The 71,344-nt window shown below is 42.0% G+C and overlaps 4 protein-coding genes and 1 long non-coding RNA gene across 5 annotated transcripts in view; 2 read left to right on the top strand and 3 right to left on the bottom strand.

Annotated features, from left to right (window-relative positions):
* LOC147205996 (fibroblast growth factor 6-like) overlaps nucleotides 1-2,994 on the top strand; it is an 11,218-nt gene extending 8,224 nt beyond the window's left edge. Inside the window, exon 3 of the mRNA XM_086109691.1 lies at nucleotides 1,269-2,994. Coding sequence (XP_085965817.1) covers nucleotides 1,269-1,445 — 177 coding nt within the window. The 3' untranslated portion in view covers nucleotides 1,446-2,994. The remainder of the gene's footprint in view (nucleotides 1-1,268) is intronic.
* Nucleotides 2,995-7,718: 4,724 nt separating this feature from the next.
* On the top strand, nucleotides 7,719-12,540 carry LOC147205995 (uncharacterized). The gene is made up of 3 exons (XM_086108191.1): nucleotides 7,719-8,048; nucleotides 8,246-8,349; nucleotides 9,624-12,540. The coding sequence occupies exons 1-3, from the start codon at nucleotides 7,826-7,828 to the stop codon at nucleotides 10,029-10,031; spliced, it is 735 nt and encodes a 244-aa protein (XP_085964317.1). The 5' UTR covers nucleotides 7,719-7,825; the 3' UTR covers nucleotides 10,032-12,540.
* A 16,896-nt stretch (nucleotides 12,541-29,436) lies between these two features.
* LOC147205994 (uncharacterized) lies at nucleotides 29,437-33,539 on the bottom strand. The gene is made up of 4 exons (XR_015100819.1): nucleotides 33,469-33,539; nucleotides 31,272-32,909; nucleotides 30,849-30,950; nucleotides 29,437-30,620 (listed from the first exon to the last, which is right to left on the bottom strand). It is a non-coding gene; the product is annotated as an uncharacterized LOC147205994 (long non-coding RNA).
* Nucleotides 33,540-34,445: 906 nt separating this feature from the next.
* tigara (TP53 induced glycolysis regulatory phosphatase a) lies at nucleotides 34,446-44,088 on the bottom strand. The gene is made up of 6 exons (XM_086110254.1): nucleotides 43,921-44,088; nucleotides 42,992-43,029; nucleotides 42,774-42,895; nucleotides 42,201-42,278; nucleotides 41,996-42,106; nucleotides 34,446-35,939 (listed from the first exon to the last, which is right to left on the bottom strand). Exons 1-6 carry the CDS (start codon nucleotides 43,956-43,958, stop codon nucleotides 35,535-35,537), a joined length of 792 nt encoding a protein of 263 aa, XP_085966380.1. The 5' UTR covers nucleotides 43,959-44,088; the 3' UTR covers nucleotides 34,446-35,534.
* Nucleotides 44,089-45,766: 1,678 nt separating this feature from the next.
* Nucleotides 45,767-70,928, bottom strand: ccnd2a (cyclin D2, a). The gene is made up of 5 exons (XM_086109081.1): nucleotides 70,398-70,928; nucleotides 68,846-69,061; nucleotides 66,378-66,537; nucleotides 56,004-56,152; nucleotides 45,767-49,562 (listed from the first exon to the last, which is right to left on the bottom strand). The coding sequence occupies exons 1-5, from the start codon at nucleotides 70,590-70,592 to the stop codon at nucleotides 49,389-49,391; spliced, it is 894 nt and encodes a 297-aa protein (XP_085965207.1). The 5' UTR covers nucleotides 70,593-70,928; the 3' UTR covers nucleotides 45,767-49,388.
* Between the last annotated feature and the right edge of the window lie 416 nt (nucleotides 70,929-71,344).

Genomic DNA, 71,344 nt, shown 5'->3' with positions numbered 1-71,344 from the left:
AACATGAGAAACTCGAGAAATACCAAGGGCTCAGAGAGGAGCTGGAGAGAGCCTGGAAGGTAAAGGTGACAGTCGTGCCTGTGGTGGTCGGAGCACTCGGGCAGTGACCCCCAAACTAGATGAGTGGTTGCAACAGATCCCGGGAACAACATCGGACATCTCAGTCCAGAAATGTGCAGTGCTGGGAACAGCAAGGATACTGCGCAGAACCCTCAAGCTTCCTGGCCTCTTGTAGAGGACCCGAGCTGAATGAGGGACGGACACCACCCGAGGGGTGAGACGAGGATTTTTTAAAATTATATATATATATATATATATATATATATATATTGTGTGTGTGTGTGTTTGTCTGCATGTTCGTTTACTTTGCAGGCTACTTCCTGGTTTATGGAGGAGGGTTGAGGACAGTATGATTACGCGGAGGAGTGTGATGAAACAATTCCAGTGCAAACATGGAAAATTTGAAATGATTTGCTTCTATCTCAACTTGCACCAAGATGTAACAGGTTCTTGCTCATCGTATCGAATTTGCGTCATCCTAACACACTAAATACTGGCAAAACAATGGTTCATCAAATCAATAACTCTTCCCCCGATGCTTTGGCCAGAATGCCGTTTGATGTGTGGATCAAATTTCTGGATGACTTGTTTATCACGACTGGACATATACAGAGGAATCTCGATCAGAGTACAGTGGCAAAACAATGGCTAACATTACCGTAACATAGTTGCAGCATTCCTTTTTATCCAACAGCATAAAATTTTAGTGCCTTAGCTCCATGTGTGTAATCGACGACCACCTGGTGGCCAAAGCCCACATACTAGAAGGAGGCCCACTGAATCACAGAAAAGTACGAAAAAAACCCTTTTATTTACAATACTGTAGAGTGCCTTTTTTTCTTTTCGAAACTGAAGTTAAAGCATTTTTTTGTTTGTTTTTGAGTGGCGGGCAGGAAAGGATGAACAGTGTTTTCATTCATTTCAATTGGGACAGATGACGAGTGCGGTCCCAGATCTATTTCACCATGGAAGCCGAGCCCCCTCTGGATCGTGTATTTGTTTCAAAACTTCCAAAAGTGAAACTCATTCATAATGCAGCTTCACCTTACACAGAGTAAAGATGTCATGATGGATTTACTCTCATTTTGATTGACAGCTGACGAAAACCCCAAATTCACCATGCCAGGGAATTTGGAGTTTTTGCAAATGTAGGAATGAGACCAGAAGGGAGCTTGTGAAAATGACTTTGCCACCTGTGTCCTCTCCAGACAGTCTTCCATGACGAGTGCAAGTTCCGAGAGAGGATGCTCCCCAACAACTACAACGCCTACGAGTCGCTGGCGTACAGAGGCTCCTTCGTGGCGCTCAGCAAGCACGGCCGCGTCAAGAGGGGCAACAAGGCCACCACTGCCATGACTGTGACGCACTTCCTACCCCGAATATGACCTCCCCCGAGCAAAGACTGGCAATAACACACTTATTTGCACATGTGGATTCTTTCCCAGGTAACTTCAATACCCGATCCATTCTGTACATCCATAAAAAACCCACCACGGTCTGTCATAGAGAGAATATCCAATAGTATTTATTCAGACTTTATATGTATATTTGGGTAGCTTACTTTGTATTAGAAATGATGAAATGCCTTTCTTTGCTGCTTTGTTGGATTTCAAACCAATTTGTGTTGGGTGGGGGGGAGGAGGCTTCATTGGTCTCTTCATTCTACTGTATGGGTGCTTGCTGGAGTCAGTGGAGTGGGTGCCCCCTTCTTTTTGGAGATGATCAATGTATTACCTCAAAGCACCAAAAACTCTGAAAAATATACATGCATGGAACTTATACTGAGGAAAAAAAAATGTAAGTGAACATGTTTTTGTTGTGCACCATCTCCGTTTGTTGGATATCGTCTCTGACAGGGCAGCTCAAGCACTTGCAAATATGGCGGTGGTTGTTCTTGTTTTGTCATGAGGTAGCGGTGCCTTGAATTCCTATTCTGCCCCCCCCCCCCCCCTTGCATGCAAGTATCGCCAGTGCTTAAGTCAGAAATAGGAATGACAGACAAGCCATCACTCCGCAAGTCAGACGCCAGCGTTGGTCTTGAGCCCCATTCCAGGAAGGCCACACGATGTTCCCTCCGGGAATGAGCTAAATTAAGTGAATTGTGATTGCAGAGCCTTTTCGAAACATTTGAAAGAAAGAAATCGGGCCCCGGAGGGAGTTTTGACAATCCCGCAATTTGGTGATCAAAAGTCTTTGTGGACATGCCATTGTCATCCAAGTATGAAGGAAACCTCATTTTTCTCACTTAGGTTGAGAGTGCGCCGTCTGGCATTTAGACAAAAGAGTGACGGAGGCTTCCCTTTTGGTTTGGCCTTTATGCAGGAAATAGCGTGGATGCTACTGTTGATTAGTCAGTTCACTGTCAATGAGAGTCCGCTCTGATGGACATCAGGATTCGACACTTCAGGTACCCCAGTCTCTCCCATCTAGTATGACATTTGTCTTTATTATTGATGAAATGTATTTATGCAAATTGGTCACTGAGTATGTAGCATACTTTTCCTTGAATGCAGCCCTTTGAGATACTGTAATTTGGCGATGGGTCGGGGAGGGGGCGAAGGCCACGACGGCAGCGATGCTCCAAGTTGGACTTTTAAGGGTCCCTGCGAGTGGTCGCCGTTGTTGATTGAACGATGCGAGTGATGCGGACGAACACTGCGGGCCCCCCCCATCCATCCCAGCCACTTGTGTACTGAGGCTTTCGGTGCTGACGTCTCGTTCTCGGGTTACTGACGTTTCGTTGTTTTCTTGTGGCGACCTTGTTCTTTGAGCAGCATGACAAGCGAGCCTCTCGTGTTTTCTCATGCGGATTGAGATGAGGATGTCATGACTCATCGACACCGTTTTCGGCCCCGCTGAAACGCGCTGCAATCAGTGTTTAGTTTTTGGGTACAGTGGAACCTCTGAAGTACTAAAGTTGCTCAGTCGAGCGATTCTGGGAAGTGGGGTGGGGGGGGGGGGGAGCTCAAACGTCACAAATATTTTTCTTTGGCTTTTTGAGACATGGATTCCAATTGCCACAAAAGAGGCAGGGAATGCTCCTCAATACAATATCCCTGGAGAACCCACTGAGTCAAATTTGGCCCCTATAAATTCTGCTATTCAAATGCTACCCTTAAATCCCAAAGGGTCAAATTTGGCCCTTATCCTAAATTAGGATTCAGGCATTGAATATTTGAAAAAAACACATTTTGGTGTTCAGTGAACATATAGCAGTCATTTAATGGACAATTCATCATTTTCCAAAGATGAAAAGGGTTCTTGGGTTCTCCTGGGATATGGCAAAAAAAACAAAAAAAAAAGTGAACCCTTTCATGCACCCTGTAACCTGATAACATGAGAAGCTGTCCACTGTTGTAACCGCTGTCCCTGAAAGGGTTAATAATGCTACACTTCCACAAATAGTTGCCTCCGCTAGAAGTGACACTGTTTCTCAATTAATCAGTGCCACGTGAACAAATTAAAGCCCCTCCTCAAATCGACACCTTGGTTAAAAGTCTCAGTAAGTCTGTTCATGCGCAATGCCGTTCACGCTCAGCGTGAATGCCTAGACTGATTTCCTCTGAGTTCCAAAGTCTGTTGCTAACAGCAGCATTTAGAGTAGCATGTTAACAGCCTTTTGCAAGAATCTTCTTTTACTTTGGAAAACAATGACCGAATCTATTTCAAAAACGTTGGTGAGTACATCATCTCCTCCCCCTCGTGCAATACTGCATAGCTCTTGTTTTTTTTTTTATCGCGAAACATGATCAAATAAACACAATAATTGGTTTGCAAACAGTAGTCTGGGGGACAATTGTTTCGAAATGCACTTTAAAGCAAAATGAAATGCTATCAGATTAATCGCGATTAACACGCCACAAGATCATCAGTCAGGATCACTTTTAGCGACATCAGATGGTTGAGCCTATGCCGACCGACTTTGATCGAAAGGGAGAGGAAACGATCAAATTCAGTCCGATTACTGGTGTTAAGATGAATCAAAGTTTGGAGTCTTAATAATAAAACAAGTTCCCAGTGCGGGATGAATGATGACCTTGCCTTTTTTTGGGGGGGGGGGCAGGGATTTTCTTTCTGTCAATTTTGTTTTTGTCGATTCTGTGCTCACTCCACATTGTCTTGCAAAGATGCACATATGTTTAGATTAGATCCATCCTGTCTTCCTCTTTGGAGTTTGCCTCCTTTTTTTTGTCATTCCTCTGCATTTTCTACATGGTACTCATTTTCTTTTCATTTGACATCTTTAAATTATTTTCTAACATGACTATCAGAGGCCTCCCTATTAATATCTACTTAATGATGCCTATTCCCCTTGGAAGTAGGGGAAGCAAACATCTGGACTATCTTTGGTTCATTCACTCATCACATCATTTCAGGGGGATTTTATATACAGTTGATCCTGGATACTCACCGATTCCCGATTCCCTCCCCCCTCAATGCAGTATTCTTTCTCTCTCTCTCTCTCTGCGAGTGGCCGCAAACAAATAAAAAATTATTATTATTAAAATAAAATAATAAAATAATAATTTATATATAATATACAGTATATTTGTATATATATGTATTGACATATATATATATATATATATATGTACAACTTTTCCTTTGATAGCGGCGCAGACACCCGCAGCGGCTCTTCTTGTTTTATGTTGAGAGGGAAGTAATTTCATCTGTGCTGGATGTTACATGTTACACATACAGTACATTTGACAAAGTTTTATCCAATCCAATATACAGTGTATATATATATATATATATATATATATATATATATATATGTGTGTGTGTATAAGCAACAAACTAGTCAATAGACAAGCACATGAGTGGACAGGGAGTGATCTCGAAAACAGCCCTGTTGTCACGACATGAGGAAATGAAGTCATTCTTGAAATAGAACGATATGCAAATCAGATCGTGGTCAGTCATTTCATGCATCTTGTACAAATTTACTGACTGGTAAATTTATTTTTACACTCGTATGACAGTTTAGAATGTTCAAATATTGTCTGTACAGTTAATTAAAGTATGTCTTTTTATTTGATTTTTTTTTTAATCAGACAAAACTGGAGCTTGACCAGCATTGTGTAAAACTTGAGAGGTTCTACTGTACTACTCAATTTGAAATGTTGTTTTGCACATTTCTGCACGTAGCAAAGTACCACTCCGTCCAGCTTGGTGGAGTATGATTTGTTTGAAGAAAATGTTGTCACCGTTTACCTCATTCACTCTTAACTGTAACCTGCTGTGGGCAGTGCATCGGGAGAGGGGGGTGGGGGTGGGAAGACAAGCTTTCTGCTCATGTTTGGTAAGTGAGACGTGTGGCACCTGGATGGCGAGTGCGGCCATGCCAGCGCATACACGATTTGTGTTTTTTTTGCCAAAATGACACCAGAGGCCACATCAGTTGACCTCGAGTCAGGAATAACAGGGCACCGTGAGGCCAAAAGGGTCGGTGGGGGTGGGGCGCACAAGAGTTAAGTGGGATGCACTGTAAGTAGCAAAAAGAATCAAATGCTTCCAGAACGGTTGCTTGCTTGGTTAAACATGTTGAATACTGTGATTACAAGGGAGGCTGAGGGTGTTAAACTGTGACTATTATCACTGCTGATAAAGCTATCTTTTGGTTCAATCACCATTATAATTGTTTTGTTAATTTTAACACATGATGGAGGATCAGAAAATAATCAGCTGTAGCTTCGTTTTTTTTTTTTTTTTTTGCTGGAATGATTGCATGATTGTAACATTTTTGGCAAAACTACTAAAATGAGGATAAATTATTATATGCGGTGCAATTTTATCAAAAGGGGATGAGTCCCTGGCAAAGAAGTCAGATTTACACATTTCAAAGCACTTGCTTGTGAATTGCTTTTGGCTTTGTTTTGCCATCCCCGGTCTCTTGTTGGGTGTTGCACAGGACACTCTTAAAACAACGCGAGGTGGTTGGACTGGCAATACAAGAGAATATTTTATTATTCGCAGCGATGTTGTGTCGAATGCAACTTTGTTGGGTGTCTTCAAAGGACAAGAAAGTCTGTTGCATGATGTTGTTTTGAGGCAGACTTCCGGTTTAGTTTTGATGTCACTGAGAGAAGTATTGATATGGTGAGGAAAAAAAAAGATCCCCTGTCAATCAACTCCCACTTCTTTAATGCCCTATTATGCACAAGGAATTTGGAATGGTCCCTTGTTGGTTTTGCTGACCATCAGCTGCTTTTAAAGATCTATGTTGGCTTACAGGAATCTCAAGCGAGTGGATCTGTGCTCAGTGTGTGTGTGTGTGTGTGTGTGTGTGTGTGTGTGTGTGTGTGTGTGTGTGTGTGTGTCGCTGTGTGCCTGCAGCCTTTCTGTTTTCCTCTCAGTTTCCTATTCCTGCACTGAGGGGAGAGTGCTTCCTCTTGAGTCCCCCTCCTCTTTTGGAACATATACCTCACCTTCTGCCTTAGTTCTGATTATTGAAATGATTGTAAATTAGTTTGAAACAACAGACTTCTTCAATCATTTGTTTCTGAGAAAAAAATACGATGGCGAGTACGTTAAAAAAAAAAAGACTATATTACAAATGGGTTTCCTTTTATTTTTGTACGTATGTGCTGTGCACAGCATTCAACTGTATTCCTGAAATGATAATAAAAAAGATTTTGTAAAAACTGTTGTGATGTCTTCAAGTTTCCATGTTTGACAATACTTTGGAAACATTTGCTCGAAGATTTGTTATCAATGTTCAGTATACTGATTGATTGTTAGGACAGTTGAGAGAAGCAGACCTGTAATTACCCCTGTACCCCGCCTCTCTTCTTTTTTCCACTTGAAACTGAAGAAATTCAACATGATATTTATAACACTGGCAGTAGAGTTCCAATGTTACCTCAGTGGCGGTACTGTATATGTTTGAGTTACGTTTGGGTCCGATAAAAATTAAATGTATACATTCCCCTAAAAGAGTACTGGAACTACCTGGTTGTTTTTGTTGTGTACAGAAGACAATTGGGTTTCAGATCAAAAAATGAATCTGGCTGGAAGCCCTGGCAAAGCATTTCAAATGAAGAATGCAACAGTCTGGTGAATTCAATGGTTCGCAGGCTTGATGCGGTTCTTGCAGGTAAGGGTTCCGACACCAAAAATTTTACGTTATTCACTTTAAGTTTATTTAATAACGCCTGCTTCAATCCTTTTGCTCTCTTGAAAAGTGAGAAGCTTCAAACAAAAGGTGCCCTGTCCTGAGTTTTTAACATATCCAGATGTAAAGACCATGGAAAAAAAAGCTGGACTTCTGAACTTTTTTGATCTGAAAACCCCAATGTGTTGAGTGTGCATCCAAAAACAAAGGAAGGGACCCTGCCTTCCAAAACATTTGGAGGGAACTGTCGATTTAGAGAAAGTGATACACCCCGGATGGTTTTGCGTGACAGAATGACCACTCGAAGACTATTTGGATGATGTCGATGCGGCTAATGCAGAGAACTTGTTGTCCTCCTTTGTGACGCACTTTCAGTTTACACAGTTCCACAAGTGGCTGCCTCGGCAAATAATGTATTTCAGTTTCCAAAGAGGCAGCGACATTCCTTGTTGCGCTGCCAGTTAAAGATTGCAGGAATTCCACAAAGGCAACCCTAAACCACTGACAAACAACAAGGCTTTGTGTCATTTGGACGCGACCCTGTGTTTAAATAAGCCCGCTGGACTTTCTCCTCCTGCAGAGAGAGCTCCTCACACTCTAAGCGACGGCGCTCGCTCTGCTCTGGTAAGGAAAGCGCGCCTTCCTCAAATGACCATGCAAGGGACTTTCTTCCCATTCCTCCTGATTGCCGCCCATGTGTCTTTACCCTTGGATTGTAAGTTGAGGTCAAAGGACCCGGAGGAGCTACCGCTTCAGCAGAGCGCGAGCTTGAGCTCAGGAACGCATTCGGATACGTCAGCCAGGAGGGCACATTACTACGTGCTGCAGAGTGCTGGATCCGTGAGGAAACGTCTTCTCGGCCACTTTCTGGGTGAGTCCGATTCTGCGTCTTGGTTTGTCCTGCGTGGATTCTCAGTAGGCTTTAAAGCTGCTTCGTGCAGGCGTAGGCTGTACTAAAAATCAAGTTGTGAAAAATCGTGCCTCTTTTACATGTCGCCTACAGTATATGTAAAACAACCAAAACGTGCTTTTATTGTGGTCGTCTGATTTTGCCTCAAATCCTTGCAGTTGTTCATCCCGCGAAGACACAACGGAGCAATTATGTGTCCATATTTGACCTGAGAAGAAAGCATTTTGTGTGCCTGGACTCCGAGGGGGAGCTGTACAGCTTTGTGAGTCACTTTTTTTTTTTTTAAACTTTGATTGCACCCAGATGACTGCAAATCCAGTCCACCCCGTTTATCACAGGGGCTGCGTTCTTGACCCAACAGGTTAAACTGTATTAAAATAGAGCTTTAGAGAGTATTCCTTAGCAGCCGCTTGCGCTCACACGGTTCTGCGCGCAAGAGGTTTGCCACCCCCAGTTGAAGTTGACTTTAAAACTGACACAAAACAAAAGACAAATAAAAAAACGTATCATATTTCAACACTGAAATGTTCAACCAAACCATATATCATTGCATCTGATGAACGTCTGCTAATTTAACAAAAACATACTGAAGAATATGAAATGACATAAAGAGAAATTAGCACTGATGTTATGGCAATTAAAAACCTTTTCATATATTCTCACTGCTTTGTGGGAATGACGACTGTTACTGGAGATTGGGGAGCTTCTTGTTGCTTTTGAAAGGGGAAATCAAGTCGAACAATATGTTCTATGGGCGCATCGGTGGTTGACTGGCTAGCACGTCCGCCTCACAGTGCAGCAGAACAGGGTTCGATATTTTTCTCCGGGCACTTCCGCTTCCTTGTCATGCATGTTTTCGGAATCCTCCCACATTCCGAAACATGCATGACAGGCTGATTGAACACTCCAAATTGTCGCTTGGTGTGACTGTGAACGCAAATGTTTGTCTATGTGTGCCCTGCGATTGGCCGGCAACCAGTTCAGGGCGTACCCCGCCTGCTGCCCGAAGTCAGCTGGGATAGACTCCAGCACGCCCCTCGTGAGGATAAGCGCATTCGAAAAATGGATGTATGGATATGTTCTGAGAATGACATCAGAGTGCCTAAGAGCTCACGTAATGAACGCCACGGCTCAAGCGTTTTCTGGGTTTGGTCATGTGATGTCTGCAAGTTGAGCGCTTCGGAACTGTGATGTTATTTTCAGTTGGCAGCAAGTGTCGGTAAAAGGCACAATGGCCGCTTAATTCATATCCCACAAACCAAAATTCTGTGCTTAGACTCGTGGGGGTGCACAGAACACATGAGTGTCCACAAATGCTTTGACTGCCCCTTTAATTAAGTTACATCCTCAAGAGTAGACCTTAGCGCAGCACGGCATGTTGTGGCATTACACGTTAGGTGTGCAATTCTAAATTCGGATTTGCCCGTTGATGGTCAAAATGATCATGTTAAAGTCTATGCTATAGCATGCATAATGAGCCACGATACAGCGAGGAAACACTGAAAAGCACATTGTTGTTCTTTTCTTATCAAACAGAGGCAAAATAACTGGAGCGACTGCCTCTTCTGCCGAATTGGCTTCATCAGTGCGAAACAGAGCGGTGCGATTTACTCTCCAAAAACAAGTCAGCTTGCACTCTCTCACCCTGGGTCATCGGGGCTGTCCTCCGTCTCGCCAAAGCGCTTCCTGGCTCGCTTGGTGACGAGACAGAGGAGGAGCGAGGAGGTGAACCCGTCCGACCCGTTAAGGTCCGAGTCGCATCCCTCTCATTCCGTCAAGGAGCACAAAGATTCAGATCACGGCCAGCCGGAACCGGACCAGACGGGAGCCGTGTCAAAGGAGACCATCACCTCCAGTGACGATGACCCCTTAAAGGTCTTACATCCAAACGGGCCCGTGAGTCCAGTCAAGACCAACATAGCGGACCGAGCGGAACAAGACTGACGTCATCAACTTGGGCAATTGTGGTTTAAAGTTAAAGAACGTACACTGGAAGATCTAAGAGTGAACACGGTCTGTTCCCGAAGATTGTCAAAACTATTTTTCCCATCGAAAAAACCTTTTCAATTTTTTTTATGTTGTCAATTATAAATGACGAAGATGCGCTCCATACATCTCACCTCTTCTTGTAACAGAAGTATAAAAAGGAGTTCACCATTTTAAATGAAAAAAAAAAAAAGCAAGCGCTGTCTATGTTGACACTGGAGTCTTCTAACGGGACTTCATGTCGAGTCCCCTCCACAAGTATGGGAACGGCAAGGTCATTTCATTTGTTTTTGTTGTTTACGGAGGAGTTTCGGATGGAAAGATGAATAGGAAACCAAAGTTCAGTTTTCCTGCTTCTATTTCTCTGTGTTAACATCAAGATGTGCGAAACAGCACATGACGGAGCGATTTTTGTATGAAGCCACCCACTCAATTTTAAAGTTGATGAAACCGTTTTATCTGGCAGTACATGTATCCAACCTAATCAGGCGAAGCTTCATCATTCAACAAGATAATGCAGACTGCCAACACAGCAAAGGACGTCATCAGGGGAAAAAAGTGGAAGGTCTTAGACTGGCCAAGTCAATCGGCGGACTTTAACCGAGTCGAGCCTTTGCAATTTTACCTGCTGAAAAGGAGACCGAATGGAGAAAGTCTGAGAAATAAACAAGGACTGAAAGAAGCTCAAGAAAAGGCCCGGCAAAGCATTTCAAATGAAGAATGCATCATTTGCCATTCCCATCATTTTGGAGGGGACCGCGTATTCTGTTGTTGTTTTTGTCGTGACACCCTTTGATCGAGGCTGGTCCTTCTTTTGGAGTACGTACTTCAGAGTAAATTTTTTGACACTCACTGAACTGAGGTCTCGTGAGATAAGCGAAGGTCTTGGTTCGCAAGGCATATTTTTGCCCAAAAATGGAGGTAGACTTCCAAATGATGTCAAGGCACTCACACAACCCACTATCATCCCTTTGCAAACTGCTCCAACTGTCACAGGAGCAAGGAAGCATTTCCTGTTGCGGGACCGATGCCATTTTCCCAAATGCAGGACTGGAATGAAAATCGTGCCGCGACAGAATGTGTTACCTCACTACTGGGGTTAGTTTGGAAACATTGGATGGCATCATGAGAGGCAGGTTAGGTTCCGTGCACAGCTGTCCTTGAACCTTTGTTTTCAGTTAAACATTAACCCTCGGGCGAGATGCGGCAAACGTTTGTTGCGCGTATGGGAAACGCATCATCACTGTGAGCAATTTCGCCTATTTATAAATGTGTTGATTTTTGAAATGCTTCATTTTTAATTCAGCATAATCAGCCTTTGCGTTTGCAGCCTTTCATATCAGGTGCCGGACACCGAGTTGTACAAATGATAAAGGTATTTATTTATTGGAAAATAGAAGCGGATGTTGTAACTCTTTGTCGCTGCTGAATGTTTCAGTTGCTGTGGCTCCTTTATGATTTGTATCTATGTAGGCTTGATGTCTCACAGTTTTTAAATTTGGATTACTCGATGTCACGTTTTCTCCCAATCAGACTGTCAGCTCTTTTCTGTGTTTTCTGGCCTTGCGGCCGCCCTTGGCCTCTGTGTGGACCCCGGGACGGCCACTGGACTGGCTCTGCCAAGAACCTCTCGTCTGGGCTCCGGCACGCCCACCCGATTGGTCCCGCCAAGAATCTCTCATCTGGTTTCCTGGCCGGCCACTGGATAGGTCCCGCCAAGAACCTGTCTCACTGCTGGCAGGACAGCCATCGGATTGGTCCTGTCAAGAACTTATCGTCTTGCCTTCCTCGATCTTTATTTGATTATGGTTTTGATTTAGTAGTTTCATGTTTTCCTCATGTTTTTTTTTTGTTTGTGTGCGTGTCGTTAGGTTGTTGTGCCCGTATGTACTCATTTACCCGATCCCTTGTGTTACCCAATTAGCTCCCACTGACACTGTTTTGTCCACGTGTTCCTCGTTGACTTGTTTGTTTCATCTTTGTTGGTTCATTGTCTTTGTCACGTCTAACTGCTGTTTGCTGTCTCAGTTCAAGTCAAGCTAGTTTGCTAGAATTTCTGTAGTGACTTTGATGGTTGGTTACTTGGATTCTTGTTGTTTTAGACTTCTGTTTATTTATTGTTTAGACCTCGTTTATCTTTTATTCATTTGCAGTCTAATCTTTGACATGGAATATGAACTTCCACCAGGTGTTGCTTCACAAGCGGAGTCGATCACCGGGTGGTGTCACTGTTGTCAACGTTTCTTTCTCCTTAAATTAATCTTTCAGTTGCTATGCAGTTGCTGTGGCTCTTTTATGCTTTGTATCTTTATTATGTCATACAGGCTTGATGTCTCAGAGTATACACTTGGATTACTCAATGACCTGTCACTATGTCAATCTTTCATCGAAAAGTATATTTCTCAGATTGTTCCTTTACAGGGACAGTGTGTGAAATTTCTTATTGTCATTTTTCAACTGTGATTAAAAAAACACACTATGAATTCAAATATGTAAAAAATGTTTGATCGCATGACGTGCATGTGTGTGTATATATCTATTCTATACAAAAACGAGTTTTGAGCTTAAGTTGTGACATTCTGATAGTTCACCAATAGATGGCACTACATTCTACACATTGTACCGAAAGTACTGTACAGTACTGTATAGCGTTGACCACATCTTCACTTACAAAGTTATTAGACCATTGTAAAATGTTATAATGGTACTATGTTTAAAAAAGCGAAAGGTCTAGCTGAAGAATTACTCACGCATTCAAAAAAGCAGTTGTGAATTTATAATGGGACAAAAAAAGCATTGCACAGAGGCATTCCCATTATAATGCAGGATCATGGTGCTGTAACATGGTGAACATTTCCCAACATATAATTTCCGTCAGTGAATAAAATACAAAATCGCATACGTTACCGAAAAGAGGGCGGGGGGGGGAGGGTTGTTAATCACACTCGGTTGATAGTGTACAAATGAGCTGGAATTTGTCATTTGCTCTGTGAATTAAGAACAATAGTCGCTCATTTCCCCAAAGGTCAACACGAGTGATATGTCGGTTGCGAACGAGCTGGTACAAAAAGCCGGCTCTTTGAAGTGAACGATGAGCCGGCTCTCATCGTTCTCATCGTGTCATTTTCCTTCTCTCTCTGTCTCTCTTGCTCCCTATCTCTCTCTCTCTCCCTCCTTTTCCTCTCTCTCTCTCTCTCTCCCTCCCTCTCTATGTCACTCTCTCTTTTTCACATTTCGTAAAGACCTTGTCAACACTCTCGACGACGGACGCGAGCCTCTTGCGAGTTTGCAGTCGAATTTTATAATGATTCTTACTGCTGTTAACTGACATTGGAAAGCAAAATCAGGATTATTGTTTCCCCTTACCAATGGCAGGCCCTCTGCTGGAGTTTGAGACCGAAATGTTTCTGACATGTTGATCGATATACAGTGAAGACTTTGAGGGGGAAAAGTTATCGGGCCCTCACAAGGTCATCCGATGTCGTTTTCTTCGGCTAAAAACGCCTTTCTATACATGGTCGTTTTTTTTCGGCTAAAAACACCTTCCTATACATGGTCTTTTTTTTCGGGTTAAAATGCCTTACCATACATGGTCGTTATTTTCGGCTAAAAACGCCTGACTGTACATGGTCATTTTTTTCCCGCTAAGAACGCCTTACTATACATGGTTGTGTTTTTCGGCTGAAAACACATTACTATACATGGTCGTTTTTTTCGGCTAAAAACGCCTTACTATACATGGTCGTTTTTTTCGGCTAAAAACGTATTACTATACATGGCCGTTTTTTTCGGCTAAAAACACCTTCCTATACAAGGTCGTTTTTTTTTGGTTAAAACGCCTTACTATACATGGTTGTTATTTTCGGCTAAAAACGCCTTACTATACATGGTCGTTGTTTTCGGCTAAAAACGCCTTACTATACATGGTCGTTTATTTCGGGTTAAAATGCCTTACTTTACATGGTTGTTATTTTCAGCTAAAAACGCCTTACTATACATGGTCGTTTTTTTCGGGTTAAAACGCCTTACTATACATGGTCGTTTTTTTCATCGAAAAACACCTTCCTATACAGTATACATGGTCATTTTTTTCGGCTAAAAACGCCTTACTATACATGGTCATTTTTTTCGGCTAAAAACACCTTCCTATACATGGTCGGTTCTTTTTTTGGTTAAAACGCCTTACTACACATGGTTGTTATTTTCGGCTGAAAACGCCTTATACATGGTTGTATTTTTCGGATTAAAATGCCTTCCGATACATGGTCGTTTTTTTTGTCGAAAAGCGCCTTAATATACAGGTACATGGTCATTTTTATTCGGGGTAAAACACCTTACTATACATGGTCATTTGTTTCGGGTTAAAACGCCTTACTATACATGGTCTTTTTTTTTTTTTTTTGGTTAAAACGCCTTACTATACATGGTCGTTTTTTTCAGGTTAAAACGCCTTACTATACATGGTCTTTTTTTTCGGCTAAAAACACCTTCCTATACAGGGTCGGTTCTTTTTTTGGTTAAAACGCCTTACTATACATGGTTATTTTCGGCTAAAAACGTATGACTATACATGGTCGTTTTTTTCATCGAGAAACACCTTCCTATACAGTATACATGGTCGTTTTTTTCGGCTAAAAACGCCTTACTATACATGGTCGTTTTTTTCGGCTAAAAACGCCTTACTATGCATGGTCATTTTTTTCGGCTAAAAACACCTTCCTATACAGGGTCGGTTCTTTTTTTGGTTAAAACGCCTTACTATACATGGTTGTTATTTTCGGCTAAAAACGCCTGACTATACACGGTCGTTTTTTTTCGGCTGAAAACGCCTTATACATGGTTGTATTTTTCGGATTAAAATGCCTTCCGATACATGGTCGTTTTTTTTTGTCGAAAACGCCTTAATATACAGGTACATGGTCATTTTTTTTCGGGTTAAAACGCCTTACTATACATGGTCATTTTTTTGGGGTTAAAACGCCTTTCTATACCTGGTCGTTTCTTTCAGGTTAAAACGCCTTACTATACATGGTCTTTTTTTTCGGCTGAAAACGCCTTACTATACATGGTCGTTTTTTTCGGCTAAAAACGTATGACTAGACATGGTCGTTTTTTTCTGCTAAAAACATGTTCGTATACATGGTCGGATTTTTTTGGTTAAAACGCCTTATTGGTTGTTATTTTCGGCAAAAAACGCCTTAATATACTGTCCATGGTTGTTATTTTCGGCTAAAAACGCCTGCATGGTCGTTATTTTCGGCTAAAAACACCTTACTATTCATGGTCGTTTTTTTCGGGTTAAAATGCCTTACTATTCATGGTCGTTTTTTTCGGGTTAAAATGCCTTACTATTCATGGTCGTTATTTTCGGCTAAAAACGCCTTACTATATATGGTCGTTATTTTCGGCTAAAAACACCTTACTCTACATGGTCGTTTTTTTTGGCTTAAAATGACTCAATATACGTGGTCGTTTTTTTTGGGCTAAAACGCCTTACTATGCATGTTATTTTTTTTGCCGAAAAAAACGACCATGTATAGTCAGGCATTTTAACGCCTCAATATACATGTCATTTTTTTTGGGCTAAAAATGCCTTCCGATACATGGTCGTTTTTTTCGGCTAAAAACGCCTTACTATACATGGTCTCAATATACATGGTCGTTTTTTTTTTTTTTTGGTTAAAACGCCTTACTATACATGGTCTCACTATACTGTATATGGTCGTTTTTTTCGGCTAAAAACACCTTACTATACATGGTTGTTTTTTTCGGCTAAAAACGCCTTACTATACATGGTCGTTTTTTTCGGGTAAAAACGCCTTACTACATACATGGTCGTTTTTTTCGGGTTAAAATGCCTGACTATACATGGCCGTTTTTTCGGCTAAAAACACCTTACTACATACATGGTCGTTTTTTTCGGGTTAAAATGTCTGACTATACATGGTCGTTTTTTTCGGCTAAAAACGCCTTACGCTACATGATTGTTATTTTTGGATCAAACGGTACTATACATTGTCGTTTTTTTTTCGGCCAAAAACGGCTGACTGTACATGGTCGTTTTTTGTCGAAAAATGCCTTACTATAAATGGTAGTTTTTTTCAATTAAAAACGCCTTACAATATACATGGCCGTTATTTACGGCTAAAAACGCCTTACTATACATGTTCGTTTTTTTCGTCTAAAAACGCCTTCCTATACCTGGTCGTTTTTTTCGGCTAAAAGCGCCTTTCTTTCCATGGTCGTTTTTTGGGCTAAAACGGCTTCCTATACATGGTCGTTTTTATGGGGTTAAAACGCCTTACTTTATATGGTCGGTTTTTTTCGGGTTAAAATGCCTTACTATACATGGTCGTTTTTTTCGGCTAAAAACGCCTTACTATACATGGTCGTTTTTTTCGGGTTAAAATGCCTTACTATACATGGTCGTTTTTTTTTTGTCTAAAAACGCCTTATACATGGTCGTTTTTTTCCGTCTAAAAACGCCTTACTATACATGGTTGTTATTTTCGGCTAAAAACGCCTTACTATACATGGTCGTTTTTTTTGTCGAAACACGCCTTACTATACATGGTCATTTTTTTCGTGTTAAAACGCCTTACTATACATGGTCGTCTTTTTCGGCTAAAAATACCTTACTCTACATGGTCTTTTTTTTGGCTTAAAACGCCTCAATATACATGGTCGTTTTTTTTTGGCTAAAAACGCCTTCCGATACATGGTTGTTATTTTCGGCTAAAAATGCCTTACTATACATGGTCGCTTTTTTTGGGTTAAAACGCCTTACTATACATGGTCGTTTTTTTCGGGTAAAAACGCCTTACTATACATGGTCGTTTTTTTCGGGTAAAAACGCCTTACTATACATGGTCGTTATTTTCGGCTAAAAACACCTTACTCTACATGGTCTTTTTTTTTTGGGCTTAAAATGCCTCAATATACATGGTCGTTTTTTTTTGGGTTAAAAACGCCTTCCGATCCATGGTCGTTTTTATCGGCTAAAAACGCCTTACTATACATGGTCGTTTTTTTTGGCTAAAAACGCCTTACGATACATGGTTGTTATTTTCGGGTAAAAACGCCTTACTATACATGGTCATTATTTTCGGCTAAAAACACCTTACTCTACATGGTCTTTTTTTTGGCTTAAAATGCCTCAATATACATGGTCGTTTTTTTTTTTTTTTTGGTTAAAAACACCTTCCGATCCATGGTCGTTTTTATCGGCTAAAAACGCCTTACGATACATGGTTGTTATTTTCGGCTAAAAACGCCTTACTATACATGGTCATTTTTTTCCGGCTAAAAACGCCTTACTATACATGGTCGTTTTTTTCGGGTAAAAACGCCTTACTATACATGGTCGCTTTTTTTGGGTTAAAACGCCTGACTATACATGGTCGTTTTTATTTCGGCTAAAACGCCTTACTACATACATGGTCGTTTTTTTCGGGTTAAAATGCCTGACTATACATTGTCGTTTTTTTCGGCTAAAAACGCCTTACGCTACATGATTGTTATTTTTGGATCAAACGGTACTATACATCGTCGTTTTTTTCGGCCAAAAACGCGTGACTGTACATGGTCGTTTTTTGTCGAAAAATGCCTTACTATAAATGGTAGTTTTTTTCATCTAAAAACACCTTATTATACATTGTCGTTTTTTTTCGTCTAAAAACGCCTTACTATACATGGTTATTTTTGGCTAAAAACGCCTAACTATACATGGTCGTTTTTTTTGTCGAAACACGCCTTACTATACATGGTCATTTTTTTCGGGTTAAAACGCCTTACTATACATGGTCGTCTTTTTCGGCTAAAAACACCTTACTATACATGGTCGTTTTTTTGTCGAAAAATGCCTTCCAATACATGGTGTTTTTTTTCGGCTAGAAACGCCTTACTATACATGGTCGCTTTTTTTGGGTTAAAACGCCTTACTATACATGTTCGTTTTTTTTCGGCTAAAAACGCCTTACTATATATACATGGTCGTTATTTTTGGCTAAAAAGACCTTACTCTACATGGTCGTTTTTTTTTGGCTTAAAACGCCTCAATATACATGGTGGGTTTTTTTGGGCTAAAAACGCCTTCCGATACATGGTTGGTATTTTCGGCTAAAAATGCCTTACTATACATGGTCATTTTTTTTGGGCTAAAAACGCCTTACTATACATGGTCGTTATTTTCGGCTAAAAACACCTTACTCTACATGGTCTTTTTTTTTGGCTTAAAATGCCTCAATATACATGGTCGTTTTTTTTTTGGTTAAAAACGCCTTCCGATCCATGGTCGTTTTTATCGGCTAAAAACGCCTTACTATACATGGTCGTTATTTTCGGCTAAAAACGCCTTACTATACATGGTCGCTTTTTTTGGGTTAAAACGCCTGACTATACATGGTCGTTTTTATTTCGGCTAAAATCGCCTTACTATACATGGTCGTTTTTTCTCAGGTAAAAACGCCTTACTATACACTGTCATTGTTTTTCGGCTAAAAACGCCTTACTATACATGGTCGTTTTTTTCCGTCTAAAAACGCCTTACTATATATGGTTGTTATTTTCGGCTAAAAACGCCTTACTATACATGTTCGTTTTTTTTGTCGAAAAACGCCTTACTATACATGGTCGTCTTTTTCGGCTAAAAACGCCTTACTATACATGGTCGTTTTTTTGTCGAAAAACGCCTTACTATACATGGTCATTTTTTTCGGGTTAAATGGCTTACTATACATGGTCATTATTTTCGGTTAAAAACGCCAGACTATACATGGTCGTTTTTTTTTCGGCTAAAAGCGCCTTTCTATCCATGGTCGTTTTTTGGGCTAAAACGCCTATACATGGTTGTTTTTATCGTGTTAAAACGCCTTATGATACATGGTTGTTTTTTTTCTGGCTAAAAACGGCTTACTATACATGGTCGTTTTTTTTGTCGAAAAACGCCTTCCCATACATGGTTGTTTTTTTTGTCGAAAAACGCCTTCCTATACATGGTCGCTTTTTTCGGCCAAAATCGCCTTAGTATATACATGGTCCTTATTTTCGGTTAAAAACGCCTTACTCTACATAGTCGTTTTTTTCCCGGCTTAAAACGCCTCACTATACTGTATATGGTAGTTTTCGGCTAAAAACGCCTTCCGATCCATGGTCGTTTTTTTCGGCTAAAAAGACCTTACTCTACATGGTCGTTTTTTTTTGGCTTAAAATGCCTCAATATACATGGTCGTTTTTTTGGGCTAAAAACGCCTTCCGATACATGGTCGTTTTTTTCGGCTAAAAACGCCTTACTATACATGGTCACTTTTTTTGGGTTAAAACGCCTTACTATACATGTTCGTTTTTTTTCGGCTAAAAACGCCTTACTATACACTGTAATTTTTTTTGGGCTAAAAACGCCTTACTATACATGGTCGTTTTTTTTGGGTAAAAACGCCTTAATATACATGGTCGTTTTTTTCGGCTAAAAACGTCTTTCTATACATGGTTATTTTCGGCTAAAAACACCTTCCGATACAGGGTCGTTTTTTTCGGCTAAAAACCCCTTACTATGCATGGTCGCTTTTTTTGGGTTAAAACGCCTGACTATACAGGTTCGTTTTTTTCGGCTAAAAACGCCTTACGATACATGGTTGTTATTTTCGGCTAAAAACGCCTTACTATACATGGTCATTATTTTCGGCTAAAAACACCTTACTCTACATGGTCTTTTTTTTTGGCTAAAAACACCTTAGTCTACATGGTCTGTTTTTTTGGGCTTAAAATGCCTCAATATACATGGTCGGTTTTTTTGGGCTAAAAACGCCTTCCGATCCATGGTCGTTTTTTTCGGCTAAAAACGCCTTACTATACATGGTCGTTTTTTTCGGCTAAAAACGCCTTACGCTACATGATTGTTATTTTTGGATCAAACGGTACTATACATCGTCGTTTTTTTCGGCCAAAAACGCCTGACTGTACATGGTCGTTTTTTTGTCGAAAAATGCCTTCCTATAAATGGTCGTTTTTTTTCAACTAAAAACGCCTTACAATATACATGGCCGTTATTTTCGGCTAAAAACGCTTTACTATACATGGTAGTTTTTTTCGGGTAAAAACGCCTTAATATACATGGTCGTTTTTTTCGGCTAAAAACGGCTTTCTATACATGGTTGTTATTTTCGGCTAAAAACACCTTCCGATACAGGGTCGTTTTTTTCGGCTAAAAACGCCTTACTATACATGGTCGCTTTTTTTGGGTTAAAATGCTTGATTGTTTGTTTTTTTCAGCTAAAAATGCCTTACGATACATGGTCGTTATTTTCGGCTAAAAACGCTTTACTATACATGGTCGTTTTTTTTCGGCTAAAAATGCCTTACGATACATGGTCGTTTTTTTCGGCTAAAAATGCCTTACTATACATGGTCGTTTTTTTCGGCTAAAAACACCTTACTATACATGGTCGTTTTTTTCGGCTAAAAACGCCTTACGCTACATGATTGTTATTTTCGGATCAAAACGGCTTACTATACATCGTTGTTTTTTTCGGCTAAAAACGCCTGACTATACATGGTCGTTTTTTTGTCGAAAAATGCCTTACTATAAATGGCCGTTTTTTTCGGCTAAAAACGCCTTACTATACATGCTCGTTTTATTCCGGGTAAAAACGCCTTAATATACATGGGCGTTTTTTTTTTGCTAAAAACGGCTTTCTAGACCTGGTTGTTATTTTCGGCTCAAAACACCTTCCGATACAGGTTCGTTTTTTTCGGCTAAAAACGCCTTGGTCGCTTTTTTTGGGTTAAAACGCCTGATTATACATGTTCGTTGTTTTCAGCTAAAAACGCCTTACGATACATGGTTGTTTTTTTCGGCTAAAAATGCGTTACTATACATGGTCGTTTTTTTCGGCTAAAAACGCCTTACTATACATGGTCGTTCTTTTCGGGTTAAAATGCCGTACTATACATGGTCGTTTTTTTCGGCTAAAAACGCCTTACGCTACATGGTTATTTTTGGATCAAAACGGCTTACTATACATAGTCGTTTTTTTCGGCTAAAAACGCCTTACTATACATGGTCGTTTTTTTTCGGGTTAAAATGCCTTACTATACATGGTCGGTTTTTTCGGCTAAAAACGCCTTACGCTACATGATTGTTATTTTCGGATCAAAACGGCTTACTATACATTGTGTTTTTTTTCAGCTAAAAACGCCTGACTATACATGGTTGTTTTTTTGTCGAAAAATGCCTTACTATAAATGGTCGTTTTTTTCAACTAAAAACGCCTTACAATATACATGACCGTTATTTTCGGCTAAAAACGCCTTACTATACCTGGTCGTTTTTTTCGTCTAAACACGCCTTCCTATACCTGGTCGTTTTTTTCGGCTAAAAGCGCCTTTCTTTCCATGGTCGTTTTTTGGGCTGAAACGGCTTCCTATACATGGTCTTTTTTTTGGGGTTAAAACGCCTTACTTTATATGGTCCTTTTTTTTGGCTAAAAATGCCTTACTATACATGGTCGTTTTTTTCGAATAAAAAAGCCTTCCTATACATGGTCATTTTTTTCGGGTTAAAATGCCTTACTATACATGGTCGTTTTTTTCGGCTAAAAACGCCTTACTATACATGGTCGTTCTTTTCGGGTTAAAATGCCTTACTATACATGGTCGTTTTTTTCAGCTAAAAACGCCTTACGCTACATGGTTGTTATTTTCGGATCAAAACGGCTTACTATACATAGTCGTTTTTTTCGGCTAAAAACGCCTTACTATACATGGTCGTCTTTTTTTTCCGGCTAAAAACGCCTTACTATCCATGGTCGTTTTTATTCATCTTACTTGTTTACCTTACTTGGTTTTTTTTCTGCAAAAAATGGCTTACGATACATTGTCGTTTTTTTCGTCTAAAAACGCCTTACAATACGTGGTCGTTTTTCTCGTCTAAAAAAACGCCTTACGTTCTCACATAGGATGCAACCTATGCAGGATGTTCATTGCAACCCTGTTAGTGAAGTGGTTTGTGTGGCTGCGTCCCAATGCAGAGGTGCAATGTTCGATTCTGGCTCATGCCATTTGTGTGTTGTCAAAAACATGTGTGGCCATCCTTTTTTTTATTCTCTTCACACTCCCACTCACACCAAGGAACAATTCACAAAATGCCTAATGGTGCATGAGCATTTTTTTTTTGAAAAAAAATCTTTTTGGACTTGGTCGTTTTTTATTGTGAAAAACGCCTTTCTTTACAAAGAAAAAAAAAAGCCTCATGGTGTCTTGAAAAAAAAAGGGTCATATTGAGACAATGTCGACTGCTCACGTCCAGCCAGCTAGTCGAGTGGTTAGTGGGTCTGTATCCCAGTGCGGAGGTGCTTGGTTCAATTCCAGCTCTGGCAATTTGTGTGTTCTCAAAAACACGTGGGGCCATCCATTCTTTCGCTCTCATTCACACCAATTAACAATTCACAAAACACCTGACAATCCATGGTCGTCTTTTGGCTGTAAAAAAAAAAAACACCTTGCTATAAATGGTCGTTTTTATTGTGAAAAATGCCTTCCAACACACAAAAAAGCTTGACTATTCATGCGATTGTATTTTGAAAAAAAAAGTGTCTTGTATCGGAACTATGTGAAGAGTTCATGGCGGCCTGGTAGTTGAATGGTTAGTGTGTCTGTGTCACAGTGCAGAGGTGCAGGGTTCAATTCCGGCTCCGGGCTTCTTGTGTGTTTTCAGAAACAGGCGTGGCCATCGATTTTCTGATCCGCTTCTCCAGACATATCTTTGCACTCACACCAAGGAACAATTCACAAACAACATTCCTATCCATTGTCGTTTTTTTCGGCTAAAAAAGCCTTACTCTACATGGTCGTTTTTTTTCGGCTAAAAACGCCTTTCTATACATTGTCGGTTTTTTTCAGCTAAAAATCCCTTACTAAACATGGTCGTTTTTTTTTCACCTAAAAACGGCTTACGATACATGGTTGGGTTTTTTTCGGCAAAAAACGGCTTACTATGCGTGGTCCTTTATTTCGGCTAAAAATGCCTTACTATACGTGGTCCTTTATTTCGGCTAAAAACGCCTTACGAAACATGGTCGTTTTTTTTCACCTAAAAACGGCTTACATGGTTGTTTTTTTTTCCGAGTAAAAACGCCTTACTATACATGGTCGTTTTTTTTCGCCTAAAAAAGCCTTACTCTACATGGTCGTTTTTTTCGGCTAAAAACACCAAAAACACCTTTCTATACATTGTCGTTTTTTTCAGCTAAAAACACCTTACTAAACATGGTCGTTTTTTTTCACCTAAAAACGGCTTACTATACACGGTTGTTTTTTTTCGGCAAAAACCGGCTTACTATACATTGTCGTTTTTTTCGGCTAAAAACGCCTTACTATACTTGGTCGTTTTTTTCGGCAAAAAACGGCTTACTATACATTGTCGTTTTTTTCGGCTAAAAACTCCTTACTATACATGGTCGTTTTCTTTCGGCTAAAAATGCCTTACTATACGTGGTCCTTTATTTCGACTAAAAACGCCTTACTATACATGGTCGTTTTTTTCGGCTAAAAACGGCTTACTGTACATGGTTGTTTTTCTTTCGGCAAAAAACGCCTTACTATACATTGTCGTTTTGTTCGGCTAAAAACGCCTTACGATACATGGTGTTTTTTTTCGGCTGAAAACTCCTTACTATACATGGTCGTTTTTTTTCGGCTAAAAATGCCTTACTATACGTGGTCCTTTATTTCGATTAAAAACGCCTTACTATACATGGTCGTTTTTTTCGGCTAAAAACGGCTTACTGTACATGGTTGTTTTTCTTTCGGCAAAAAACGCCTTACTATACATTGTCGTTTTGTTCGGCTAAAAACGCCTTACGATACATGGTGTTTTTTTTCGGCTGAAAACGCCTTACTATATACATTGTCGTTTTGTTCGGCTAAAAACGCCTTACGATACATGGTCGTTCTTTTTTCGGCTAAAAAAGCCTTACTATACATGGTCGTTATTTTTCGGCTAAAAACGCGTTACTATACATGGTTTTTGTTTTGGGGCAAAAAACGGCTTAATATACATTGTCGTTTATTTCGGCTAAAAACGCCTTACTATATACATGGTCGGGTTTTTTTCGGCAAAAAACGGCTTACTATATACATTGTCGGTTTTTTTCGGCTAAAAACGCCTTACTATACATGGTCGTTCTTTTTTCGGCAAAAAAAACTTACTATACATGGCCGTTTTTTTCGGCTAAAAATGCCTTACTATACGTGGTCCTTTATTTCGGCTAAAAACTCTTTCCTAAACATGGTCGTTTTTTTTCACCTAAAAACGACTTACTATACATGGTTGTTGTTTTTTCGGCAAAAAACGCCTTACTGTACATGGTCGTTTTTTTCGGCTAAAAACGCCTTACTACACATGGTCGTTTTTTTCGGCTCAAAACGCCTGACTATACATGGTCGTTTTTTTTTCCGGCCAAAAACTACTTTCGATACATTGTCGGTTTTTACCAGCTAAAAATGGCTTACGATACATTGTCGTTTTTTTCGTCTAAAAACGCCTTACAATACGTGGTCGTTTTTCTCGTCTAAAAAAACGCCTTACGTTCTCACATAGGATGCAACCTATGCAGGATGTTCATTGCAACCCTGTTAGTGAAGTGGTTTGTGTGGCTGCGTCCCAATGCAGAGGTGCAATGTTCGATTCTGGCTCATGCCATTTGTGTGTTGTCAAAAACATGTGTGGCCATCCTTTTTTTTATTCTCTTCACACTCCCACTCACACCAAGGAACAATTCACAAAATGCCTAATGGTGCATGAGCATTTTTTTTTTGAAAAAAAATCTTTTTGGACTTGGTCGTTTTTTATTGTGAAAAACGCCTTTCTTTACAAAGAAAAAAAAAAGCCTCATGGTGTCTTGAAAAAAAAAGGGTCATATTGAGACAATGTCGACTGCTCACGTCCAGCCAGCTAGTCGAGTGGTTAGTGGGTCTGTATCCCAGTGCGGAGGTGCTTGGTTCAATTCCAGCTCTGGCAATTTGTGTGTTCTCAAAAACACGTGGGGCCATCCATTCTTTCGCTCTCATTCACACCAATTAACAATTCACAAAACACCTGACAATCCATGGTCGTCTTTTGGCTGTAAAAAAAAAAACACCTTGCTATAAATGGTCGTTTTTATTGTGAAAAATGCCTTCCAACACACAAAAAAGCTTGACTATTCATGCGATTGTATTTTGAAAAAAAAAGTGTCTTGTATCGGAACTATGTGAAGAGTTCATGGCGGCCTGGTAGTTGAATGGTTAGTGTGTCTGTGTCACAGTGCAGAGGTGCAGGGTTCAATTCCGGCTCCGGGCTTCTTGTGTGTTTTCAGAAACAGGCGTGGCCATCGATTTTCTGATCCGCTTCTCCAGACATATCTTTGCACTCACACCAAGGAACAATTCACAAACAACATTCCTATCCATTGTCGTTTTTTTCGGCTAAAAAAGCCTTACTCTACATGGTCGTTTTTTTTCGGCTAAAAACGCCTTTCTATACATTGTCGGTTTTTTTCAGCTAAAAATCCCTTACTAAACATGGTCGTTTTTTTTTCACCTAAAAACGGCTTACGATACATGGTTGGGTTTTTTTCGGCAAAAAACGGCTTACTATGCGTGGTCCTTTATTTCGGCTAAAAATGCCTTACTATACGTGGTCCTTTATTTCGGCTAAAAACGCCTTACGAAACATGGTCGTTTTTTTTCACCTAAAAACGGCTTACATGGTTGTTTTTTTTTCCGAGTAAAAACGCCTTACTATACATGGTCGTTTTTTTTCGCCTAAAAAAGCCTTACTCTACATGGTCGTTTTTTTCGGCTAAAAACACCAAAAACACCTTTCTATACATTGTCGTTTTTTTCAGCTAAAAACACCTTACTAAACATGGTCGTTTTTTTTCACCTAAAAACGGCTTACTATACACGGTTGTTTTTTTTCGGCAAAAACCGGCTTACTATACATTGTCGTTTTTTTCGGCTAAAAACGCCTTACTATACTTGGTCGTTTTTTTCGGCAAAAAACGGCTTACTATACATTGTCGTTTTTTTCGGCTAAAAACTCCTTACTATACATGGTCGTTTTCTTTCGGCTAAAAATGCCTTACTATACGTGGTCCTTTATTTCGACTAAAAACGCCTTACTATACATGGTCGTTTTTTTCGGCTAAAAACGGCTTACTGTACATGGTTGTTTTTCTTTCGGCAAAAAACGCCTTACTATACATTGTCGTTTTGTTCGGCTAAAAACGCCTTACGATACATGGTGTTTTTTTTCGGCTGAAAACTCCTTACTATACATGGTCGTTTTTTTTCGGCTAAAAATGCCTTACTATACGTGGTCCTTTATTTCGATTAAAAACGCCTTACTATACATGGTCGTTTTTTTCGGCTAAAAACGGCTTACTGTACATGGTTGTTTTTCTTTCGGCAAAAAACGCCTTACTATACATTGTCGTTTTGTTCGGCTAAAAACGCCTTACGATACATGGTGTTTTTTTTCGGCTGAAAACGCCTTACTATATACATTGTCGTTTTGTTCGGCTAAAAACGCCTTACGATACATGGTCGTTCTTTTTTCGGCTAAAAAAGCCTTACTATACATGGTCGTTATTTTTCGGCTAAAAACGCGTTACTATACATGGTTTTTGTTTTGGGGCAAAAAACGGCTTAATATACATTGTCGTTTATTTCGGCTAAAAACGCCTTACTATATACATGGTCGGGTTTTTTTCGGCAAAAAACGGCTTACTATATACATTGTCGGTTTTTTTCGGCTAAAAACGCCTTACTATACATGGTCGTTCTTTTTTCGGCAAAAAAAACTTACTATACATGGCCGTTTTTTTCGGCTAAAAATGCCTTACTATACGTGGTCCTTTATTTCGGCTAAAAACTCTTTCCTAAACATGGTCGTTTTTTTTCACCTAAAAACGACTTACTATACATGGTTGTTGTTTTTTCGGCAAAAAACGCCTTACTGTACATGGTCGTTTTTTTCGGCTAAAAACGCCTTACTACACATGGTCGTTTTTTTCGGCTCAAAACGCCTGACTATACATGGTCGTTTTTTTTTCCGGCCAAAAACTACTTTCGATACATTGTCGGTTTTTACCAGCTAAAAACGGCTTACTATACATGGTTGGTTTTTTTCCGGCAAAAAACGGCTTACTATACATGGTCGGGTTTTTTTCCGTCTAAAAACGCCTTACTATACATGGTCGTTTTTTTCGGCAAAAAACGGCTTACCATACATTGTCGTTTTGTTCGGCTAAAAACGCCTTACGATACATGGTCGTTTTTTTCGGCTAAAAACGCCTTACTATACATGGTCGTTCTTTTTTCGGCTAAAAAAGCCTTACTATACATGGTCGTTATTTTTCAGCTAAAAACGCATTACTATACATGGTTGGTTTTTTTGGGGCAAAAAACGGCTTAATATACATTGTCGTTTATTTCGGCTAAAAACGCCTTACTACACATGGTCGTTTTTTTCGGCTCAAAACGCCTTACTATACATGGTCGTTTTTTTCGGCAAAGTGCAGAGGTACCGGGTTCAATTCCAGCTCCGGCCTCCCTGTGGGGAGTTTGCATGTTCTCCCCGGGCCTGCGTGGGTTTTCTCCGGGTGCTCCGGTTTCCTCCCACATTCCAAAAAAACATGCATGGTAGGCTGATTGGACGCTCTAAATTGTCCCTAGGTGTGAGTGTGGGCGTGAATGGTTGTTCGTCTCTGTGTGCCCTGCGATTGGCTGGCAACTGATTCAGGGTGTCCCCCGCCTACTGCCCGGAGATGGCTGGGATAGGCTCCAGCACCCCCCGCGACCCTAGTGAGGATCAAGCGGTTCGGAAAATGGATGGATGGATGGACGGCTTACTATATACATTGTTGTTTTTTTTTGGCTAAAAACGCCTTACTAAACATGGTCGTTTTTTTTTCACCTAAAAATGGCTTACAATACATGGTTGGTTTTTTTCGACCAAAATCGCCTTACTATACATGGTCGTTCTTTTTTCGGCAAAAAACCCTTACTATACATGGCCGTTTTTTTCGGCTAAAAACACCTTACTCTACATGGTTGTTTTTTTTGGGCTAAAAATGCCTTACTATATGTGGTCCTTTATTTCGGCTAAAAACGCTTTCCTAAACATGGTCGTTTTTTTTCACCTAAAAATGGCTTACTATACATGGTTGGGTTTTTTTCGGCAAAAAACGCCTTACTATACATTGTCGTTCTTTTTTCGACTAAAAACGCCTTACTCTACATGGTCGTTTTTTTCAGCTAAAAAAGCCTTACTCTACATGGTTGTTTTTTTCGGGTAAAAACGCCTTACTAGACATGGTCGTTTTTTTTTCGGCTAAAAACACCTTTCTATACATTGTCGTTTTTTTCAGCCAAAAATGGCTTACTAAACATGGTGGGGGGGGGGGGGGGGGTTCCGGCTATAAACACCTTTCTATACATTGTCGTTTTTTTCAGCTAAAACGCCTTACTTAACATGGTCGTTTTTTTTCACCTAAAAACGGCTTACTATACATGGTAGTTTTTTTTCCGGCAAAAAACGGCTTACCATACATTGTCGTTTTGTTCGGCTAAAAACGCCTTACGATACATTGTCGTTTTTTTCCGGCCTTCCTATACATGGTCGTTTTTTTTTTTGTCGAAAAACGTCTTTCTATACATGGTCATTTTTTTCGGGTTAAAACGGCGTACATTACATGGTCGTTATTTTCGGCTAAAAACGCCTGACTATACATAGTCACGGCTATAAAAAACGACCATGTATAAGGCATTTTTCGACAAAAAAAATGACCGTTTTTTTTCAGCTAAAAACGCCTTACTATACATGGTCGTTCTTTTCGTCTAAAAACGGCTTCCTCTACCTGGTCGTTTTTTTCGGCTAAAAGTGCCTTTCTATCCATGGTCGTTTTTTGGGCTAAAACGCCTTCCTATACATGGTTGTTTTTATCGGGTTAAAACGCCTTATGATACATGGTAACATACATGGCGTTTTTAGCCGTTTTTTTTCCGGCTAAAAACGCCTTACTATACATGGTCGTTTTTTTGGGCTAAAAACGCCTTCCTATACATGGTCCCTTTTTTAGGCTAAAAACGCCTTACTATATACATGGTCGTTTTTTTCAGCTAAAAACGCCTTTCTATACATGGTCGTTATTTTCGGTTAAAAACGCCTTACTCTACAACGTTTTACTAACTTAAAACGTTTTTTGGGGCTAAAAATGCCTTATTATTCATCAGGGGTGTATAACATACGGCTGGAACCAGCCCGCAAAGAGGTTTGATCAGGTCCGCAGTTTAATTTAAAAGTGAAAAAATGCACAAAAGACACGGAATTAATATTTTTAATAAGTTGCAATTCATGGAATATCCGCAAGGGGGACACACTGTTTTGATCTGAGGAAAACACAACATTGTTTTGATCAGAGAAGGAGACAACAGCAGCCTCAGTCTGTCACAGACAGACGCAGCACAGCAGACACTATTAAGGACATGTGAATACTTATAATATTCTTTACACATATTATAGCACTCTCCTTAGTTTGTAAGGTGTAGGCAGGGATTACATTTAGATTTTATATGCTCGTGTAAATTCGTAAAATCATCTCATTTAATCTTAAAAGTACATTACTATATTTTTCAAGACCAATTACTTGTTCAGGTTTTGTGCCTTTGTACAGTTAATGGGATCAGTTGCAATGCATATACAGTATATGAATGATAAAAGTACATTGCACATTTGTCTAAGGAAATCTTAGGTCCTTCATGAAATGTTTTGTAAAAGATATTAAATAATTATAATCATTAAATTTCAACATTTTCCTTGTGTTCTTGTGCATCTTTAGACCAAAACAAAGTAAAGACATATTATTTTGGTTATTTTAGCAGAGTATGGTAAAATTTTTAATGGTCCGGCCCACTTGACATCTACCGAGGCTGTATGTGGCCCACAATGTGAAATGAGTTTGACACTCCTGGCCAAGAAAGCAAAATGACAAAACGACACGATCTCTTTGTGCAACTCGTCTTCAATCAAAAACGAAGTTTGCTTTGCAAACTATCTCGTGATCTCAGGATGGCATTCTGAAGGCAGGCAGTAGGAAATACTGGCGTGGTCAATGGGTTATGGGTGAGGTTGGAGTGCCGTCACATCGCCCACGAGAGACACCAACCATCTCACCAATTATGTTCTTTTTTTTTAACCTTCAAAACCTCGTGTGGTCGGCTGCCTTTGACTACATATAAAAATTTTGAAATTTTCGCAGCAGAATGACCGAATGGTAAAAGAGCTCTCGTGGTGTTCAGGCGAACCGACCTGGTAAGAAGTCTCATTTCAACAAGCCTCATTTCATTATTCAGAGTTGAAGGAAGATTGTTCTTGGGTCCTCCGTGCCATGAGAGGGAGTAACCTGCTCATCGTCAGAGTCCACCTCCGAGCACAGACCTGCAGGCAACACTTTTTGCTCTTCTTCCTGTTATTCGCAAGGTGCTGAAGTCAAACTTTGGGCCAGCCTGAAAAGTAGGAGACATTTACACTCGCTCAATGCACCATCATGACTCCTTTTTTTGACTTTTTTTTCCCTCCTCCAGGCAGCAGTAAACATGATCAGCTTCCTGCTCTCGAAGGACCCAACACAGAGTCTATCTCCCTGGTAAGTTTCATGCCAAACACATCTTTGTCTGCACAAAAAATTGACTTGCGTGTAACTCACGGATGCCTTTCCTCTCAAGTCAACACACCTGTCCTATGTTCTTCTCAAGAGCTGACCACTTCGCCGCCCAGCAACGAGCAGACTGCCATCCAACTTGCATCTTTTTCCTCTGCTTTTGTGATTGTCTCCTCTGCAAAAGAAATAAAGCTTGATTACAAAGAACACTTCAACTCAACTTCATTTTAAACACACTCGTATTTTACCATTTTAAACACATCACCACAATCTAACTTTAAAAAAAAGTAAACATTATTTTTAGTTTTTTTCTAAACTTTTTTTCTGAATTTTTTTTTCCAGGCAGAAAAATTCAGTAAAGTGGGTGTGGCCTGGCTGGAATGATGGCTGATGATTCGCTGATAGCATTGAAAGTGGGTGGAGCATGACGATAACATGCTGTGATTGGTGGAAAGGGGGAGAGTTGAGTGAGAGACAGACAGGCGGGTGCACTCACCACCTTGTGGTGCAACGTGACATCACACATCAGCTCTTCAAGTACACACACAGCTCAGTACAGTGAAACTCCTCTACAACGAAATCATGTTTGCAGCAATACATTTTTCACAACAGGGGTTTTTTCACTGTAGCAAATTTGATCTCAGATGTAAACACACACAAACGTATGTGTACACGCACACACAATCGTATGTGTACTCTTTATTTTTATTCCAATAGTGCATAAGTATGAGCACACATATTTGACACTTCATATAGTTAGTGTAGAAAGAAAATAAGGAAAGAAGCATTCACTTTCACTTACATCAATTTCTTAGATAATGTATTTTATTTTGCTTGCTCCGTCTTTCATTTTGATCACTTTTACCCTCTCTTCCAGCGTCAGAGCGCATCTTGTATTAGCTGCTTGACATCCAAAGGTCCATTTTGTCGCCATTTTAGCAATGCAACATTCATGCTGCGTCTGAATCTAACAATAACAACTACGTACTCCCTGGACCCGGTGGCTTTTCTTTCCACCATCTCAATGTCGCTACCTCGATCACCCCTCGATCGCCACCCAAGACAGCGTTGCTCAGCTGATGTCATGCAATGAACTTTGAAAGCCAGCCACGGGACGTTTCGCAGTCCTCGATGGATGGATCGATAGTTAGCACGATGGAACTCGCTTTCTCTCTAATGAGCGCTCCAGTTAGCGTAAGGTTTTTAGCATGATAACAAGTAAAGCATTCCAGGAAACGTTAGTTTATTTGACTGTCCGTCGAGCCACAAACAATTTACTTTGAGCAGCTAATCGGATGCATTCCACTCTATCTTCCACGGATCTAGCTACAGTATCTACACACAGATAGTGAGGTCCCTCTTGGCCAATCGGAGGCCACAATGATGCTCGGTAAGGCAATGGGAGAGCAGCTATTTCTATCAGAAAACTCAGAGCTGTGAAAGAAATAAAAATCGTTCACTATTCCAGTAAAACTCATGCTATTACAGTCACTTACATGTCGCCGTTTCGTATCCAATGAGAGTAAATAGCAGCGCGGACAGAGTTATTCCGTGGTATCGAGCGGGACTTGCTTGTGTTTGCGCCTCTTCTTGCTTCTGTATGGCTTCCGGGTTCCGGGTCATGAAAATTCCGGTGTTATGAATTGATCGTTAATGTAACATCATAGTCGAAATTTAATTAAAGATTAAAGATATCATTTATTTGTCCCACACTGGGGAAATTTACAAATGCCTAGGTTTTTAGTCCGGGTGGAGGAATTTCCTTTTGAAAGAACTCTGTAGATGGGAATATTTACTGTAAACCAGGAGTGGTGGTTGCTGTTGCCGTTTCCGAACGAAGCAGTAGAGGTCACTTTCGGATTAGACTTCGTTGTAGTGACTCTGTTCGCGAGGCTAGAGCAGAGAAAATGATTTCGTATATCGCAACAGGGTTTTCTTTCTTCGTATGGGGGGCAGGAGAATGGCAATGTGTTAATGCATGAAGATTTTTTCACATTAGCGGGCATTTTCGCCCATGTAGGTTTCGTTCTAGAGGAGTTTCATTGTACTCACGCGTATCCAAATGCAGGTTGGCGCCCTTTCCGCATGTCCTCCGAGTCTGGCGGCTGCGCCTTTGGCCCAGTAATGGACGAATCTGGTCAGGCAGAAAAACAAAAGTGGAAAGTCACACACTGTAGTCCATAAAAAAGTTTTTTCTTTTTAATTTGAGTCATTATTCATACAGTGGCAGACTTTTACTTTCAACCCGTCCATTTCCAAACGGGCCCGCACTCGCAATGCATCTGTTTGAGCCATCCACTGGCGGCTCTCTCCCCACACCTAAAGTACAATGAGCAACCTCCTTTCGAAAAACAAATGAACAAAGTCACGGGTGCATTTGTGGGAATAGTTTTGAAACAAATCTGCCCCCCTGATGTGAAGCCATCACAGTTCCACTGCTGATAGCAGCTTTGGTGTGGAAAACATACAGAATAGTATTCAAGTCAAATGCTGTTCGCGATTGCTTTTTGATTGACAGCTGAGGTCTACTTGTCAGCGGCGTGCTTGCTCACTGCCCCTTTTGCTGATGTTGTTTTTTACGTTGAACAACAAAATTAAAGGAGCAACGTGTTGTAATAACTCTCCCCAATTGTCTACAGCTATACATTCAGAGATAAACTGCAAAGTCAGTTTATAATGTTAAAATTACTCACTGAGAACAGGGCTTGTGGACAGCGGAAAAACTTGCTCTTTGAACCGGATGTGGGACCGTTCTTGTGCTAGTACATATTCTTCTTCTTGGTGACATGGATGTCTTTAGTTCATATCGCCCCCTCCTGTCCGGGAAACCACAAAGGCTTTTGGCAAGCAATCTGAATCTAATTTACAGTATTAGCAAAATGTGCAAAAACACAAAGCACTAAATTAGGGCATATCTTGAAGAACCACAGATTTCAAGGGCAGCTGATCCACTGAGCTGGTGGAAATACCGAGCTTCCGTCTACCCCCGTTTGAAGTAATGGAGAGTAGATTGTGCATTGTAGCAACATCTGTCCCGTCAGAGAGGGTGTTCTCAAAGACTGGACAAATTGAAGTATTCCAAGTTGAAGTATTGAGTTTTGTTGACTGCAAATTTAAAATAAAGCAAGGAGTAGCTTATGTTTGTTAGAATAAAGCAAGGAGTAGCTTATGTTTGTTTTGTTCACTGCTGCTGTTGCAGTTAATACTCACTATTTTTGTTATGCTGTAGCACGTTTGATTGTTGTTGGTTGAAGTTTAATTTTGTTGCTTGTTTATTGTTTGGAGCCTTTTTAATGTTCAATAAAATAAGTAAAAAGCCATTTCTTTGCTTGATAAATGTTGCTATTTGCCGTCAGTAGAGTGCAATATTTAGTTCACCAAATCATTTATCAAAATGTATGCTAGATTTGTCATAAATATTTAAAAGAAAAGCTAAAGTTAAAAGAGCCATTTGAGCTCTTTTCACTGAGCCAATCCAAATGAACCGGATCACCGAAAAGAGCCGAAAATCCCATCACTAGTCTACACTCCGTGTTAAACAGCCTGGCTCTGTTGCTTTTGTAAAATCCACAACGAATCGAAGCACACAGTAATTGTGGAACAAGTTAACCACGCTCACACCAGTGAACCGGGCGGGCCGTGATGGACAAGATGACACCTCCTGCGACAATTGTGTTCATGGAGTGGCTTAGTTTATTTTCGGCAAAACAAATACTTGGAAACACTTGATCAACAATCAACATCAATTTTTGTATTTAATAAAATCTTGGGTGCACGCGCACGCACAGAGACGTGCACACAGACACAGTATTCACAGTTACTGGACAAATAACGCCAATTTGTTCGCTGAAGTGAGCTAGCACAACATGGTGAATTTGTTTGATCGTATAGAAGAGTGCTGTCTGATGCTGGCAAAATCTTGGAGTCTCATAATTACTGTGTGTGTCCGGACAGCTGAAGAATGTTGGCAGGATCTTCCGTGTTGTGACCGCAAAGGTACTGCGTGTTGTTTTTGGTTGACAGTACGATCACTGCTTTAATGGCATAAACGTCATTCATTCAATCATTTGTGCCTGGATCAACTCGTCGTACTTTTAGGTTGTCGAAGCCTTTCAGCTAGTTTCGTTAGCTAGCTGCTAACAAAGACATGCACTTGTTTGCAACTATCGCTCAGCAGACATTAAGTGTGCATTCAAAGTGCTGCTTTTTTGTGAAAATGTATACAAGACGAACAAAAAATGTGTAGTATTCCATCAACATGTATTTTTTTTTTTTTTACCAGTGGTGTGTGCTAACAGATTTGAAACAACTGTAGTGCTGCAAGACAATCACCTGGACTGACGCCTGAGGGGTGCAAGGAGATTATAGGGTGGTCCAATGCCACCTCAGTACCCCCTCCGGCTTAGCCAATGCTTACTCTACTATTAAATCATCAAGCCATGGCTCAAGTCTTCAATGATACAGGTGCAGGCTGCTAAACATTCACAGGACATCATATGAACAAATGTCTTGGGACCTAAAATAAGAAAATCAATCAGCCTGGCCTTCACTTTTCATTTCTGGGCCAAGCAGGATGGATTTAATCACGTTTAGAGGAGCTGGATGGGAAAGAGTTTGACTTCTTGACTAATCCGTGCCACACTGAAAAGACAAAACCAAAAATATTACGATGAGAAATAAATGGTGAAGCGCTTATCTTCTTTCTCCGTGTTTCTCCTTTTCCGTGTGGCCTTAATACTACATAGTGTTGACAGGACTTCTATCGTGTCTCAGCTATTTTAAATGAAGATCCATCTTGCTCTGTTTTCACATGATCTCCCTTGTTGACGAACAAGCATCGAATCTGAGACACCTTGAAAGCGTTGTCCTCTTTGGCCAAGGTGAGCACAAAACGACTCACGCCGGCATTGGGACTCAGAGAGAACATGCGTGCTCTGCTGCAGCCTTCGGGTACGGGGCAGTGTAAATCGTCCACGAGGAAGCGCATGGTCATGCACAAGTAGGCCCCGTGGGAGACCACCAGGGCATGGGCGGGGAGGTCGTGCGCCTCTTCTCCTTCCACGCGAGGTGCCAAAGAGCGCTCGTCGTCACCTCCGCTGGCCCAGTGTTGGCGCCCGACTTGGTGGACAATTTTGAGCCAAAACTCTTTGACACGCTGCTTCACCTGAACACAGAACAAAACTTTTGTTTTTATAGGTGATGTCGATGACTGAAGACTTTTTCCCCCCAAAAAAGTTAAGGAAAATTCCTTCATCACTCTCCAGGAGGTACGAGTGTGTGTGTCAAAGACAACAATCTAAACAAAACTTCATTACAAGTTTTCAACCATTAGTGGGCCTGAAAAACAGGAAGGCCAGATTTGCATGAACATTAAAAAAAAAATAAAAAATAAAAAAGCCTTTACACTTGTGGACCAACATCCTGTGGGCCGATGAGACAAACATATGTGAAGGGAAGACTACAAAGTAGGAAAGGTTAGCAAGTGTTATGATTTGTAGTCCATGTGTTACTTTCATGCGGATAAATTAAAAAAGGAGGAGGACGCGTTTCTTAAATAACGGGCAGGCAAGAATTGGGGATTTCATGTTTAATATTATTCTACAGGTAATATTATCATGAACTCTGAACACAATCATTATTCTTGACTTCTGATTTGAAAACGTGTTATCCATCCATTTGTTGTGTGCTGTGTATGTAATATGTGGATTAAACATTTATATGGTTTCCCAAAATTCATAACGGCCCTCCATGGGAAACCATAACTACAATGTGGCCCGTGACAGCAATTCTCTTGTTGTCTGCTTGAGAGGGAAGAAATTTCATCTGTGCTGTACGTTGCACATACAGCGCATTTGACAATAAAGTTGTACTTGACTTGACAAAATGTCAATTATGCATTTTAACAGCAGAAGCTTGAATGGCAACCGAACCATCATCAGTCAATGGGAATTATACCATCACAACCTACTGTGCATTACTTCGTTCATGATAATATTACCAGTAGAATAATATTAAAGATTTTATGAATGGAAAGTTTACTTTTAAAAAGTTGCCAGATGGTTCCACTGACAAGACCAAAGTTACCCGGATGTTTTGCAGCAGTAAAGTGAGCTATCATCATAGCACGTCGAGTCTGAAATACCACTTAAGGGCCAAACACACAGCTGATGTGAGTACCGTACTCCACCCCCTCGTCTAAGACAGACAGCTATGGAGAATTTCAAAGCGAAAAAATGGATAACAGGACGAAGAACAAATTTGCTGAAGCCATAGCTAAATGTATGGCTACTGCATGCAAGCTTGTCAACATTGTCCACAGCTCAACTCAAGCTGATATCATTTGCATTGCATCTGACGACTCCACTACGGATTGCCAGCGAGAGCCTCCATTACAAGCTATGTACAGAAATTGTACGTAGTGGAGAAGGCTCAGGTACACCAAGCGGGAGAAGACACCGTTTCGGGAGAGAAATAAGAGACGAGGTTGATGAGCCTCTGGTATATAAAGAGCAGGTAGCCTGTTGAGTATGATGTATGCCACTGACGCAATTGTTACTTGTTTGGACCTATTTTGTATGGAAGGTTACCGTGTTCCGTGTCCATTAAAAATAAAGGGGGTGGAGCTTCTCTGACAGTGACGGTGCGCTGGGCACGTCGAGAGTTCAGCGGTCAGTGGTAGCAACCACACTGAAAATAAGAAAATGTAGTTCCACTAACCAAGTGCAGTCATCCGAAATGATGTCTACACAAAACCATAGAGAGACTTCCGCGCAAGAAGGACCAACAGAATCAGCATAGCCTGACTGTGTTCAAAGCAAATTTGAGAAAAACGAAGTATGCAACCATGGATTAAATCCACGATAGGTTGAGTACTAGTTTACCTTAGATGTGTACTTCATAATTTTATATTGCTCTGTTTTGATTCCCTAAAAAGAGCTGTTAAAGGAGCTGTTGTGTGACAAAATATTTTTTTATTGTTGTTGATGGACAGTAATATTGTGTGAGAGACTATGTGTGAATAACTGCTCCAAGTGAAAAATGTTCATGTAAAATTGAAAATCGAAATTGTTGTTTCAGTAAATATTTGCATTTTGCACATAGAAAACTGATTCATGATTCCATGTTGATGAGAGCATTAAAACGGGAAAAAATAGGACAAAAAATATAAAAGAAAATTTAGAAACGATAAAAAATGTGAGTAAACACGATTAATTATGAGTTAATTATGACATTCCGTTTTTAATCCGATTAAATATTTTAATCGTTTGACAGCTCTAATATATACCGTATATATATCACACACACACACACACACACACACACACACACACACGCATGCACAAATGAACCCATTTAACATATGCGTGCACACGCACACACACGCACACACACACACTATACAGTAGAACTCCTCTACAACGAAATCATGTTTGTAGCCAGAAATTTTTCACAACAGGGGACTTTTCACTATAGCAAATTTGATCTCAGACGTAAACACAAACACACACAAAAAACATGTGTGTACTTTTCATTTTTATTCCAATAGCGCATAAGTATGAGCAATCACTTATTCAGCATTCACTTTCACTTTCATCAATTTCTTGCACAATGTCTTTTAATTTGCTTTCTCCAGCTTTCATCTTTATTACTTTTATCCCGTCTTCAAGAGTGACATTTCTAACCACGTGCTAACAATAACAAATACTCCCTGTACTACTGCGCATGTGTAAGCCAGTGTGGTGGTTGCTGTTGCCATTTCCGAGCTAAGCAGTAGGAGTCGCTGTGGGCTGAGGTTGGATTAGATTTTTGCGGAAGGCTTGTTTTCGTTGTAGTGGACCTCAGTGCGAGGCAAGGTTGGAGAAAAGGATTTCGTATTACGCAACAGGGGGAATTTTTGTTGTAGGGGGAGGCAGAAAACAGGGAAAGGCTTTACATGCATCAAGATTTTTTCACACTTGGGGGTATTTTCGCACATGTAGGTTTCGTTGTAGATGACTTTCACTGTATGTGGACAAAAATTTGCCTCCATGTATGGCTGTCAATGGAACTCGCCCCTTGTATTTAGTGATGGTTTAGCTGCTGATAAAAGTAGCATCATGAATTTTGAAGTGTTTTGGGCAATGTTATTTACTCATCCTCAGCGAAATGCTTCAAAAGTTATCAAATAGTGCGTCACGATACAGACGGACATTGACCGAAAGTATACTGCAAAAGCAACCAATGGCCAAGTCAACCTGACCTGCGTCCAACTGAGTCTGCATTTCACTTTTTAAAATGATGGGGAAAGGCTCCAAGACCAAGCAAGAAATTAAGATACTTGCAGTAGAAGCCTAGCAGAGCATCACCAGGGATGAAATCCAGCATTTGGTGATGTCTTGACATTGCAGACTTTAGGCTGTAATTGACGGCAATGAATTAGCAACCAAGTATCAAAGTGTCAAAGTTTGAATTTTGATTGTTAATTGCTCCCATTGCTGGCCTTAAAAAGTGCCTTAAAAAGTGGGAGCCCTATATCCAAACTGTTTTAATTAATTCCTACACTGTGATTTGTATGTAAATGGAGCTCCTGAGCCAACGAGGTGTTCTTTTTGGCATAGCGTTATATTGCTTTGGCATTACAAGTCAGCCCCTTAGTGCAAACAACCACTTCTCCGATGTGGCCCCAATGAAAACTGGTTTGACATTGCAGCGCTAATAGCACCCCCCACCCCACAATCTGGTTTCTATCTGATTGACCAAACTGAAGGCAGCGATCGCATTGGAATCCTGATGCAACAACCCGCAACGACGGATCAGCCAGGCGCTGTCTAATGAGCCTCAAATCTATCTTTGACCGCCATCCTCATCATCGTCACTATCATGTGCTCTTCCCATGCTGCGATGGAGCCGATTCAACCTCAGAAAGTAATAGATGAATAGAGGCAACACATTTCTGAAATGGAACATCCCAATCATGCGCGCACTCACACCCACACAGCCTCAAACACAAATAGAAGCAAGTGGTGACTTTCTAATTAGAGCCACTTTCAGACTAAAGCGGATGTACTTTGATCACAAGATGTCATTCAAGCATGTGGACGCAAAAACCACCTCACATTCCCCCCCTTGCGGCAGAGTGCAGGACTGGACACACTCAGCGGTTCTCCTGGTAGGTCCTGCCCTCTAGTGGCGTCCTTTGTGCCCAGCAGTAATTTCATCTGCTTTGGTTAGACCCAAAGCATTTGGCAGAGACTCCAATTGTGTGTTTTGCCAGCTTTGCTGCTTCAGATTTCATGTTTGCTATTCATATTCCTTCTTTATTAGTTTAATGAGCAGGAACAATTACGTTCCACAAAATCGAAGAAGAAGAAGGGTCGATACTGCAAATAGTGAAATGCGGAAGCAATTTAATTTGCTTTGGATTTATATTCTAAGAAAAGCAACCCCTATGACTTCCAAAAGCTTTATTCGTGTTTTGCTAGGAAGTCGGCAAAGCTATTACGGCTAAAATATGGCTGCAATATCATTTGTCTAAGCTATTAAAAGATCATCGTGTAGAGATGTTTGTGGACTTCAGGAATCAATCGCCACAGCTGCCCCTCATACTTTCCACCTGCCCCGTGTCAACCGTTCCAGACCTTCAAGTTCCTGGGATTCACAGTCTCTCAGGACATGAAGTGAGAGGCCAACATTAACCCCATCCTGAAAAAGGCCCAGCAGAGGACGTACTTCCTGAGTTTGCTGAGGAAGCACGGCTTGCCACGGGAGCTGCTGAGACAGTTCGACACAGCAGTCATCAAATCAATCCTGTGTTCCTTTATCAAAGTCTGGTTTGGGGCCGCCACAAAAAAAGACAAAATCTGACTGCAACAGACAATTAGGACTGCGGAAAAAAAATCTGTGGCACCGCCCTACCCCCTCTCGAGGACTTGCACACCGCAAGAACCAACACAAGGGCATGGAAAATCCTACTGGACCACCCACACCCTGCCCACCACCTTTTCCAGCTACTCCCCTCAGACAAGCGCTACCGAACCATGCTCACCAAAACCAGCAGACATTCAAACAGCCTCTTCCTTCTCGCCATTAACTCCCTAAAAAGTAACTCAAATCTAGAGTGGCTCTTTGCATTTTTCCACACCTCTGTGAAACAGTATTACCGCTATGATCATTGTAGCTCCAGCTCTGTACTAACTTGAACAACTGTTACTGATCTATACTTCACCGCACCAGACACTTTAAAGCACTCAAGGACTTTCTGTATACAGTAATTGCACACCTATGTACCACTATCACTACACCAAGATGTACCACTATTACTGCTACTGATCAATTAAAAAATAGTGCAACCATTATCTGCATTGATTGCACAACCGTTATAGTATTGTATTGCCCAACTGATCAACTTTATCTCTGCTAGATGACGCTGCATTGTCTTTCCATACTTACTTGGCATGTATTTGTTTATTGTATTGCAATAGTAGCGTAGCCTATACTACCAGAGACAAATTCCTTGTGTGTTCTGCATACTTGGCCAATAAAGGTGATTCTGATTCAAATTGACCAATAAAGATGATTCTAATCCTGGGATGTGAAATGACAAAGAAGACAGACAACTCTTTGAACTTTGATGAATGTCAGACTGATGTTTTTCTCTTGGAAAGGCTTCATTTGACTGGTTCGTGTGACTTTTTAATGGATCCCCAGGGGATTCATAAAATAACCTGATTCTGATATCGGATGCAGGAGATCCAAGTACAAAATACAATTAGAAAAATGCATCATACAAATGGTGATGTTGTGTAAAACGTAGACTTGAATAGCTTTAAAACACAGTCACCAGCAATTTGATGTCTCCGTCCAATCACACAGAAACCATCAAAATGGCAACTATCAAGGAATTAATACGAGCTCTACCCTCATTTGGCAGGCAATGCACATTTGTGCATCTATTATAAAATATTTGCCAAAGGAACCACAAATGAAGCATCATAATGCAAATATCAAATAACTGCTACGATCAAATAATGTTTGAACATCAAATGTTTGTCTGCATTGGGTTGAATCAAGGAATATTTGCAAACCAGCATACTCTTAGGATTCAAAACAACACTACAAGTTATGCTCCAAAAGTTAAGATGTGATGAGAAATTTTTGGAGAAGCCATATTCTCATGTATCCTTTATTTTGCAGATCAAGCATTGTAGCACTTTGTTAGCATCTTACATGTCAGAGCCTCACCTGGTCTTGAGTCTCTCCTTGAGGAGGCGTGAAGACCGCCCAAGACTGACCGGCAGCTCTGGCCATATCTTTCGCATCTTGCAATCGCTTCCCCTCTGCTATCCCAAAGCTCTGAAAAAAAAAGAACCGCAAAAACTACCGGTAAGTGGTTTATCTGACAGGAATAGCTTTTGCACATGTCTAAGGGAGCTTCGATTTGACTGACTTTCTCCTTGAGTAGAGGGTCACACACCAGCTGTAGACCGGCGCAACTACTGTTGTGTTTCACGATGGTTTCGGCAGTCTGCGAAAGGAAGAACAGCAATTAACCTTCTGGTTTTTGATAAGGCTTATCCTGTTCTATGTCACGGTAAGCTGTCAATCCCGGGGTACATGGAGAGAGGGACTAACTTTCACACTTTCATTACGTGGGAGTTGTGCCCACGCTGCCTGCACACAAGTTATTCAATCAACACGTTTGAAAAGGGTCATCGTTTAACATGCACACACAAACGGCACAGCAGAGATTTGAACCTCAAACTTTAGAACTGTGAGGCAGACGTGGTAAGAATTCTTCCATTCATGTTAAAATGTGACTTGATGTGCTTTGCAAGTGAATAACGGTTTTAATCTGGACCTGATTAATTCTGCTTCCATTATTTTCCTCCGGGGAAAATAGGCTCTAACCTGCATCGCAGATCAGACTGTGTTTGGTCTTTGTTTCCAATGAGTCATTTTTCCTTTTGGAAGGAGACATCTCTTTCTCTCTCGCTCCTATTGTAATTAGAAAACATCAAACCTGTCGCGCTCGCAGCATGTCACTGACAAACAGGTTGGAGAACTTGACATCTTTCAGGTAGTGACCTGCAGCCTCGGCCTGCAGCAGTCCCACTTCTGACAACGGACAGTCTATGGTCTGGCCTGGATTCAAGACAGACGGAATACAATGAAGTGACAGAAAAGAAAATACATCCTTTGCATCTTTAAAAAAAAAATAAAATAAATAAAAAAACTTACCTTGAAGCAGGCCCTCTTTATTGAACTCTGTTTCTCCACTGTAAGAAATACATTATTATATTATTCAACATGTTACACAGGAAAGTAAAAAGCTACCACTAAACCGATGGCACACTCATGATACTTGTTTGACTTTTGGCTTAGTCCCTTTCATGATGTTTTTAATTTCATTTAGAAGGGACAGTGCATCTGCCCTGCGACTGACTGGCGACCAGTTCAGGGTGAAGTCTGCCTTCCGCCCAAAGTGAGCTGGGATAGTCCCCAGCAACTCCCCGCGACCTTGTTCAGGATAAGCGGTGTTGAAAAAGCGTGGATGGATGGGACATATGTCAGGTCATCGCTGCCGGCTAGTTTCCATCTGTAGTCCCTTGGCATAGTCAAGAAGACATATGATTCTCAAACGTACAAAGATCATTTATTCAGTTTTCATTTGACTGTTTTACATCCATGACCTAGAAATGTTTTGATAGAAATAATTAATTCCGTTGTGTTATCGCTGGTGGACTGCAGTGCGTTTCGATTTACGTCAAACTGGGTTACTTCACTGGCTATCAGAACACACTGAGGTTTTATGCAATAAATATTATGTGTATGACTTTGAGTTGGACGACATTAATTCTGCTTATAGCAACGTGTTATTTAAAGCAAGTGCTTCCACCTGTGTAAATCACACTCAATCTATTTAGGGCGGAAGTGGATACTGCGATACCGAAAAAGGATTATGATTTATTGTGCACTCTGCCGGTCACTCTGGTATACTACACAGTCATCGAGCAATCAATTCAAGTAATGATGTATTAAATACGGTACATTTGTTGCTAACAGTATGGATTCTACGTCAGATTTGTTAGCTCGTGGCTATGTTCTCAGCAAAGTTGACAGATAGTGTGTGGCTGTATGTGCTCTCTGTGATTTGCTGCTGCACTTACTGTCGAACAAATGTCAAGCCGAACGTGAACGCCTTCATTTCCTGGAGAGCGCCCACAAAGCAAAAAGCCTTCCGTTTCAATTATGAGCTGCTTTCGACACGTTATGACCTGAGTTTCACAGCCACAAATATATGTCGACGACCCTACTTCCCGGTAACCCCGAACGTCAGGCATACTGTCGATGATATGTACGCAAGTTGATTTTGAAGAGCGTCGTTTTGCCACAATTACGGTAAAGGCAGTGCTACTTTTTTTCTCCATTTTCTGAAACCGTCAATGCACATTCGCAAGTGATCGATTGCTACTTTTAGTCGTAGAATATGAAAAAATTTAAAGAAATAATAAATAATGATTTTTGGGGGAAAAAACTAATTATGTTGAGTTCGATTTACATGCTGATTAAAACTGAAACTGGCAAGCTGATTACAAAATTGCCGTAATTTTTATAGCCCGTCATGTTTTTTTTTCTGTACAGTTTACCAGACAAGCAAAATTCCGTTGATTTGCTGTTGTAAACTCGCCAGTTTATTACGATTGGACTCATCTGCAGCTCCGTGGCAATTTGTTTGTTTGGGAAGTCACAACTGAGACATACAGTTGCCATCTCCCAAAAGGCCAGTACAATGTTGAAGGAAGTTACTTTGAGCATTGATACAGATTTTGAGCAATATAAATGTCAATTTGACATTTTAAAGGGTATACTGTACAGTACCTACTTTCTTGGAGGCATACAGAGAATTGGTAGCTATTAGTCAAAACGCGTCAATCTCTACTTCCGGTTTCACTTTATTGAGCTCTGTATCTGCTTTGACCAAAATAAAATATCTATTTTTGGAGTTGACATTGTTTATTTTCTAAAATATTAGTATAACCAATAATAAACATTTGAATTGTGGAAGTCAATTGCAGACTGAAAGCTGGTCAAATAGGCTACTGTCGTCTGGAAAAGAAATATGGTTGAAGGGGTGAGATTTATGCAAAACAAACATTTCTCAACATAATGCTGAAGATGATTGAGATCTTGTGTAGTTAATATAATACCAATTACCGGTATATTTATGAAAAGCATGTGGGGGTGTACCTAACATTGTCAGTGGGTCTACAACACACGTCTCAAACTCAAGGCCCGCGGCATCATCTTATGTGGCCCGTCAAAGCAAATTTTGTATCTCGCTAAAATATCAAAATTGTAAATTGTCTTCACTTTTAAAAGCGTTCCGATATTGCAAGCATTTTTGTAACCGATCACTCTTTTAAAATAAGTGTAACAATATTTGAACAAAAATGGCCTCTGACAACTATAGTTAATATTCAATTTGCTGTGATTATGAAATATGAGGCAATTTGGGTTCAGTTCAAGGAAAACCCTCACTACGAAGTGGCCCATGACAAAATTACATTTGACACCCCAGGTCTACATACATCAAATAACACTGTTACAGGTGCCGTTGTTTTCAAATTACTTTTAATTTTATATATAAATATATATGTATGGCGGCACGGTGGTCAACTGGTTAGCACGTCCGCCTCACAGGCTTCGATTCCAGACCCCGGCCTTCCTGTGTGGCGTTTACATGTTTTCCCTGTGCCTGCGTGGGTTTTCTCCGGGTACTCCAGCTTCCTCCCTCCTTCCCAAAACATGCACGGCAGGTTATTGGAACACTGTCTAAATTGTCCCTAGGTGTGAGTGTGAATGGTTGTTGTTTTGTCTGTGTGTGTTCCGTGACCGCTGTACTTACTTTGCAGTGCTGTATGCTCTCTATTGCACACACACACACATACACACAACTCAGGAAACATGTTTGTAAAAAGGAAGCGAGGCAAGGAAAAGAGCAGTGAACTGATGTGGTGTCACACCCTTTAAAGCAGAAGTTTATTGAACAGAGGTTGTGCAACAGACAGTTGAGGTACATGATATGGGATCTCGTGGGGAGGGGGACGAGTCAAAGGGAAATGTGCTCCACTCAAACTTCCAGATATCACAATATTTATGGGTCGAAATGACAAGTGTAATACACACACGCACGCACACACACGCACACACACACACACATAATCTCCGATTTCAACCCAAAATATGTCATTCCCGCATTGGGAATCCATATTGGCGGACGTTCAGGGTGATTGTGAGTGAATAAAGCAACAAGTGTACTTTGGCCATCATAGCAACGCTGTTGTAACCTCTGTCACCCACAACATGTCAGATGTAGCACCAACAAGAGCAAATGATGCTAGAACACCCCCAGAAATGTTGAGGACCCCCCTCCCCTCCAGTACGTCCAAGTGGAAGGCAAACAGCGGCACATCCACAAAATGCAAATTTGTTGTTTTTCTATTCTAGTCCAGGCTCCCTAACTGCAGAGGTATCGATGATGGATTGGTTGGTTTGTATGATTATTTTGTATGAAGCCAGTCATCCTGAGGTACAGGACATATACCACCGATGCAGAATGTGACTGAAGAAAAAGAGCAAAATAGATTCAAAAAGGGGGTAAAGGAGACATGCTATCTAAGCAAAACATCAAACTGTACAAAGAACATTTCCAGTCGAATACTCATTTCATGTTCTTCTATCACCTTCTACTTCGTTTTTCTGAATTTATCTCTTAAGCAGTAAAATAATTATATTATAATACAAATGTTTATAAAATAGCAGCACACTCAAGTGACACATCACAACTCTGTAATGTTATTTTGTATAAATGAAACAAATTCATAGCTTTTAGCAGCGCAAAAAGACAACAATAACTCAATAAAAATATTGACATTTTTTTTTTCTTGATGTCTTCACACCTCCTCTGTCCTCTCTTCACTTTGGAATACAGTATCTCTAAATCTTAGAAAGAAAACAAAAACCCTTTTGTGGGTCTGGTCACCCCATAAAATATATCAAACACAAATTGAAAGTGTGGTCTCAATATATAACACACGCAACAAGACATTGCAGGAAAGACATTAGGTTTGGGTGAGAGCTTACATCCGGCAGAGGCAAAATGAAGGAGGGCAATTTTCTCCAAACGGGATGTTTTGGCAAATCAAGTTGCCAAAATCAAAATCAACACAAAAACATCCCCACATTTTCTTCAGTCTGACAACAAGCAATGTCGCTCAGGGAAACGAACAAAAACTCAAGCACACGTGAAAGTCCCAAAAAACGAAAAACACAGTCGTGTCTCTCTGCCTGATGAACCCCCTCGTCGATTATTCGAAGCAGCAAAGCTCAAAGAGGACTGAATGACACGTCGCATAGCCTCACACAATGTTGTCGAACATTTCTGCAATTTCAAGCCAGCACCATAGAAAGTGAACAGCCACTAATACACACATCACTTGCGGTGGTTTGGAAACTTAAAAAATAAAATCATTGGCCTCTGTAGAACATGTGCAAATATTGGATGTTACGACCACCCGAGCACCCGAGCGCCGCCCTGTGTGACACGACTGTGGCTGTGATGCAGATAAATAGAAAGAAATATTCAAGTACAAAAAAAAAATAAATCATGACAGTGTAAAGGAAAGCCACAGATGAGGCAACTGTGTGTCTTGGCCTTTGTTTTTGTTCCAATCCTTGGACATGGACAGGCTCCTTGGGTCAAGTTGGTCTTTGTTTGAATCGGAATGTTGGTTTTGATTGGAATGTCCCGTTTTATGTTTTTGACATGAGGGGGTGATTGGGAAACCAGCCCTACAAAGTAAACCAAAGGAAAGGATACAAATAACAAGTAAAATGAAACACCCACCCACCTCCAAATCACCACCAATTCATTTTGACGTATCTCCTGGGGAGCATGTTCTCAAAGTGCTTTGCCATTGAAATCGGATAGGGAGCTGAACACGGCCCTATGCGGGACTCCAGATGCATTGACAATATCTTGTACTCCTCCAAGGAACAAAAAGGAAACTCATCCTCATATGATCTGGTAGCCTTAGTTCCTCATTTAGCATCCATGTAAATGGAAACCAGTACATTATTTTTTTTCTAAATTCAACTCAATTACCTGTGTTATAGTACACCTCCATAAAGAGAATTTGAATTCCACCTTATTATCCTGCTCTCAAACCTCAATCGGGCGCTTTATTCGTCATTCAGCCACTGGCTGTATACATCAGCAGCAGGCTCCCGCGTCGCGACACCCTTCGCCATTCGATTTCAATCATCCATCCAAACTATCTTTTCTCATTCTTTCCACACCCTGTGGCCTCCCTTCTAATGAGCACAGGAGTCCCCGCCCCCCAACCCCCATCCTCCTGTCTTTTGAGGCATTGTCCTCTTCGCTGTTCAAATGTGCTCCGAAACGCTTCGTGCTGGAGAGTTCTGCACTTCCAAATCCTCCATTGACTAAAGGAAACAGTAATACCACGTGACAATATGTGGTCATATATCATGAACAGAATGGCAGTAATACAACAAAACGTCTCACGTGACCTGTGAGGCTGAGGTCATTCAAGACTTTTGAAACATGCTCGAAGAAGGGCTCCGAGTGAAGTGAAGGTCCCTTCACTCAAATGAACTCCGTCTCATTCATAGCCCGTGCAGCAGTTTATTGCTGGCCAACAACAGACCTCGATACACTGCCAATGAATGAAGGCAGTGACATAGCATAGATGCCCGGTTATACTGATAGACAAAGTATGTATGTAACCTCGGCCTGATCCATCGTCTTCTAACATTGTAAGTGCCTCGCGCCCTAGAATGTTTACTGCTAATTTTCGATACAGGATCCCATTCAGACTGCGCACACATATACACACGCACATGCTGAGGCACGCCGAACCCACTAGCTGACCCACACATACAAGCAGCCTGACAAAGGAGCTTATTGATCTTGACTACTCAAAATATGTCCAATAATATTACGGCTAATAATAATTACTACAACTACTAATGATGATTCAAATTATCCTGTCGCACCCCTGGATTTGGGACCCACCAATGTAACGCATACTGTTGTCGAGGCTTCCTCTCTACATCTCACTGATGGTCAGAAGATAACATGAATATATATCACAATAGAGAGTGAGGAAAAATAAACAAAACAAAAAAAAAAAACCTAGGCCCATACTTTGCTCCCACGAATGCAACTTTCTGCCAACCAGCTATGGTTACAATATAACTTAATGATCATTCTATACAATCAAAGGCAGAAAGCAAATATGATTGGTTTCCCTTCTGTATATCCAAGGCACCACGGAGCAGTATCGTGCCCCAAATCTGTTGCTTTTAGATTTAAAAAAAAAAAAAAAAAAAAAGTAGATTTCGTGGGCAGGTGTTTTTTTTTTTATCTTGAACAGAAAAATCTACAAAAAACTAGCAAGCATTGTTCTTTTTCTTTTAAAGGGCTTGTGTTTTTAGCATTTTGTTTTTTGTTCTTTTTTTCTGCTTTTAGGAAAGTTTTTTTTTCTTCATGATTCATATTTTTTTTTGTTGCTGTTGTTGTAAATCCTGCACAATGAGGCCCTCTTCTGGTTCACAAGTTGATGTCACGGACGTCTGTCGGGGTGGAGGACTGATCCAGCTCTTCCAGGCCTTTACTGCTCGTGCCTCTCTGACTCTGCTGCTGCTGTTGCTGCTGCTTCCGGCCCTCGCGCAGGCTGCTCTCTAACACACGCTCGATCTGCTCCTGGCACTCTTTGAGGACATCCTGTAACGTCACAAGAGAGACACGCACATTTAGAATTCAGTTGACAAAGCAAAGAATGAATCATGTCTATCATAAGTTTTTAGAATCTGGAACCACATTCTGTTTTAAAAATTCTGTCCCAAAAGCTGCAATCTAATTTGTTTTCAGATCAATCGCATTCATATCACTATATCTATCTGAAACATCTGACTAGAATGTATTCATCTTATGTCCAAATGGCTGAACATGAGCAAAAGTAGAGTTGTCCCCCCCAACCCTGCCCAGAAAAAAAAATTCGCAACTGAACTGGCAACCCAGAAGCCGCATGAGGACTCAAAGTGGCCCTCGAATAATTAAGGATTTCTTTTTCTCTTACAAGACCGCTGATCAGCTTTAATTTGTCACAACAGTGTCCACCAATAGATGGCAGACATCGCTCAAGACAGTACTTGGTCTTCAAAGAGAGGAGCAGGTCCTGTCAAAATTAGGTCAAGAAAATTGTGTGAAATAAGAAAATTATATTGTCACTGAATTTCTGCCTAGTTTGCTTGCAGATGCTATCAGCCATCAAAGATTTCAACCTAAGTTGCCATTACAACTGCTCAACCCGTATTGTTTTGTGTTTTTTGTTATTGTAAAGTGTCCTTGGGTGTCTTGAAAGGCGCTTATAAATAAAATCTACTACTACTACTACTACTACTACAACACCAAAGACTAAAGCACACACACGGCAATCCCCAATCACCCCACAAGAACCGTTGACAGTTCGTTTAAAGTGTATGAACAGCTACCAAAACATGGCATGATCAATACTCAATAGTGCTACCAACGCGCATGGTGGCTAAAGTGGATAAGCGGCTGTTGTAATTATCACCGGTGATGCAGAGGAGACCCGATGGATATAAACTTTACTGCCCAAAAACTGCACTGTTGCACAGGTGAGTGAGCCAGCCACTTAATTTGGAGATTTTGCATGACATGCAGGACGAACATATGGTAGTATAATATTAAGTCCGTTTATTTTTGTGAAACCGTGCACAAATTAAGGTCTTGTACTTCATGTTGGTATGTGCCACCTTTCAATGGGAATTTTGATGCAAATGAGCCCTTTGCTCAGGGAAGAAATATCACAGTATGTGGTTATATATGCATCTTTGCTTCAAAGCATTCATCGTTGAGGAGTGGATCTTTGTATGCATTTGAGTACGAATAGATATTAAAATACTATTATTCTGTACATTGCTTGAAAAAACAACAACAACAGACATGCACAATCTTGCTCGATATTTAAAATGGCATTTTTGTCACACTTCTGGTGAGGAAGTGCATGGTCCTATCCAAAAAATGGTGGCCCCTTCCATCGTTTAATTTGCCCATTCCTGCTTTAAAGGGTCAAAAATGCTCAATAGTCAGAGATGAAAGTTGACTTTTCTGAAAATCCCGGATAAATAAACAAAAAAACAAACACACACACACACACACGTGCGCGCGGACACACACTTGGCCGATCACGCATGAATCAGTTTACACAAAACGCTATTCAAATACCCGACATTCAATGACTAATCTTCCTTTTGTGTGCACACGTGCACCCTTTGTGGCTTCCGTTCTCGACGAAATTTCGAAATCTCAGAGAAATGGGGAGGCCATGAGAATGCGAGGCGAGGGTATTACTGTTGTGGCAACGCCACTCAAGCTCAGCGAGCCTCAGCAGTAGATAGTCGTAGTCGCTGCTCCCTGCTGTGCGTGCTTCAGCGCGAACATGTACGCAAGCGCGTCTGTTGATTTCAACCAATCAGCGCCGACGCAACGACGACACACACGACAACAGCTAAGCTAAACTAGCCGAGACGACACTCGAAGTCGGACGGACACGTTTTTCTGCCAATCTGTGTGCTTCCCTTTTTGTCCAAATATATTTTTTACGACAACTGTCTTGTCCACGGTGTCTTTTATTCGTTCCATTGGGGTTCAGCAAGTGTGTTTATAAAGAGACAAAAATCTCTTCACTGTTACTAGTGTTAGTGTCTCAACATGGCTACGCTCGTGAAAGCAAAACAACTAACTCAAACGCGTCTTCGTTCAATGTTGTCAACTCATATCCAGATTAATTTTAGGCAAATTTTCCTCAATTCTCTGGAGAGATTTTCATAAAAATTGAAAAAACCCGGAATTCCGGAGGACTTTCATCTCTGAATAGTAAAACTAGTGGAAGAGATCCATGCTCCACCAAGTTGACTGAAAACCAAAGATTTAGCTTTCCAAACCGTACCACTTGGCTCTCTCTTCCAGCTAGTGTGCCAGTGTTGCCCAGGGAAAAAATTGGCCTCCACAACTATCTTTGTGAATGACAAGAATTTGGGGGCCAGGGGGTCTGTATGCCAGACATTATAAATGATCACAGACTTCCCAGCAACTCCCACAAGCAGTGGGGCTGAGGGGCAGACACGATGCAGATGCAAGCATTACGTCAGCCCACCGGGGTTGCGCACCGAACTCCGACCTTACAGTGCCGCACACGTACACGACCTGTGCCTGCCTTCTTCCCCAACCATACACCCAACTATTCGCCAGTTCCTCAGCCATTCCCAAGCGTTGAGAAAACAGAGGTAGCCTTGACAAGGACGTCTGAAAACACAGGTAGTACCAAAGCTATGTTAATCACATCCACCTCCTGTGGGAGCACAAAGGTGGTGCCTTTTTAACGAGAGCCAGTCCTTGTGCCTGCCTGCCTGCCTGCGGGGGATCCATGGGAGACCCGTTCGGTTCGCCTTTCACCATCAAAGGCGCTCGGGCAATGTGAGAATCCACCTGGGAGAGGAGCCTTTTCAACAGTCCTGAGCCCTCATATCCGTCTGTGATGGCTGGTCCACAGTGGGGACGGACGGGAGGGGGAGGGATGCCTAACTCTCAAGACGGGGTGCTAGTGCTGACTGTTGAATTGATTGTTAGCAGAAGAATCCCACAGATGTTGTATTGACATTGCTGCAGAAGCATTTGTTCACAATTGAGTGCGCTCATGGCGAACACTACCTTCTAGCTGTGTCAACAAACAAAAAAAAGTTCCTTGTGTTCATTGTACCTAAAATGGAGTGCACCACTTTTTTCTTTTCTTCTTTTTTTTTTTAGAAGGCTGCAGCTAATTTAAACCTGAAAAGCCAGTGTTATAGCTTCAGAGCCCGCCAGGGCAGGAAGAACCAACACATAACTCAGAACAGAGTTGCTCTTCGGGAGCTGCACATGGCTCACTGACAAAAGGTCATGATGTCAAAAGTCAAACAGCACAATAGATTACAGGCTAAAACATGCATGAGACGCGTTGATGAATTATAGTCGTACTTATTTATGCCTATTGAGGTTTTGGGGGTTTTTTTTTTGGTAGATTTAGGAGCAGCTTGACTTAATTGCCACCACTGAATCTTATTTCGTCAACACTTGTGGTTAAAATCCAGGAATATGGATTTGATTTGGACTCAGTCAGATATGAAGATAAACCGACGAGCGTCCATCCTCTGAGGGGACCACTAACATAGCCGTCTGCACAAACATACCCGATGCACCAATCAACATGCCTCAATGGTAATAAAATCTCAATTCCTGTGAGAATATTAAGCAAAGCTCCAAACATGTAAAGCAACTGCCTGTGTTTTACCGCAAGAATGCACGCCTTCATTCTAATAAGACACTCTCACAGTCTCCGCAGCAATCTCGAGCGGCAAGTCCAACGACTTGCCAAGCCTTATAGGTTTTATTTGAGAAAGTCTAATGACTTCAGCGTGTGACTACTGGAAACATTGGTAGAGTTTTCAGGGAAGGCCGGAGTGCTTTCATAGAGACGACCAACAGTGACCAAGACTTCTGAAGAGAGAGCGCACTAGGGAAGCATCGTGTGGCGCTGCCTCAACCTGGACAGCACATGATGGTCTCATATTCCCGCCATGTTGTTACAGTCCTCAAGCATTCATCATATTGCAACAATCTGTCTGTGTGACAAGGCAAGCACATTATTCCTGGGCTGCCTTTGTGACACGAGCAGCAGGGGGAAGTCATGCAGACAGACAAAACCAAAAGGAAGAAATGTGTGAAGCCATGGAATGCGTTTCAAGCCGAATATACCACACAAGGCTGGATGGTCAGAGCTGGAGCGAACATACACAACACACGACACACTTATCTCAAGAATCTTCCAGAAAGAGGCTGACAGTGGAAATCCTAAGTATAGAAAATGCCATCATTCGTTTTTATGTGGCCTCAAACAGCTCACTTTGCGAAGCATTGATCTTCCAAAATAAACACGTTTCGCTTTGTCGCAAACGACAGCGCTTGGCTACCCAGTCCAAAAAAGTCATTAAAACAGGAGGAAAAAGGGAAATACTTTTCAACGAGTGACTGAAATCTGCGTCTCCAAGATAGACCACCTTTGTTGTGCAGTAACTGAATTTTTTTCTGATGACATCTTTCTTGATACATCACTAACAAAGCCACATGTCACTGAGGGTTTGGGAAATGAACATTGCGTTCTCGTCAGGGCACGGCTGTATTCAAGTCCACCTTTGTCAAGTCCAAATCAAGTCCGACTCACAAAGTTCCAAGTCCATATGAGTTCAAGAATAAACCGTCAGGCAAAAATACTATTTTCACAAACACAAAACTCTATGCTCAACATTCTTCTCAGATGACATTTCAAAAGCAATGTTACTTTAAAAATGGTAGTCAATCTCAGGGGAGAGACAAGGAGGAGATTCGGCACCTGGGAGTAGCAAACTGCACCAAGCAGCGAGAGGCGGCTAATGAATGAACATGAAAGCATCACTGCGGTGGCTTTTGCTGTCCCCGATTCCCACCTAGCACAGCAGGTGTGTGTGTGTGTGTGTGTGTGCATGACTTGACACACATTTTTCCAGCAGCCCAAGGTGGTGACTGGGCCTTGTCACATTTCCATTGGAAAACCGCAACTTGTGGATACCGCAGATGCCAGCAGGGTGCCAGGAGGCAGCGGCCTCAACCATGATGCCATTGGCAACAGCGGCAGCGTTGGCAAAACTTTCCCCTCACACTTGGCCTCTTGAGCTAGCTTTAGCCATACCCGCTTGCTGGCCAAATACAAATACAGAAAGTTATGCGTACGTTTGGAGTTTGTTTTGAACCACCGCCCTGGTGACTGCAGTCAAAATTGTCATTGAGGTAACCCATAGGTGTGGCATAGGACAATGCCATAGATCTGCTTTTGCCAACGATCTCTCTGACCGTCTCAATGACTACATTGGAATGTTGTCAAAACAAATACTCAACAAATGAGTGTACGTTCACGTTTTTTTTTCAGCTGTGTGGTCTGATGCAATTTCTTGAGTAATTTTACAAACCAAAACATACCCAATATGTTTACTTTTGGCTGGCTCCTAAGCAGTTTATACTTAAGTCCCTCATATATGTTGAGTTAGGAAAGGTGCCCTCTGCTTTGCCTCCAGCCTGCGCTGCAAAGCACGGCTTGTCTGGACCCAGGAATGTGGGGAGTTGATCATAGAGCCATAGAGCAACTTAATTCCCACAAGTCCTGAACCGTGCAGTCTAAACACACTGAGGTCCTGTGCTGTTCGGTGCTAACTATTTGTTTTTCCTCAGCTGGTGAGTGGGACTTCACACAGAACACACCAGAGGGAGCCACGCTTTCCAGCCGGGATGCTTTGCGCAGCAAAAGGAAGAGGTGGGAGAGGCTTGATTGTCATCATGCAGGCCTGATGGTCCACCCCCCAGCCCCCCTTCTTCTCCTCAGAAGCCTTTTGGGCCAGGATTTAACAAACTCCGGTCGGGGCGACAGCTATCTGCCCCCGTGTAGTGGACACACACAAATTCTTGTTCCAACAGAGTCAACTAGTGCAAACCAAACGTCATTCTTGATTTGGGTTTTCCGCACGTCTCTGTGACCTTGATCTTACCAATACAGGGTGGACGTGTCGATTTCGAAAGTCCAAATAAAATTAATTTGGACTTCCAATGCTCCGTTTTGTTCAGTGCAAAAGAGATAAAGCACGTTGAGACTTGAGACTTCCAGCCGCCTGATGAATGCCAGGTATCGCTAAAGGTCCTGCTGCTGTTTGGACTCGTCTAACCCACCACAGCAACATTCCCAGGATTGTTTATATGAGGAGGCCCTACTCAGACGAAAACCTGCCACTTACTTACTAGTCAGGTTTCTGACAAATGTACAGGAAACAAACGTTCTCTTAGTTTGATTAGATCTCGTGGCATGAGTAAAAAAGACACGACGTAGTCAGTTGCTAAGGCTATGAAACTACATCCAATCCAAAATCATCATACTGTAATGAATCATACTGTAGTACGTAAGCGTGCTCTAATAGCATTCGCTGGTCAGATCTCGGCAGATGCATCTTTTCCTAACCACCGGTAAACACGGGCAACGACAACATGGGACTAAAATGAGTTTTGTTGATATAAACTCACCACTTCTGTATTTGTGATTTTGGCCAGAAGGTCTGTCAGACTGTCGCCCCACTGGGATTGGTTCACTGAGTCCAGCTGTAAGCCGCAGATTGCTGCCCCCACACTTCCTGTGGCAATCATGGATGGAGGGTACATGGCGAATCTGAAGTCTGTTGAAGAGGAAAAAAGCGAATTGAGTAAAGGTGGGAGTGATGCTGCTCTTGTTTTTCTGTGCAGAATAAAGATTTACGTGGAAAAAAAAAATCTGGGTTTTTTTTGTCACCCTTACCCCCCCCCCCCCCCATCCCCCCACCCCACCCCTTCAAAGGACATTTAAAACAGACTGGTTTATCTTTTAGTGCACAGAGAATATCATGAGCGATTTGAGGATTCCCGGTGAGTTGCATTTCTCGGGCCGAGCATTTCTAGTTCAACAAGTTGTACAAAAAGAAGCGTGCATCGTTACCTTAAACCAGGAGTTAAACAACTCTATTGAACAGAGGATTATGTATTCCGATGGTGTTGTTTCATTATTTTTAGGTTTGAATGAATATGATGCACAACAAAAAGTGCAGGGTGGGACAATGCCGTATGATTTGGTAATCTAGCAGTCAGTTGATAAATAATCCTTCTATTGCGCACAGTCTGAATGCAGTGCTCGCTAATGACCAGCAGCCTGGATAATGAGGGTTCACTTGGCTTGTAAAGGAGCTGAAAAGCAGCCGCCCTCCCTCACCTCCCCTCCAAACCCCCACTCCCTTTCCCCCAGGCCGGCCCCTTTCCTTCCATCTCCTGAGTAAATCGTGTGCTTGCTGAAAAAGCCCCATAGCGCTTGGAAAGGGAGGAATAAAGAGGCTCAGTGCCTCTGCCAATGCTCACTGCTGTAGGTCCTTTTTCCACGTGTGGTCACAGGCGTGCGTCTCAAAGACCAATAACCTTGTTAGCTCCCCTCACTGTCATTCATAATGCAAATGAGACAGCTTGTGAACGGGCCAGAAGCCCGAAAAGGCAAGGCAACTGGCATACAGGCGTGAGGGAGGGGGGCATGACAGAGAGAGAGAGAATCATAATCTCTCACGCCGCTATTCTCTCTGTACGTCTTGCTCAACTTCTACCTTTCTTTTTGGAAAGCACACAGCCCACTGGGGGGTGTGGGGGGGGGGTGTTCAACTGAATGACACACATGCTCCCCCCGGCTTTGTCGCGGCAACAGGCGGTGGTTTGCATTGGCGGCCCTCCTATCTTTTAGCATATTAATGGAGTGGCGGGCCAGCAAGATGGAAGGCAGAAGAGTGTGACTCCATTGTCCGGAGTCATCACCTCATTTCACCCAATTGAGAGACACAGCATCCATCCCCTGTGTGCCGATGGCAATTCAGCAAGACAGGCCGGACAAAGAGCGTGGCTGGACAGCGGAGGCGCGGGGGGTCAACAGCAAGAGGAAGATGAAGAAGGAGGGATGGACAGAGTGGCGACAAGGCCACGAGGAAAAAAGACTGGAAGGTGGTGGGCGTGGTGGGAGCGCATCGGGGGGGTTGACATCTCTGCTGCACATCACTCTCAAGTCTGTGTCCAGACCCTTGTGAGGTTTTCCAGGAAGAAAAGAGCTGCCCTCCAGTGACCCTCACCTCCTCTCCTTCCCCCACAAGCATGCCTCTGTTCCTGGGCCACCTTTGGGTTGGGCCAGTGGGCAGCGGGAGGGGCGCAGAGGCAGCCTGTGAATTAACATATTGCCATATTCAATTGCAAAGCAAACGGCATGCCATGGCTCTGAAGGAGATTTTTCTTCCTTCGTTTTTCCTCCAGCTGGAATCAAAGAGGTGGGCCCTTTGATAGGCGCAAAGGCAGGCCCTCACTGCCTTTTTAACATGCACAGCCAGGCGCTTTCTCATCGTGTGGGCTCAGTGTTGACAAATAAATGAACTTATTATACACCCCTGTGATGGTGGCTGGGCGGCTGCCAAAGGGGCCGATTTATTAAAGGCTATCTCGAGCCAAGAGGAAAGAGCACAACAAAGACCTTCGGCATTACATCACTGCTGTAAGAGTACAACTTTCTCCAGGGGGGTAAAGGGAGAAAGACGTACATGGATTTACACTCCATGTGATGTGAGAGCAGACTGACAGGCAAAGAATAATATACTGTACGGCGTGCGTGCACATACAGAACGCAGACAGGCGGCGTAGATGTAGTGTCGTTTTGTGGCTGAGCAGAGTGGCTGGCGGTGCGCCGTAAGCTGGTTTTCCGAACTCCTGACAAGACAACAGCGAACAAGGCCGCGCGAGTGCAGCCGATGCGGATCGACGAAGAATGCTCGTATTTTAGGGGCCGCTCATTGATATTCTTGTCGAGGATAAACAGTGTACGTAGCCGAGTGGGGACGCACGCCTCCGATGGAAAGCTCTGTGTAAGTGGCGGTGGCTGCCTCGTTTGGCCAGCACGCCTCTCAGTGCCTTCAATGGCCCTTTCTCTTCCTGTCTGCAACTCCATCCTCTCTGGCCTCTGGTCACATCAAGTCTGCTGCCCTACATGGCACACTCCTTGTGGGTGGCTGCAATGTATGCACATTCAGCTTGTAAATCAATGTACACTGGAGAGCTGAACACCAGCCATAAAAACTGGCAGAAAATCCCCAACTCTCTTCTCCAACTCCCCCTCTTTTTCCACCGCAATAAATCAAGGTCCTGTAGCGTATAGATGTCGTACCTGCGGACCATGTTTAGGAAAGGTGAAAATTAAACATTATTTTAGGATTGCTAAATCACCATTACCACCAATGCACCGTCATTCAAAACGCCCCTTGGTTTTTGAAAAGTTTCACATACAGAGCAGAATGTTGTCAAGCCTGTGTAAGCCGGGGCAGCTCACGGCAAAGCTCCAAGGTAAATCAACTACATACCGATTAACACCAACAAACTTGCTGCAGATGAACGGTTATCCTCATGAACATTTCATCAGGTCTCTTTATGATTAGCACAAGATACCACCACGATAGAAAAGCAAAGGTTTGGTCGCTCGCACACTAATGACACAGCATTGGGACATTTGACATGGGTGCAGGATGTCAAACACACAACCTCTGGCTTGACAGACAGCCACTCACCCGCCCGGTGCCAAGTGTTGTACCAAGCTCCTCTCAGTCTCCTCTTTGTGTATTAACTAGAGCTGTCAGTTTCGCGCGTTTTTATTGGCATTAATTTAAATGAATTTTAACGGGATTAAAATTTTTCTCGCGAGATTAACGCGGCACACGTCACAGCGGATGTTACGTTGCTCTATAAATAAACCAGAAACAAAACAACAAGCGCGTTGCATAGGTCCACGCACGTTTGTTTTGCCAGCCACGGCAGCGCGAGACACCGAAAACTGATACTTATAGAGTTTATGATTGGAAAGTTTACTTTTAGAAAGTTGCCAGATTGTTCCACAAGACCAAAAGTTACCTGTATCATACAGGTATATGATGTATGCCACTGACGCGATTGTTACTTGTTTGGAACTGTTTTGTGTGGAAGGTTACAGTGTTCCGTGTCCATATAAATAGAGCGGGTGGAGCTTCACTGTGTTGGTCTGACAGTGACGGTGAAGTTCAGCGGTGTAGTGGTAGCGACCACACTGAAAATAAAACGTCTTCAGTGTTGTCATCGAACCAAGTGTAGTCACCCGAAAAATTATGTCGACACAAAACCGTAGAGAGACTTGCGCGCAAGAAGGACCAAGAGAATCAACATAGCCTGACTGCTGTGTTCAAAGCAAACTTGAGAAAAACGAAGTATGCAACCATGGCTTAAATCCACTATAGGCTGAGTACTAGTTTACCTTAGATGTGCACTTTATAATGTTATATTGCTCTGTTTTGAGTCCATAAAAAGAGCTGTTAAAGCAGCTGTTGTGTGACAAAATATTTTTTTCACTGTTGTTGATGGACAGTAATATTGTGTGAGAGATTATGTGTGAATAACTGCTCCAAGTGAAAAATGTTCATGTAAAATTGAAAATCAAAATTGTTATTTCAGTAAATATTTGCATTTTGCACACAGAAAACTGATTCATGATTCCATGTTGATGAGAGCATTAAAATGGGGAAAAATAGGGCAAAAAAATATAAAAGGAAATTCAGAAACGATAAAAAATGCGTGAGTGATCACGATTAATTTTTTAGTTCATTTGAGTTAATTATGACAGTTGCATTTTTAATTAGATTAAATATTTTAGTCGTATGACAGCTCTAGTATTAACTAACTCCAACGCTCCCTTTCAGCGTACGCAACAGCATAATAGCTTTGCGTTCGACTAAACAGGCACAAATTTCACACTTTGTAAAGTGTGAGTAAATTCATCATGACTCTCACCAAGGTCAAACACGAATACTTCCAATGAGGATGTTGGCTTTTGAAGCACGGTAGTGAATGTAGCAGCATCCAGAAATAAATTCCCTTTGCGTTTCTGGTGTGAGTCAGATGGCCACATGGTTTCAAGTGGGTTGCTGACGGAGGGAACGCAGGACATGCGGCCGTGTGATTCATTTACTGTGTCACACGTTTGGGCGCAGGCCTCTTCCTGCTTCATCTGTTGCCAATGCGGCGGCACCGGACATGATCCCACATATCAAGGATGTGAGGATAATTTGTCGGAGGTGGTGGCTAATTTGTTCAGGCTCTGACGCATCCAGTGTGAAGGAGTTTTTTTTTACGATAACAAACAGCAGTAAAGATCGTTTCATTGACCACATCTGAGATGAATCATTCATTTCGTGACCAATTTGATGAGTGTCTCCATGCCGACGGCATTCTGGTCCAGTGAGATTGGCATCAAAAGACACATGATTCACTGAAAAATATTTGCACTGTTGCGTAGAAATTGCATGGGAAAATATTTGCCCACAGTTTCGCCATCTTGTGGAGCTAAAGGATATCCATGGATGAACATCTATCCGTCCATTTTCAACACCACTTATCCTGAACAAGGTTGCAGGGAGTTGCTGGAGCCTATCCCAGCTGACTTCGGGCGGAAATCAGGCTATGCTCTGAACTGGTCGCCAATCAGTCGCGAGCCGCATATAAAGACAAATAACCATTCACACCCACATCCACACCGTCACTGAGTGGCAACGGATTGCACACAAGTTAGCCGACTGTACCACTACACCAGGGGTGCCCAAACTTTTTGGACTAAAGATAGACTTTTTGATCAACCAACCTCCCGCGATATACACACGCGCGCCACGATGAGCGACAGCCTGACACGGAGGAATGCGGCACACTTTTGCAGCCTGTTAACTATCGTAGCGCGCATGTACCGTTTTACAATGCTTCTCTCGGCCCTCAAGATTCCCATTCTTTGCCCGTGCCCTCTGTGAATTGTACATGCTGCAATTGCAGACTGCTGAGCGCTCACAACGTCCGGTGACGCAGGTCACGCGCCTCCGTGGGTTAAAGATTTACCTGTTTTATTTTTTAAATACTTTTTGTGAAGATGAGACTGATAGGATAATTAGAGTGCAGGGTACATTACCACAAAAAAAATATTACTGACATGCACAAAGACACACAACTGGTTTTGTTTTTTTTCTCCTCTGCAACCCTCGCGATCTACCGGTCGATCGTGATCGACGTAATGGGCACCCCTGCACTACACCATCAGCGACTTTCCATGGAAGACCAATTTCAATTTAAAAAAATGGTATTAAAATGAAAACGAAACAAAAAACACGTTACTTAATTTACGTTCTGATACAGACAGCGCTTTGGTGTGAATTTGACCAGCTGTGTGATCATACTGTGTACGTTTAAGAATGTATTCTATTTCAATATAATGTTCGTATTTCTTGCACTCTTGCTGTCAAAACGAGCGAAACCCAATGCCAAATGTGTATGTCCTGCCAGTGAAATGGACTTTAAACAAGAAGGGAAAAGGAAAAGGGTGTCTTTGATCTAGTGAATCATTAGTTTTCCTCTGTCAAACCAACAAGTTAATGATCAAGTTACTTGACAGTTCAAAGCCACTTCCGAGCCCTTCCTTCCATTGGAGGAAAAAAAAATCATCAAATACCATTTCTAACTTGAAGAGCTTGTCCTCTGCCACTTGAACCACTCGTGATCTACATCCCAACATGCAGGACAATAGACTTTCTTTCACGGCCAATCTCCAGGTGTTGCATTTGATCCACATGCATGAGGATCCAAAACGTGCATACCATTACAATAAAGGCTATTGGAGTGCACAATTTAAAAAAAGGCAGCATAATCCCTACCAATATGGCCAGAAGACGAAGCTCAATAACCACAGCGGACAGTTTGGGGTGCATCTGTCTGCCCCGCGCACCCCGTCTATTCTCCCACTTTAGCCCAATTGAATAAGAATAGCCGAGGAAGCTGGGAGTGCTTGGTGTGCGTGTGTAGGAATGGAGGTTCATAATCTCCCTTAATGAGCTTGTTTCTGGGCTATTATCCGGCGGGCTGCCTGAGGGAAAGGCCGGTGTTTCCTATCAAGTGGCCCCGCGGCGCTGACCCTCACATGGCTCTGCATATGAAATGCAAGGGCCGAGTCTTTTGTCCCGCCTCTCGCAGTCTTGAGCAAGCCATTTGCATCGCCCTGAATGGACCAGCCAGTGTTATTAATTAATACAGAGCCTGCCTACGCCACCTGACAAAAACCCGCCGAGTGGCCTGAACGGAACTGTTTCATCAAAAGCGAGGAGCTATTAGGAAGGAAAAGCCTTCGTCTCCACTTCTCCTTTCTCCTTGTTCCCTTGAAGACATAGCGCTACGGTTTTATGTATGCCCCCCCCCCCCCCCAGACAGGCAGCGGCGGTGGGATTTGTGGCGGCTGGTGGGCTGAATGAAACGGGAAGGCCACAGGTGACCTGTTGTCGACTGTCTTGCAAATGTAAATCCTCTTGAGAGCTCCCCTCCTTGTGTCGCGTCTTCAGCTCTTCAGATGGGCTCGGAGGAAGCCTTTCGGGAAGATTCTACACCAAGATAACGCAAGATTTACGTCTGGGAACACTGAGCAAAAAAGGGTTTCGAATTCCCAGATATCTTCAGTGCATCGAATTGTTGACTCACTCGCACTCTTGTCTTTCTGCGTCCGGCCCTTACTACTCTCTGTTTGCCGAGTGCATACATAAATAAATGGTCTGTTGCTAATCCAGCACTATCTGCGGAAAGGCTCTCTCCGAAGACGCAATGTCAGGAGGACTCTGCTCGTAAACTCACTTCCACTCCCTCGATGAAGCCATTACGGACAAAGTGCATGCTGAGTCTTTCACAATGCTACTTTGAGAATAGGTACGATCGCTGACATGTTGTCATTACACAAGAATCTACACGACACAGAGGGAGTCGGCTCGTTTTTCTTTTTGATTCAGCCCATCGTTCACATTCACCCTCGCCTTTTTTTCATGGTGGCTTTACATTTTTTTAAAAAAATCTTCTATTTTACGGCTACGCAACTCTGCCTTGCTTAGAACGATGTCAGGAAAAGGGACAAATTCTCAAGGGGTGCGGGAGATGCATTCCTGTCTGAGGCCTGCCCAAAATGGCGCTATTGGTGGCATTAAGGAAGAGTGATCATGAATAATAATACATCATTCCTCCTGCCCTGTTGGAAGCTTCTCAGTTTTGAGGTGCTGCAAAAAGGAGGCGCATACCTCCCCACAAGGGAAAGCGCTCATGTCCTCCAGCTGTGGGCCACGTGAGGCATGGGAAGTGAAGAAGGAAGGCGATATGATAACGTGCAAAGCTCCTGCATCTTCTTCACCGCCATCTACAGATCAGGTTAAAGGCCGCGTGCCCCTCCCAGGCCTCACTTGATGTTTGATCTTGTGGGAACACTCCACCTCACAATAGCTTGCCAAGCCTCCACGCCTGTCCATCACTTCTCCCAACCTCGTGCCACATGGGAATGCTCCTCAACCGGCCGAATTTGCTTTGAAGTGTTACTGGAGGCTACCGGTGAGCCTCCAAAACACTGCCACATACCAGACTGTGACATGGCAGAAGATGAAGGGAGTCTAAACTGTGTAACATCTTCAATGACATAAGTTGAATTTGGAATACTTTCATCTTAAAGTTAATGCAGCTCACTTACATGACATCAGACCAATGAGCTGAGCTGTACTTTGATATGGAGCGCAGAGAAGAATACGCAGAAACGCGTTTACAACATGGGAACTGTATGCAGTTGCGCATTGCCAAGGCCACTTTGCCTTTTTTCGGCTCAGCTCTTGATGCCTCACGTTGGGGCGGCTGCTTCCTCCACTTCAAACAATATCGTGTAAAGCTGCAGAAACCAACTTGCATCGAACTCATCGGACATGCCAGAAAAGACCACCAATGAAGGGAGATGAGTCTCATGTATTTACTTTGTGGTCACGGAAAGGAGACACATTTTATTTAGGAGCACTTCAATTCAACAGCATATTGGGAGACTATGGCGTGCAACAATGGAACATAATAAGGATTGTTTTCCTCACTTCTCGCCACGTATCCTGCGAAGTAGTTTGACTAACCTGCTTGAGAGTAGTTCACGTTACCCTTGTGTCACACTTAAAAGTACAGTATATGCAGGGAGGGGGTGCAGTGGGGGGATTCACTTTTAAACCGTCCCCGTTCCTACAGTGGCACGGACATGTTCGTAAGTTGCAACAGGCTGTAGTCCATCACTAACCTACACGACGCAGTAGTAAAATTACCATTACAGTGAATAGTTCCAACAAAAATACCAACTAAAAAAAAAAATACAAATAAGAAAAACAATAAAATGTAAAAAAAACACTATGTCTGGCAGAAACGCAGCTAAACTTTTTTTTTAATATATAGTTTTACCACTACTGCATTTTTGGACCACATTTTAACTGTACAGCACTTTGAGTTGTTTTTTTATGTGTAAAGTGACATATAAATAAAGTTTGATTGATTGATTGATTCAAATTCTTAAAACACACTGAAATTATTAAAGCGCACTACTAATTGTAAACCAAAGTTGTTACAGTACACCAACTCTAACACTAAAACTAATATTGAAAGAACATTTTCGTTAATAAATAAAATGTCAACAAAAATGCTTTTGAAAAAATGAAAACTAACCGAATCTACATTTTAAGCTTACGAAACTAACTAAAACTACAGTTTGTTCGCAGGTTTTTTTTTATAAAAAAATAAATAATAAAGGACTATATGTGTGTGAGAGTGAGAGCTCGTTTTCAATAGGATCTCAGGCGGGACTGTGATGGCCAGCGGTGGGTGATTGGTTAAGGAGGTACAACCAGGTGACGTCACTTCACTTTGCTGTGACAACACAGCAACAGTCTTTGTTTGAGTCTAATACTTTATGTCTGTGTATTTATTTGCTATAAAAGATCAAGATGGCGCCGTAGTTGGCAGCCGTCAGCGAAGGCTCTTCAAGAGCTCTGTTTTTTTGTTTATGTATTTTGTTTTGTCATATGGTGTTTGTTGTCCTTCTCTTCAACCCACTGTGGACTGTTTTCAGCTTTTTGGCCACGATATTCGTCTAAGGAGAAGAATCTAGGCTTGATGGTTGCGCCTTCTCGGCAGCACGTGCGTACCAGTACTGATTTTGATTGGGAGGAATGTTGGCGCTAGTTGACCACTGCGCCTTGACAGTCCCGGGGCGCTTGTGTTTTTTTTTTTAAACGTATTTTTCACTGGATGGATGGCTGCTGGAGCTGAGGATCAGGCGAGAGGAGTGCCACCTTACCTCTCTGAGCTCATCCGCCCCTACACACCTGCCCGGCGCCTCAGGTCTGTGGACCAGACTTTATTAGAAGTACCAAGAACTAAACTGAGGCTCAGAGGGGATCGAGCCTTTTCTGTTGCTGGTCCCTCTCTCTGGAATGACCTCCCACTAAACATTCGGCAAGCCTCCTCGCTGCCCATCTTCAAAACCCTCCTCAAAACTCACTTGTATTCTTTGGCATTCGACTCAGCATGACTTAGATTTGTTCTTGGTTTTACTGTTTGGTGCTTTCTACCGCCTTTATTACCGATTTGTCTTACTGTTTATTGTGCATGTTAAATTGCTCCATGTACAGCACTTTGTATGCAGCGATGGCTGTTTGAAAGTGCTCTATAAATACTGTTGACTTGACTTGACTTGACTTGAGTGTCGCCGTGTCGTGCGGATGCGTATTTGGACTTGAGAATCAGCGCTTGGAATTGAAGGGGATTTACATGGGACAGTAAAAGTGAAGCATTTTTTTTTTCATCAATGACTATGACGGACGGGTGCCCAAGCCGCTGACGGATGATGCACCGGCAACATTTTAGAAATTGCCTACTTCTGATAGTATGCATCTGTTTTCCCACAGGAGCATTGCAATATATTCATGAGGCTATCCATGAGCAAGCATCTGTTGCTTGATTGTAACGTACCTGTGGCACACAAGGCGATGAACGTCTGGACATGTTTGCGTATAAGAGTCAGTTTATCCTCAGGCAGCGGCAGCCTCCTCACTATGTGCTCGATAAAGTCATTTGGCGTCACTGCTGCCAGGTTCCACTTCAACTTCCCCAACACCACCAGTTCCCATTCCTGAAAAAAGGAGACAACAGCGGATTGTGGAAACAGACGATGAGGACACAAAAATTAAGGGAGAGGAGACATTTACACATTTTGCCATTGTTCGCGTAAGTTATGTTTCTCCAGCAAACCCAATTTTGGTTTTTGCATTATGTATTTTCTCTTTCATACAACGTAGCGATTCAATTGCAAAAACTTCTTTGTAGCATTTAAATTTCCTTTATGTAATCTGATCTGACTTCCTTTTTCTGTCGAATCAACCCTCAGTTGCCATTCAAACAACCTTGCCTTATGAATTCTGCCTAGCAACAAGTGGCCGTGTAAACATGTGGCGTGTCTAACGACCAAAGATCTGAGCAATTCTCTCGTTCCACATTGCTGTGTTTCCAAGACATTCCAAATTTTAAAAGGTTTTATCAAATATAAATGACTAACTGGTTGTGTTGCCCATACGATTTATCGTAAGACTGTCTTCAAAGGACACAAACAGTGAAAGAGATAACTTCAGTTTTCACAGTATTTAGCCAATTGTTTTCATCAAAAAACTTGATCTGGTGCAGATGACAATTATGTGTGTGTGTGTGTGTGTGTGTGTGTATGTGTGTGTGTGTTTTCCAGCCCGACACAAAGAAACACAAGCAATGTCACCAGCTCAGGTGACCTCGCGACTGTGTGCTCCCTCCCTGCTTGTCTGTCTGGCATCTGGGACTTTCCTAAAGAGGCCCAGTAGAGGTTCCGCTGTGTGTGAGTGGAAGGGAAGGAAGACTGCGCATTGGGAAGAATCAGCATTTAATCTGCATTCAAACGCTGAAAGAAATGTAAAAATACTCTTAACCGGATTTCCTCCCACATAAACCATTAAAAGTAATTTGGAAAATCTCCGTAAACCCACCATTGTCAAGTGCCAAACAGACCTACAATTCATATGTAGAAATGCCTTGTACCGACACAAGACATTGCTGTAGCAGTATTTTGAGTCGGGGGAACACATGCTGCTGTCCATGTGATGGGACGTGACACTAGGTGTGGTGTTCTCCCGTCTTAGGGTGTATTGTTACTTTCACTTCCGAGAGCAGGAGGTGATTAATTGAAGAGTTAGTGACTAATTTAGGAAAACATTTAGTGGTTTGGCTCCGGACTACTGCCTTGTGACTGCAGCCACGAATGATATGATGGGACCATCATGTGAGCAACAAGATTTTTTAATGCATTTAAGTGCCTCTTCCACAAGTGCAGCTGCACTACAGAATTTGTGACCAAAAAAAAACCTTGCAACATAGCAGAGCTGAATGCTGAGTGGCAGGTTGGCCCCCACTTCCTTCTGCTACTGCCTTCCTATGGTCACACCTTCTCTCTAACATTGTGGTTCAATTTACAAGAAACTCTTACCAAAGATGAGGACCACAAAAAAAAAAAAAGAAGAAGCAATCACATGCACTGAGCAGCTGATCTCTGTTTCCTGTATCTGCATGACAGCCAAAATACTGCCTTATACAGAAACAGTGAGAGGAAGCATCAGGAAACAAACAGCAGAGGGCCTCAAAAGTTAAAAGTTAGACATGCTGTTTGATGGAGTGCACCTCTTTCAAATGCTGACCATATAGGTACGAGAATGGAAATGAGAGCGCTCCGTCGTCGAGCCGCTGGCTGCTTCAGGACCATCAGCAGCGTCTGAATGATGAAATCAGGCCTCTTTCATAACACGGATGGAATTGACGGTTGTTTACCGGGGAATGTTTATGTAGCACTGCAGAGCTTCGTTATCTGATGTGAGGCCTAAGTAATTGCTTTGCGCAGGTGACGGCAGCTGCGGATATCGCAGGCCTTCGCAAACGAATAATTGTTTTATCGCCTCCGACGAGCACGGTAATCATGTAAAGTAGAACCAGCGTGACATAACATGGCATCATATGCTTGTGCATCGGTGGTTATTTTGGGATGGAGGCTGAACTGTAAAAGGCAAACTTGGATTTCTCTGTGCCTCTCTCCCACTCTGACAGGAACAGAGTCAGAAGTTTGGCCGCCATTCAAGATGACCTCGTTGCTCTGCGTGTGCAAATATTTGCCGCTAGATGGCAATGGAGACCACTAGACAAACTTTAAAGCCCAGCCAGAGGGGTCTGTACAGTAAGGAGCCCCTGTGGAGCAATTCACTTGTGTGTGGATTTTGCGTTTCATTAAAACACAGACTGAAAGTGTACCCTGGATTACATTTTTTGGGGGTGCGGGGGGTTATAGTTCAAAACACGATGAAGCTAGGGGGGAAAAAAGTAGATTAAAGCATTGGTGTTGAGCAACTGGTGACTTGAATGTATCTTACCAGCAGCTCTTGTGGTCTGATGGAGTTATCTGTGTAGATGCAAAGCTTCTCTGCAGTTAATGGACGAGTCTCTTTCAATTTGGATGCAAGAAACATGCAAACTGCTCCCAGCAGCTGCAGGTTAGACTTTTTGGTAGGGACAACTGCTAGAAATCTGTCTAAGTAGTTCATGGCCAGGGGAAAAACTTCTTCCTCGCACTTCTGCTCCTCACAAACCTAAACAGAGAGAGAGAGAGAGAGGTTGGGGGAGGGGGGCACTACAATAAATACAATACAATACAATACAATGCAGCAATGTTCGGTGACGTCAAATTTGATTACCCAACACTTGAAAAGAATAAATACGCTTTAAATGTCATCTAAAGCCACATACAAATGCGATGACACTCGAAAGTTGGGGACCAGCCAAGAATTTGCGCTCGGTTCTGATCGATTGCGACATCACATTTAATCGACGTGATGATCACAACCAAGTATGAATTAAGTGTGAAACATGTCAATACAGTCACATTCCAGCAGTTCATTCACTAAGAAAATGAATTCAAGTCACAATCGAGCCGAGCCAGAAAACACCCAGCTCGTAGCGCAGCACGCGGAAACACTTTTTCTTCATTCGTCATGTTTTTCAAAAAATATTTAAAAATAGAAATAAATTGCCCGGATGAGTTTCTTTTTCACCATAATAAGCTTCAACGCCTTACACATCATACCCGACCGTTCCTATCCAAATTGTTCGAGTATTAATGCGAATAAAATGTCAAAATAAAAGTCAAGTCGCAAGACGCTGGGGTTGCGTGCGTCACCAGCGAGTCGATATTCACTTCAAAAATTAATTAAAAATATCCAGCAAATCGGAACCTGATAATATTGACATGAAAATAAAGCTGAGAGCCCCGGCAATGTATGTAGTTGGTTGTTAGTGAGAAATACATGAATTATTGTCGACTTTTGAACATAATTCCTGTGTGAGGCATTGCGAAGGGGGAATAGCAAAGGCGCAAATAAGGCCCTCGCCCTTCCTCCTTTCAAACAGATACCGCAAAAGTTTGCAACGATTAAACACACAATTTCTTCAGTCGGGGGACAGATAAGTACGTCCTGTGCTATAGCCGATGGATTTTAAGTGTTGTTATTGCGTTTATGACATTGTAAAGTCCTCTTAAAAAGCACGAGCGCTCCTGTAAAAAAAAAAACAACATGGCGAATGGACTAGCGCGGTGCTCGGCGAGTGCATACGTGTGCATGGAAATAGTCGGTCTATCTTTTATAAAATCATTAAAAATATTCAAACCAACCGCAACAGACAGCACCAGAGACACGAGCAGCAAACATTGACAATCGTTACGTATGGACGCTGAAAGCGGCGCAAAGACGAGAGACGCTAGCCGAGTCGAAAAGGCTGAAAAGCCCACATTTGCCTAAAAATGCCCATAAATCAACAAATGTAGCCACAAATGATTAGTCAAGTCCGTCAATGTTGCATGTAAAAGCAGTACCGAACGCGTGGGGAGTAGTTTAAAAGCACACAACGAGCTTTGTGTGGCGTTTCTACCTCCAACATCCAAGTGGCGACCATCCTCCTCATAATGGGCTTAATGTCTCTCTGCACCCCTTTAAAATACGAATATTGAGGTAGAAACCTCTCCTCTATGGTCAACAAGCTCTGGAGGACTCGGTCATCACAAAGGAGGTTCGGATCGGGACGAGCCCGTATATTCGTGTCCATTTCGAGGCAGAGCAGCTCCATAGCGTTTGGCTTAAGTCACAACAACAAAAACAAAACAAAAAGAAGCAGGATCACCGACTGGGAAGTGTGACGGAGAGCAAAAAAAACACACCGCGGTGGAAGGGAAAGTGTACAAAGGAGGCATAAAAAAAAAGAGGCGAGACTTGCAGGGGCTCCGTCAGCGTCGTCCTGCCTCTCGTTGTGGAGAACTTTTCCTGTGTGTCCCCTCAGTGCGCCTCTACTTGCATCAGGCGCATTTCAAGGCTGCGCCGCAGGCGTGCGCAACTGACGCAATTCACTTCATTAGCTCCGAGCAGCACGCGCATGGCTCTCGCTTTGCTTTCTTTCTTTCTTCTCTGCCATGCGCGCGCGCATCGCTTATATAGCTCAAATCCAACTTATGCACCGTTTTGCCTCCCAAAAGTCGAAGAACACGTGTTAAAATGGCTCATTATCTTTGGGAGCGTTGACTTCCATAGGTTCTTAAAAACTACAGGAAGGAACGTCATTTTATTTTAAGTTTACATTGTGACGAAAAATAGCCTACTTCGCAAAGCCCGGGTATGTATTGCCCAAAGATCTTTTTTTCAAAAAATAAGCTACTGTGTGGATGACTTTTTACAGTGATTGCGGTGAACAAAGAGGGGCTGCCATGTGCTTTTCTCGAGCAACACTTAGGGCACGAACCCCCCCCCCCCCCCACTTGTCTTCCTTTGTCGAAATATGGCACGGTGAAGCAAGAGGGTATATATATATATATATATATATATATA

This window comes from Hippocampus guttulatus, chromosome 4 (genome assembly GCF_054856545.1).
Source record: "Hippocampus guttulatus isolate MCC_2025c chromosome 4, RoL_Hgut_1.0, whole genome shotgun sequence".
NCBI lineage: Eukaryota > Metazoa > Chordata > Actinopteri > Syngnathiformes > Syngnathidae > Hippocampus > Hippocampus guttulatus.
This window is presented reverse-complemented; position numbering and strand designations above follow the sequence as displayed.

What these genes read in the sequence shown, in the direction of transcription:
- LOC147205995 (XM_086108191.1), top strand. Translation starts at nt 7,826, where the DNA reads ATGACCATGCAAGGGACTTTCTTCCCATTCCTCCTGATTGCCGCCCAT. An exon ending in TCTTCTCGGCCACTTTCTGG is followed by an intron (nt 8,049 to 8,245) that starts GTGAGTCCGATT and finishes AAATCCTTGCAG; the next exon opens with TTGTTCATCCCGCGAAGACA. An exon ending in AGGGGGAGCTGTACAGCTTT is followed by an intron (nt 8,350 to 9,623) that starts GTGAGTCACTTT and finishes CTTATCAAACAG; the next exon opens with AGGCAAAATAACTGGAGCGA.
- tigara (XM_086110254.1), bottom strand. Translation starts at nt 43,958, where the DNA reads ATGAAGGCGTTCACGTTCGGCTTGACATTTGTTCGACA. An exon ending in ACATGCTGCGAGCGCGACAG is followed by an intron (nt 42,279 to 42,773) that starts GTTTGATGTTTT and finishes TTCCTTTCGCAG; the next exon opens with ACTGCCGAAACCATCGTGAA. An exon ending in ACCCTCTACTCAAGGAGAAA is followed by an intron (nt 42,107 to 42,200) that starts GTCAGTCAAATC and finishes TTTTTTTTTCAG; the next exon opens with AGCTTTGGGATAGCAGAGGG.
- ccnd2a (XM_086109081.1), bottom strand. Translation starts at nt 70,592, where the DNA reads ATGGAGCTGCTCTGCCTCGAAATGGACACGAATATACGGGCTCGTCCC. An exon ending in TCGCCACTTGGATGTTGGAG is followed by an intron (nt 69,062 to 70,397) that starts GTAGAAACGCCA and finishes CTCTCTGTTTAG; the next exon opens with GTTTGTGAGGAGCAGAAGTG. An exon ending in CATCGCCTTGTGTGCCACAG is followed by an intron (nt 56,153 to 66,377) that starts GTACGTTACAAT and finishes CCTCTTCAACAG; the next exon opens with ACTTCAGATTCGCCATGTAC.